The sequence below is a fragment of the Heterocephalus glaber genome, unplaced genomic scaffold (genome assembly GCF_053883595.1).
Source record: "Heterocephalus glaber isolate CG9 unplaced genomic scaffold, H.glaber_assembly_v1.0 deba00001479, whole genome shotgun sequence".
Classification (NCBI taxonomy): Eukaryota; Metazoa; Chordata; class Mammalia; order Rodentia; family Bathyergidae; genus Heterocephalus; species Heterocephalus glaber.
Window position 1 is genome coordinate 12,319,716 of NW_028258316.1, and position 72,089 is coordinate 12,391,804.

The 72,089-nt window shown below is 36.5% G+C and overlaps 3 protein-coding genes across 3 annotated transcripts; 1 reads left to right on the forward strand and 2 right to left on the reverse strand.

Moving 5' to 3' along the window:
• Positions 1-14,684: 14,684 nt before the first annotated feature.
• LOC147826093 (olfactory receptor 1J1-like) lies at positions 14,685-15,626 on the forward strand. The gene has a single exon (XM_087182889.1). It carries the CDS (start codon positions 14,685-14,687, stop codon positions 15,624-15,626), a length of 942 nt encoding a protein of 313 aa, XP_087039015.1.
• A 20,704-nt stretch (positions 15,627-36,330) lies between these two features.
• On the reverse strand, positions 36,331-37,269 carry LOC147826094 (olfactory receptor 1J21-like). Its single transcript, XM_087182890.1, has one exon. It carries the CDS (start codon positions 37,267-37,269, stop codon positions 36,331-36,333), a length of 939 nt encoding a protein of 312 aa, XP_087039016.1.
• A 33,288-nt stretch (positions 37,270-70,557) lies between these two features.
• LOC101716497 (olfactory receptor 1J21) lies at positions 70,558-71,496 on the reverse strand. Its single transcript, XM_004849627.3, has one exon. The coding sequence runs from the start codon at positions 71,494-71,496 to the stop codon at positions 70,558-70,560; it is 939 nt and encodes a 312-aa protein (XP_004849684.3).
• Between the last annotated feature and the right edge of the window lie 593 nt (positions 71,497-72,089).

A 72,089-nucleotide genomic window follows, 5' to 3' on the forward strand; every position in this document is an offset into this window, starting at 1 on the left:
AATTTTACATCAGGAAAAAATGGAATATGTCTTGAGGGCATCATAGGAATCAGCTAGACCCCATCCATTGCATCTCAAGGATATAAAAGTATAAACTTCTTTGAAAGATTTTACTTGAGAAGAAAGTCCCAAGGTCCCCTGCCTGAGAATAGCTGCCCAGGGAATTGGTTCTCTAGGATTCATTTCACCATGCTTCACACTCAGAGGTTGCTGTGACTGTGGTCCCGCTGGTTTTGGCTACTGAATGTACTGGAAGTAGTCCTTGGATTTGTTTCCATGGTGCTGATTTTCTTTTTCTTTTTGTACCAGGGATTGAACTCAGGACCTTGCACTTGCAAGGCAGGCTCAGTGCCACTGAGCTAAATCCCTGGCCACCATGGTGCTGATTTTTCTGGTCATGAAGAATTCAAGAGTTATGGGGGTCATGGAAGCTTTCATCCAGTTTTCCAAAGAAGGCCTGGGAGACAAAGCAATGTGTGACAGTAATGAAATCCCTGCAAGGAGCCCCTGAGATAGTGGTACATGAAGCTGTTAGAGTGAGACCAAGCTTCAGTGGAGACCTTGGGAAGTTGAAGATGCTGCTAGGAACATGGAATGTCTGCCAAGGGAAACTTCAGATAGTGATCAGATGTAATACAAGAGGGAGACCATGTGGACTTCAATCAGCGAGGCCATAGGGGAAGGGCTACTCAAGCCCCCTGGAGTTCATATCTTGCCACCATGTGCCCCAGAATGATGGACATGGAGCTACAGGATTTAACGTTGGCCTGCTGGGCTTTGGTCTCATTCTTTTATATTACTTTATTTCTCCCTTTTGGAATGGAAATGTTTACCTTATGACACTGAATCTTGAGAATGTATAACTTGCTTTTTAAATTTTACAAGGGTTCACAGCTAAGAGTCTCCCTTGAGACTCAGAGGAGACTATACTTGGATTTTTGAGCAATGATGGAACTTTTGAGGCTTTTGGGAAAGAACTGATGCAATTTTGGTTTTATGCAGGATAGTTGCATTATGTTAATTGAACTATAAACTTGTTATTGTCTCTAGGTACTAAGTGTGGTTTAAGGAGATACTTTTGGGTGTTAAGTTGATGAAGGGTCGATTGTGATGGTTGCTCAGCTTGATTGACTTGAAAGATACCTAAGAGACTAATAATGCTTACTTCTGGGTGTGTCTGGGTGGGTCATGGGGACATGACCTTGAGGACAACATCTGGTCCCTGATTCTTTCCTCTGAGGCTCCTCTCTTGCATCCTGGTTCCCAGATACCATAAGTGGTCTAGCTTTCCTCCACTCTGCCATGATGCCATGGTGTTTCTGCCTTGAACTGAACTGAAATTTTATCCTTTGTAAGTGTCCCACCTCTGTGCTCTCCACATGTCTTCATTGTCACAAGTGTCTGCTTACTTACAACTTCTTCCAAGCACACTTTACTTGACACTTTTAATTTGGGTTTGATGCCCCTCCTTACATCTTGCCCACATTATAGCACCTGCCACACATGGTTTTGTCTATACTTAGTGTACTGAGAGCTCTTTGAGAGAAAGAAACTGTTTTTCAAATTTTTATTCATTCTACCTCACAGAAGTGTTGTCATAATGGTCACACAATATTTTTATGAACCAGTAAAGGGATGAATGATGAGCAAACAAAATAATTAATCAAATGCCACCCCTTCCACTTGATTTCTTGCTGCTTTTCTATTTCTGCCAATCTGAATAGAGTTGGTTTCTCACTCTCATTTTCATGATAAAAGAATATTTTTATGATCCTTGAGATGTACTATTAGTATGTTTATAACCAACAAAAATCCTTACACATATTCAAATGTTTCTGTAAGAAAAATATCTATTGCCTGATAAATGTTTTTATTCCCCCCAGGGACTAATAACAACTCTCTATTCAGGTCCAAATTGAGTGTTAGAAGGAAGACACCCAGATGCTACAGAGCCCACTTTATAAGGGAGATGTCATGGTACAAGGGAACTAGGCTTTGGACTGGAGGTTAAGGTATTTGGATTTGAAAACTCATTTGGCCATTTTCCTTTGGGCTGTTCTCAAACTCAATAAAATTGGATAATATTATGTATAAAAATATTTGTTTTTTGTTACATGAGCTTATAGATATGAAAATTCTTTGTAAATAAATGAACACGTAAATAATAAAATCCTTATTTTTAGTCCCAAAGGAGTTGACTAGTTTTAGCATCTAGCAAAGACATATATCTACTGGGATTATTAAGGAAAATACAGTAATTACTCCTGAATTGTCTCTCACTAGAGACTTGTATATGGGGCCCCTGGTTCCCAACCTGGCAAGGAGGGATCAGCTAGTCATTGACTTGGAGCTGGTAAAAAAGTGTTTCATTCTCACATCAGAGTTGAGCACTTGACTTACAAGCCTGTCTCAACTCTAAGTCTTTGGGAGAAAAATGAATAATTAGTTCATACCTTGGAGCTGACAGTATTTGAATTTACCTCTCACTGAGCTAGGTAACGGTATTGTTTATAGACTCTACTTAACAATGTCCGTAGTCTGTGCATGTGAGCATGTGTGTGTGTTAAGTGTGTGTGTGTGTGTGTATGTGTGTGTGTATTTGTATGGTCTGTTACAAGATTTTGCAGGTGACTATACTTGTACCAGGTACATTTTGTATAATTGATTTGGTCCATCTCAAATAACTTAGGTGGACATAGGTGCTTTAATTTGGGACTTATATTTTCCTGTGAGAGAAAATGTTAACTCTTTCATTTCTGTGTAAGAAAATTGCTGACTCTCTGGTCTGTGTCCCAGCTGTGAGCACATCATTCCAACTTTAAAAAATATTATCCATATCTATGTGATAATATAATGCATTATACTTTATTTATACTGCATTAAACTTTATTTACTGCATGAACTGTAATTAAAACCATGTCTATGCATAATTCTCTGATTTACTTTCAAAAATTTCTCATAAACTTGCATGAATTCACCTTGTTGACTACATAATATTACTTCCAGTGGTTCTGTACCACAGTTGCCTTAACATTTCTCTTACTGATGGATGAGATTGGGTGTGATCAGGGTGGTATGGCAGTAGACTCTTACTGATTGAAATCAGATAGCTCATTGAATCATTGGGTAGGTCTTATCTGCCTTTGTCCTGGAGCTCTGAAAATTCTCTTTATGGCCAGTTGTCTTTGTAAGCCCAATAGTTAGTATCCTAGTCCCTCCATTTATCTCCAGTCATCTGCCTAACCACTAAGTCAATACACCCATTTAAAGGCTTTTGGGAAATTACAAATCCCACTTTGTCCGTACTGAGAAATACTTATCCAGATGTCTCTTTTTCTTCAATGCATGCTCCACTGGAAGTAATATAGCATGGTGATTAAAATCGTGGGTTTGAAATCAGAAAAATTTGGCATTGAATGACCTTGTGTCATTACCATGGTGTGTGATTTTAGCTAAATTCTCTACACTCTTTAAGTCCTAATTTCCAATTGGTTGAATGATAAGCATATTTTTTTGTGGTCCTGTTGAGCTGATATGATATAAATTACATATCCCAGCAACTGGTATATAATATTACAATAATAGTATATGATTAATGGGTGATTGCTATCCTAACAAATGACTGTTGTCATTGTTAATGATATTACCACTGATCTTGAAATCATAGATTTTTTTTTTTTTGTACTGGGGATCAAACTCAGGACCTTGCTCTTGCAAGGCAGGAGGAGGAACAACTGAGCTAAATTCCTGGCCTAAATCATAGATTTTTGATTCATCCTTAAACTCTGATTTATTCCCTAAAATTCTTAAGTCCTTGTTACAGCAAGTATTTTCTTACTTGAGGAAATGTTTGATGAAGGCTTTTAATAAAGTGGAAAGAATATAATTTTTAAACCAAGTAGATCTGGGATCTAATCCTAGGTTCACCATAGATTAATGCTAACTTTTGGCTGAGTTTCATTCCTGATCACCTGATCTAGTCTCTAAAATGAGGATCAGAATGCCTTTTTGAATGGTTTTGAAAACAAGTGGATAGTATTTGGAAATCTGGTGCCAGTCATTATATCAGATTTTATGAACAATGCAACCATTTCTATAGCCTTGCCCTACAGAAGTCATTTCAGCCAAATTGGGAAGATAATAAACTGGTTCCCAAAGTCTGGAACCACAGCTTTCCTTCTGCCTGAAATTTCCACCACTCTCCTCTCCTTACTCTGTCTGAGGAATCAAGTGCCCTTGTTCTGCCATCCAAATTTGCTGCCCTCAAATGAAACACTCCCAGCCATTCCATCTCAGTGACAGTACTGGCAGGAGCACTCCCCCCAGAAATATTTGCTTTAATTCTAATCTCTAGTTGGAACTCAAATGTCCCTTTCTTCCTGGCAAGAGAATTTTATATATTATCAATCTATTGAGGGTGTGTTGAAGTAGAGATATGGAAAACTCAGTGTTGTACTAGAAATCACACTACACACAGTGTAGTATTGCATGTTTCCTGGAGGAAAAAAAAACTGACTCAGATAACCTGAAGAATTTTAATTAATTTAAGAGAGAAGGTTCCATTACTTATTTTCCACAGTTATTGAAAATTCTGGAGTTAGATTTGGGTCCAAGGTGCTGGAATCTGTGCAGAAAGCTTTTGGCTTCTAGGACTAAGTATCTTTCACCCAATTGTGGGAGACCAACTAGCAAAGTGTTCATAAATATTCTCATTCTGCTTCCAAATGCCATATGAAGTGAAATAGCTACTTTGTTGTATAGTCACTGGAAGTTATTATCTGAATTTTCACATCTTGGATTACGGCGATCCATAATTATACTCTTCCTGTCACTCAGTTGGGGCAGGGCAGGACTGTTGATAGATGGCTGCTTTTTGCATTCAGTTGACAGCAAAGGTGGGTCCTCTGAACATTATTTTCTTGTCCTGCTTTTCTTTTACTTGTTGAACTATGTATATCTATATGTAAATGAAGCAGAATAAGTCTTTATCCCTACATTACCAGGAAAGAATTTCCAGGGCATGGATGCTGTGCTTCATTATAGCATCTTTGTATCATAAACTGACAATGCTTCATTATGAATTTGATTTTTCCAGACAGATTTTTTCCAAGTTTGCATTGCTTCTCAGTCTTTTGCCTAAGAACACATAGAGAATTTTCCTAAGTTTGACATCCTACCTCCTAGTAAACATACCTCACTCTCCATTCTCCACTTCACCTTCTTGAACCAATAATGTATTTCTAGAGAATGTTATCTTTGAATGTTTTGTTTTGCATTGAAAATAATATCTTAAATTTTTATTATTTCAAAAAATATTTCTTTATATACCCACAACTAGATTTAACAAATACTAACATTTTGCCACACTGGTTTCTGATCTTTAGGGAAAAAATGCAGAATGTTACGGACACAGCCAAAGCTCCAGCCCACTTCTCCTTTTCCTTCTTCCCTCCCCTACTTACTTTGATGAAGTTTTGTTTGTTTCCTTTTATGTGGTACTGGGGATTGAATCCAACTTTTTCACTGAGCTATATGCCCAGTCCTTTTTATTTTTTATTATGAGATAGGATCTTGCTAAGTCACTAAACTGTCCAGGCTGGGCTTGAATTTAATAATTCTCTTGCCCCAGCCTCCCAAAATACTGAGATTATAGGTTTGCACCATGCATATTCATCTCATGGAGCTTTAATATACCTTTTTATACATACTTTTATATTTACGCCACATATTTGCACCCATAAATATTACATGGCATTATTCAATGTTTTAATGGATATAATGTACTGCAAATAATTTTACATATTTTAACTCAGAGTTAATATTTAAAGATCGGTCCTTATAGACATATGTGGCAAAGATTAATTTTTACTGATTTATAGAATCATATGACAAATGAACATCTGTTTAATCCATTTTTTGACTGTAGGGCAATTAGTTTTTTCAATGATTCACTCTTACAACAAAGATGCAAATAATAATATAGTCTACTTCCTTGTGAAGAAGAGTGAAAATTTTTCTAAGGCACATATGGAGAAAAATTACTACATCAAAGAATACAAACCTTCAACCTTATAAGATATATTCAAAGAAGAAGAACAAATTTAAATATCAAATAGCAATTTATCAGAATTTCTCTTCTTATGCTTATGCATGGTATTCTACTTTACTATTTTATTTGCATGTTTCTTACCACTTAATATCAAATCCTTTAAAAATATTTACCGTGAGTTTTAAAAGGATCTAATTGATAATAAAAAAGCTCCGCAAACAGCTTAGATGCCCATCAATAGATGAATGGATAAATAAGCTGCGGTATATATGTAATGGAATTTTATTCAGCCATAAAAGATGAATTTGAGTAATTTGTATGAAGATGAATGGTTTTGAGGCCAAAATGTTGAATGAAACAGGTCAGACACAGAAAATTAAATACTGCATAGTTTCTCTCATAAGAGAAATTCAATTATAAATACATTCAAGAATAAAATGATGGCAAACTTTTTTGAGTAGGGACAGGGATCTGGAAAGGAGGAATTGGGAAGAGAGGATTGTAGGAAGGGAGAAAAGGGATCAAAAATGGTTAAGCTTTGTTCTATATATGGATCAATCTCCCAAAATGAATATAAACTTTAGGTATTGCAATGATATATCAATACAAATATTTTAAATATTAAAATATGAGTTTATTGACCATTTTATCTTAATTTTCTGTAAATTTTCAATTTATATTATTTGTCACATTTTGACTGAATTTTTTGTCTTTATTGATTCCTAAGAATTGAATATGCATTCTGAATATAAATCTTTTGCTGGTTACATATCATTCCATTTGTAACTTGTCTATTAACTTTATGGGTTTGTTATTGTGGTAGTGGTTCTTTTTTTTTTTTACTTCTTTAATTGGTATATTTTAGGTATACAATTCATTTATATTTATCACTTGGTGTTTGTACCTGTACATGATATATCATGGTTCTTATATTGTTTCCTCATTACCTGTGCACCCTTCACCCCCTCCGCCCTTCCCTATTTACATAGATTTCATTTCCATTGTTTTTTTTTCTCATAGTTTTTCCTTCCCCTCTTTTCCTTTCTCCTTCCCCTCCCTTCATTCCTTTGTCTTTGGACCTTTTTTCCTATTTCAAATTATCAATTATTCATTTTAATCATTTTAACCCTTGTTTACACTATCAGTTTCTCACACTAGTGAAACTATTTGGTATTTACACATGTGTGTCCTATTTATTTCACTTAAGAGTATGGCCTTGATATGCATCCATTTAGCTATAAATAACTCTCGGTTTTCATTCTTTATGGCTGAGTAGTACTCCATTTTATTAAAAAACCACATTTTCTTTATCCAGTTTCCAGTTGATGGGGACTTGGGCTGCTTTCAAGCTTTAGCTATTACAAATTGTGTGGTATGAACATGGGTGCACATATATCACTGTAGTATGATACTTTTAATTCTTTGGGGAAGATACCCAGCAGGGGAATAGCTGGGTCAAATGGGACCTGTAGTCCTAGTTCTTTGAGGTATCTCCATACTGACTTCCACAGTGGTTGCACCAGTCTGCACTCCCACCAGGAATGGAGAAGTGTTCCTTTCTCCCCACAACCCCGCCAGCATTTGCTATTTGTTGATTTCTTGATAGCAGCCATTCTTTCTGGGGTGAGGTGGAATCTCAGTGTTGTTTTCATCTGCATCTCTCAAAGGACGAGTGATGTTGAACATTTTTTCATATATTTGTTTGCTTCTTTTACTCCTTTGTCTGAGAAATGTCTGTTCATTTCAGATGCCCATTTTTGAATTCGGTCTTTGAATTTGGGGGTTCTGATTTGTTTCAATTCTTTATATATTTTAGATAGTAGTCCTTTGAGGTACAGCTGCTAAATTTTTTTTCCCACATTGTAGGTTGTCTCTTAGCTCTGTTGGTGGTTTCTTTTGCAGTGTGGAAGCTTTTTAATAAGATGAGATCCCAGTTGTTGATTCTTTCTGCTAGTTCCCGTGCTGCTGAGGTTTTGTTCATGAAGTCTTTTCCTATGCCAGTGTCTTCAAGAGTTCTACCTAACTTATCTTCCAGCAAGTTTAGTGTTTCTGTCTTAATATTTAGATCATTAATCTACTTAGATCTTTGTTTAGTGCATGGTGATAGGTATGGGTCTATTTTCAATCTTTGGCAGGTTGAAATCCAGTTTTCCCAACACCATTTATTAAACAGGCTATCTTTCCTCCAATGATGGTGGTTGGGTTCTTTGTCAAATATGAGATGGTTGAGCATGTCTGGAGTTGTTTCTGCATCTTCTAATCTATTCCACTGATCCTCAGGTCTATTCCTTGGCCAGTACCATGCTGATTTTATCACAGCAGCTTTGTAGTATAGTTTCAAGTTGGGAATTGTGATACCCCCAGTCATGTCTCTGTTGCTTAGAATTGCTTTAGCTATTCTAGGTCTCTTATGGTTCCAAATGAATTTTTGGATTGTTTTCTCTAGTTCTGTGAAGTATATTGTTGGAATTTCAATTTGCATTGTATTGAATCTATATAGTAGTTTTGGGAGTATGGCCATTTTCACTATATTGATTCTTCCTACCCAGGAGCAAGGGATGTCTTTCCATTTTCTTGTATCCTCTTTGATCTCTTTTTTCAGAGTGCTGTAGTTTTCAGTGTAGAGGTCTTTTGCTTCCTTTGTTACATTAATTTCTAGATATTTCATTTTTTTGGATGCCATTGTAAAAGGAATTATTTCCCTAATTTCTCTCTCAGTGAGTCTGTTATTTGTGTACAAGAAAGCTATTGTTTTTTGAGTGTTGACCTTGTATCCAACTATGCTACTGAATCTGTCAATTAAGTCTAGAAATCTTTTCATGGAGTTTTTTGGGTCTTCTATGTAAAGTATCATATTGTCAGCAAATAATGACACTTTCACTTCTTCTTTTCCTATCTTTATTCCTTTTGTTTCTTTCTCTTTTCTAATTGCTATGGCTAATGTTTCCAGAACTATATTGAACTGGAGTGGTGATAGTGGGCATCCTTATCTTGTTCCTGATTTTCGTGTGAAAGTTTTCAGTTTTTGATGATTTAGTATGATATTGGCTGTTGGTTTTTCATAGATAGCCTTAATCAGGTTAAGATAAAGACCTTCTATTCCAATTTTCTGTAGCATTTTTATCATGAATGGGTGCTGAATTTTGTTGAATGCCTTTCCTGCATCTATTGAGATGATCATATGGTTTTTGTCCTTGACTCTGTTAATATGGTGTATTACATTTATTTATTTATGAATGTTGAACCATCCTTGCATTCCTGGGATAAATCCGACTTTGTCAGGGTTTTTGATCTTCTTGATGACTGTCGGTATTCTGTTTGCCAGTATCTTGTTGAGGATTTTTGCATCTATGTTCATTAGGGAGATTGGCCTGTAGTTCTCTTTTTGGGTTGGGTCTTTCCCTGGTTTTGGAATCAAAGTAACACTTGCTTCCAGGAATGAATTTGGAAGTATTGCTTCCCTTTCAATTTCTTTGATGAGTTTAAAGAGTAATGGTGTTAGTTCTTCTTTAAATGTCTTGTAAAATTCAGCAGTGAAGCCATCCAGACCTGGGCTTTTCTTTGTTGGTAAATATTTTATTACATTTTCTATTTCACTCACTGTAATGGGGGTGTTTAGAATTTCTATATCTTCTTCATTTAACTTTGGCAATTCGTATGTATCTAGGAATCTGCCCATTTCTTCTGTATTTTCCATTTTATTGGAGTAGAGGTTCTCGAAGTAGGTATTGATGATCTTCTGAATTTCTGTTAGATCTGTTGTGACTTCACCTTTTTCATTCTTAATTGCAAGGATTTGGGTCTTTTCTTTCCTTTTTTGGATAAGGTTGGCTAAAGGTTTATTGATTTTATTTATTCTTTCAAAAAACCAACTCTTTGATTCATTGATTTTTTTGTGTTGTTCTCTTAGTCTCCATTGCATTGATTTCTGCCCTGATCTTTATAATTTCCTCTCTTGTAGGACCTTTGGATTTGTTATGCTCTTCTTTTTCTAGGTGCTTGAGGTTCTGCATTAGGTTATTTATCTGAGTTTTCTCTGTTTTCCTAATATGGGCATTCACTGCTATGAATTTCCTGCATAGAACTGCTTTCATTGCGTCCCATAGATTCCTATATGTTGTACTGGCATTATCATTTACTTGTAAAAACTGTTTAATTTCTTTTTTAATTACTTCTGTGACCCATTGGCTGTTCCAGAAGGTGTTACTCAGTTTCCATGTGTTTGTTGGGGTTTTGCAGTTTCTTATGTTATTGATCTCCAATTTTATTGCACTATGGTCTGATAATATACAGGGGGTAACTTCAATTCTTTTACATTTACTTAGATATGTCCTATGAGCTAGCATGTGGTCTATTTTGGAGAATGACCCTTGTGCAGCTGAAAAGAATGTGTATTCCGATTTTGTGGGGTGGAACACTCTGTAAACATCTATTAAGTCCATTTGTTCAATAGCTTGGTTCAGTTCTAGAATTTCCTTGTTAACTTTTTGTCTAGATGATCTGTCTATTTGTGATAGTGGGGTATCGAGGTCCCCCACTACAATTGTGTTAGTGTTTATTTGGTTTTCCATGTCTATTAATATTTGTTTTGTATAGTTGGGGGCATTTGTATTTGGTGCATATATATTTAGGATTGTCATCTCTTCCTGTTGGATTGTTCCCTTCACAACTATGTAGTGACCATCTTTGTCTCTCTTAATTAGTTTTGGTTTGAAATCTTTGTCAGCAAATAAGATTGCTATCCCTCCTTTCTTCTGGGTTCCTGTGGTGTGGAGAACTGTTTTCCATCCTTTTACTTTCAGTCTATAAGTTTTTTTTGAGTTAGGTGTTTTTCTTGTATACAGCATATTGTTGCATTTTCCTTTTTAATCCATTCTGCCAGTCTATTTCTTTTGATTGGTGAATTGAGGCCATTAACATTGAGGGTTATAATTGAGAGATATTGATTCATCCTTATCATGATGTTTTACTTTTGTTGGCTCTTTTATTTCTTATTTTCCCCCCTTTCCCTTTAGTGTCTTACCTTGCCTGGTGGCTTCCCTCTGTTGGGCCTCATGGAGTTGTGACCATCATTGCTTTTTTCTAGGATATTGTTTAGAATTGCTTGTAGTGTTGGTTTGGTGTTCATGAAATTTCTCAGGTATTCTTTCTCGTGGAAGTATCTAATTTCCCCATCAATTTTGAAAGATAATTTTGCAGGGTACAACAGTCTAGGTTGGAAGTTATTTTCTTTTAGGGCTTGAAATACTTCACTCCAGGCTCTCCTTGATTTGAGGGTTTGTGTTGAGAAGTCTGCTGTGATTCTGATAGGCTTTCCCTTATAGGTGATTTGTTTCTTTTCTCTAACTGCTTGTAGGATTTTGTTTTTCTGTTGGGTTTCTGGGTTCTTGATTATTATATGTGTAGATGTAGATTTTTCTTTGATCATGGCTAGAGTTCTATATGCCTCACTTATCTGTATGTCCAGTTCTCTACTTCTGTCTGGGGAGTTTTCCACTATTACTTCTGTGAACAGTTTTTTTATGTCAGTTGTGCTTTCTCCTGTTTCTTCATGGACTCCTATCGGTATTATGTTATTCTTCTTTGCATTGTCTAGAAGTTGTTGGATTGATTTCTTGTGATCCCTTACTATTTTTAAGAAATCTCTATTTTCGTGTTCTCTAAATGTGATTCTGTCTTCTATATCTGATATTCTATCTTCAGATTCCCTTAATCTGCTGTGGATACTTTCAGTGGAGTTTTTGATCTTCTGAATATCTGTTTGAATCTGTGTCATGGATTCCATTTCTTTCTTATGTTGGGAGATCATGGTTTCCATTTCTTTCTTATGCTGGGTATTCATGGCTTCCAGCATGTTTCTGAGCTCATCTATTTTTTATCTGTTTCTGTTCTAGATCCTCTAATCATGTCTTTCACTCTGCTCATCATCTCTGAGGATATGTGGGATATTTTTTCTGTTTTGAATTTTTCTAGAGCCTCATTCATCTGTTTTGTTACTTCCTGTGGTATCAGTTCAGGGTATCCAGGTGGTTGGTTATGGGACTTTTCCACCTCATTTCCCCCAGGATTTACCCTTTGTGGGGTGGAAGTCTGAGTTTGTGCCTTGCTTAAATGTCTTCTCATTTTTGTTTTTGGTACTGTCCTTGGTTTGACTCCTGGGTTGATAGTTTGAAATTGCTTATTGTAGTTATCTTTGTTGCTTGTAATTAGAACCCTTATAGAATGATTGCTTCTCAGAGGTGTCATCCAGATATAGCTGGTCTTTAAGTTTTGAGTCTCTAATGACTCTAAGGCTATCTCATTTTCCTTATACTAGGAAGGTTCATTGACTAGATCAATACCAACACCTTAGCCCAAGTGATACAATCAGCAACACCATTGCATCAAGTACATCTTCAAAAATGACATTTTGTGGTAGTTATTAATCTATGACCTTTAGCTGTGTGAATCAAATCAAGATGGAGGACCAACCCAACATATAGTGAATAAACTCTTCAATATAACAACTTTCCCCTTTGGGATGGGAAGTTAGAAGGGGCTGGGGATGGAGGGATAGATGGGAAGAAGGATAGGGGAAGGTTAGCAGTGTGGCCAGAGGACACAGGTGAGAAGGAAAAAGAGAATACTAGGAAAATAAAGAAGAACTCCGAATGAGGACCAAAACAGGGACAAAAAGGGAAGATGAACAATGTGGGAGAGCAAGAGAGTGAGTATAAGCGAGAGAGAAAGGAAAAAGAAAAGAAGGAAGAAAAGAAAAGAAAAAAGGAGAGAAAAACAAATGTTTGCAAAGAGTAAGGGAAAAAAATTAAAGATAAGAGGAGCAAAAGAAAAGAAAAGAGAAAAAAACAAACAAACTAATTTTGGGAATGACAAATAACCATGAAGATGAAGGGCCTCTTTCAGGGTATGTCTCTGCTGTCACAATAAACAACGTGGTTAGCAGTGTGCAGATATAAGTCAATGAGTCTCAGCAAGCTAGTCGCAGACCCCTGAGATTCAGGCAGATTTCTGGCTGCAAGTCCCAAGGTGAGCTCCCTGTCCTCCTGTAGGGTTGAACTCTGCAGAGTTGTATTGCAGGTTCCAGCTGTCCTTCCCCTGAAGATAGTCCTGGTCCTGATGGGAGGTGAAGATGACTCCAACTTACCCAGTACAGCGGTCTGGTGGTCTGGTGTCCTCTGGGTCTTTGTAGTGTGGAACCAGGTGGCTGTACAGAGAAGAGGCCAGAAGAGCAGAGGGTGGGGTGTCCAGTGGATTGCTGCCCAGCCACGGACTGATTCCGCAGGTTTGGTTTGGAGTGACTCACGACCTTGGTACTGCGTCTGCAGACCTGCCTGTCTGCAGGGGGCTGATTTGGCACGTTCAGCACGACTGGCAAAGTTGCTACGGTGTCCGCAGACCTGCCTGTCTGCAGCGGGCTGATTCAGTGCCGGTAGTGGTTCTAATAAGCCAAACAGTAGAAATTTTTCTTCTGTATTCCATTTTTAGGGATCTTGATTAAGAAATGTGTCATTATTTTAACATCATAAATACAAGTGATATGTTCTTCTAATGATTCTGAAATTTTGCTTCCATATTTAATTTTTTAATCCATTAGAGATTTTTAATGTATGGTATGAAATAGGGGAGACCATGTTATTCCTTTTTTTCTTCGTGAGTAGCCAACTCCCTTAGCACCATTCATTGAAAAGTCCATTCATTTTATTGCCCACTGACCTATAATACTACTTCTCTCTTCATTATAAACATATTTCTAGGCTCTGTCTTTTTCTGCACTGCTTTATTGACTTATCTTTGTAAAAATGTTATTTATTACAATAACTGTTGCTTTATAATAAGAATTGAGATATTATAGCAAATGCTGACATTTTTAAAAAATAGAGATATTTTTATTTTGATTTGGATTATTTATTTCAATCACTTATTTTATATACACTGAAAAGATTAGAATTCCTTTAAAAAACTTTTTGGCTTTTAGATCACATTTTTTAAAAAATTTGATGCTTGTGACAACTAAATAAAATGGTGCCATATTAGGGTTGAACGAGGCTCCTGAACTAGTCCTGGTGTAAGTTTCTGTTGAAACTGTCAAGTGAGTTTAACCAGATGTAGGATCCCTTATTTTAAAAACAAATTCATATTGCATATGCATTGTCTATGACACTTTATATATCTACAACCAATGAACAAATTAGAAATGATAATGAAATGTGTAAACAAACAGGGCATACAGAATTAAACAGGTCATCACCCACAAAATTATGAAGGGCAATAATATTTCTGATGATAAATAATTGCTTTGGTTTCAGGGGACAAACTCTGGAATCAAAAGACTATTAAATCAGTTACTACACACAGGCTGTTAAAATACTATATAAGGAAAATATTTAGTGAACATTGACTTTTAATATTATCATTTACAGACAGTGGGACCAGACTGAGAAAGAAAGTGGCTATGTATTTTAAACCTGCATTGTTTTTCTACCACATTTGCAATAAAACATGCTGGAAATATAAGAAAGTATGGAAGAAGACAATCCCTAAGTCAAAAGACTATCTCTATCATCCTCTGCCCTGAATATCATTTCTTATTCCAAGACATTCCACTTTTCCCCTGCCTCCCAGCTAATGTACAAGTATGAGGCCTGAGAACCAGAGCAGCATGCCCGAGTTCCTCCTCCTGGGGCTCCCCATCCGGCCAGACCAGCAGGCTGTGTTCTTCACCCTGTTCCTGGTCATGTACCTGACCACAGTTCTGGGGAACCTGCTCATCATCCTGCTCATCAGGCTGGACTCCCACCTCCACACCCCCATGTACTTCTTCCTCAGCCACTTGGCTCTCACTGACATCTCTTTCTCATCTGTCACTGGCCCGAAGATGTTGACAAACATGTGGACCCAGCACCTATCCGTCACCTATGAGGGATGTATTTCACAAACATATTTTTTCATATTCTTTGCTGACTTGGACAGTTTTCTTATCACTTCAATGGCCTATGACAGGTATGTGGCGATCTGTCACCCTCTACATTATACCACCATTATGAGTCAGAGCCTGTGTGTCATGCTGGTAGCCATGTCCTGGGTCATTGCTTGTGCCTGTGCTCTTTTGCATACCCTCCTACTGGCTCGGCTTTCCTTCTGTGCTAAACATATTGTCCCTCACTTCTTCTGTGACCTTGGTGCCCTGCTCCAGTTGTCCTGCTCAGATACCTCCCTCAACCAATTGGTCATCTTTACTGCAGGTTTGACAGCCATCATGGTTCCGTTCCTGTGCATTCTGGTTTCTTATGGTCGTATTGGGGCCATGGTCCTCCAAGTTCCCTCTACCAAAGGCATCTGCAAAGCCTTGTCCACATGTGGATCCCACCTCTCAGTAGTGATTCTCTATTATGGAGCAATTATTGGACTCTATTTTCTTCCTTCATCCATCAACAGCAATGACAGTAAGATAATTGCTTCAGTAATGTACACAGTGGTCACTCCTATGTTGAATCCCTTCATTTATAGCCTGAGAAATAAAGACATGAAAGGGGCCTTAAGGAAACTATTGAATAAGAAAAGATATTCTTCCAACTGATATTTTTTTCTCTAAGAGATCTATATGCTCTTATTTCCTCAGTAACATAAATATAAATTATTTAAAATATTGCTCATTTGTCTTCTTTCCACAGCTGTCACTTGAAATGCATTGCTGACATTATTTCTACTCTTTGTAGGGAGGATTTATGAGACTTTATTTGATCTTTTATTCAATATTGATATTGAAAAATGTTTTGTCTCATCATTTTTATTGGTACATGTCTGCCATATATAATGATCACATTCATCATAGGGAATTTGGACCTATACATAATGTACCTTAATACTTCTTTTTTCTCATTCCCCTTCCCTCCCTTCAATGCTTCTTCCCTTCCTCATTTACAAAAGCTTTGTTTCCATTTATCTTCCATCCTCTGTTTTTAAAAAAATCCCTTTTTCTTCACTTCCTCCTCCCCCTCCCTTGTTTTCCTTCCTATTCGAACAGCCTCTTCCTTTTTCCCAATATCTATTTCTCTTTTTCCCCTTAGGTACCCTTTGGGTTTCTCACACAAGAGAAAAAATGTGATATTTAGACTTACGTCTGGTTTATTTCACTTAAAATTATGGTCTCAAAGTGCATTCATTTACCTAACAATATCTCAAGTTTATCCTTCTTTATGACAGAGTAGTATTCCATTGTATATAAAAAGTCCACATTTTCTTTATTCATTCATCTGTTGATGGGCATATGGACTATTTCCAAGATTTAGCTATTATAAATGTGTTGCTATAAACATGGGTAGGCATATATCACTGTGGTATGATTTGGCTATTATCATTAAATGAAAGAAATCAGGAATAATCTTTCCTCAGATTTTAAATTTGTTATAAAATATGTCTGGTCTTTCACACCTGCATTTATAAAAAATTTTCCATTTTTATTAAGATATAGTGCCTCTTTCACTGAGGAACCAAAACATACAAAGATAACATATGAAGTTATATTTTACTTACATAATAACATGCTGCCTTCTCATCCTTTAGAAATACAGCTCACACTTCCTTTCTCCCAAACACATGCAGATATCAATGCTAAAATAAAATCCAGCTCTGTTACTGGTCTAAGAGCTACTTTTATTCTGACAACAATTCCAAGAGTTATCTTGGGAAAACTCAGGCTCAAACAGCTGAAAAACTACCCCAAATTACAGTTAGTGAAAGGAAGATGTGAATCTTGGTTGCCACTCACTGTGTTGACTCACTGTGATAAGGACTGTAATCCTTTATATGCAACACTATGTTAAGTACAAGGATGAATGATTAAATGTAGCCTGGTTGAGGAAGATACAAAAGACTTCACAGAGCAGCAAGGCTTTATGTGACTCTTAGAATTATCCAGACACACAGATCAGGAAGAGGGAGCATCATGTGTCAGAATGTTAAATTCGAAGCTTTAATTGAGACATGAAGATTTGGTAGACAAAATGCACAAAATGAAATACACTAGATTGCATTTTAAGATTCAAAATGAAAATACTTATAGAAAATGCCATGTAATTAATATTATAACTCTTAAGCCTTTCAATCTAAAGTGGATCAAAAACACAAATGAGTTAGAGATAAGAGAGGATTCTGTAAGTACATATTTTTAAATTTTTTATTTATATATTAATTGGTACATTTCAGGTGTACAATACATTTACATTTATCATTGGGTGTTTGTACCTGAACATGATGTATCTTAGTTCTTATTTTTCCCCATTATGTATGTGCCCTTCACGCCCACCACCCTTCCCTATTTACATAGAATTTGTTTCCATTTTTTTTCTTTCTCATGATTTTTCCTTTCCCTTCTTCCATTTCCCCTTCCCCTACCGCCACCCCTACCCCTTCGGACTTTTTTCTATTTCAAATTATCAATTATTAATTTTAACCATTTTCATTCTTATTTACACTTTCAGTTTCTCACACTAGAGATACTATTCAGTATGCCTGTGTGTCCTATTTATTTCACTTAAGAGTATGGCCTCAATATGCATTCATTTAGCTATAAATGACTCTAGTTTCTCATTCTTTATGGCTGAGTAGTACTCCATTTTATAAAAAAACTCACATCTTCTTTATCCAGTTTCCAGTTGATGGGCACTTGGGCATTGCATTATATCTATATAGTAGTTTTGGAAGTATGGCCATTTTCACTATATTGATTCCTCCTACCCAGGAACAAGGGATCTTTCCATTTTCTTATATCCTTTTCAATCTCCTTTTTCAGGGTGCTGTAGTTTTCAGTGTAGGTGTCTTTTGCTTCCTTTGCTAGGTTGATTCCTAGATATTTCATTTTTTTAGATGCTATTGTAAAAGGAATTATTTCCTGAATTTTTCTCTCAATGAGTCTGCTATTTGCATATGAGAAGGCTATTGCTTTTTGAGTGTTGACCTTATATCCAGCTACTCTACTGAATCTGTCAATTAGGTCTAGAAGACTTTTGACTGAGTTTTTTTGGGTCTTCTATGTAAAGTATCATATCATCAGCAAATAATGACAGTTTCACTTCTTCTTTTCCTATCTTTATTCCTTTTATTTCTTTCTGTCTAACTGGTATGGCTTATGTTTCCAGAACAATATTGAACAGGAGTGGTGATAGTGGGAATCCTTGTCCTGTTCCTGATTTTAGTGTGAAAGTTTTCAGTTTTTGACCATTTAGTATGATGTTGGCTGTTGGTTTTTCATAGATAGGCTTAATCAGGTTGAGATAAAGACCTTCTATTCCCATTTTCTGTAGCGTTTTTATCATGAATGGGTGTTGGATTTTGTCGAATGCATTTTCTGCATCTATTGAGATGATCATGTGGTTTTTGTCCTTGACTCGGTTAATATAGTGTATTACATTTATTGATTTATGAATGTTGAACCATCCTTGCATCCCTGGGATAAATCCGACTTGGTCAGGGTATATGATCTTCTTGATGACCCTCTGTATTCTGTTTGCCAGTATCTTGTTGAGGATTTTTGCATCTATGTTCATTAGGGAGATTGGCCTGTAGTTCTCTTTTTGGGTTGGGTCTTTCCCTGGTTTGGGGATCAAAGTAACACTTGCTTTCAGGAATGAATTTGGAAGACTTGCTTCCCTTTAAATTTCCTTGATGAGTTTAAATAGTAATGGCAATATTTCCTCTTTAAATGTCTGGTAGAATTCAGCAGTGAACCCATCAGGATTTGTGCTTTTCTTTGTTGTTAAATATTTTATTACATTTTCAATTTCACTCATTGTAATTGGGGTGTTTAGAATTTCTATATCTTCTTCATTTAACTTTGGCAATTCATATGTATCTAGGAATCTGCCCATTTCTTCTGTGTTTTCCATTTTATTAGAGTACAGGTTCTCAAAGTAGGTATTGACGATCCTCTGAATTTCTGTTGGTTTCTTTGTGGCTTCATCTTTTTCATTCTTAATTGCATAGATTTGAGGCTTTTCTTTCCTTTTTTGATAAGGTTAGCTAAAGGTTTATCAATTTTATTTATTCTTTCAAAAAACCAGCTGTTCGATTCATTCATTTTTTTGTATCATTCTCTTAGTCTCCATTGCATTGATTTCTGCTCAGATCTTTATAATTTCCTTTCTTGTATGAGCTTTGGGTTTGTTATGCTCTTCTTTTTCTAGGTGCTTGAGGTTCTGCATTAGGTTATTTAACTGAGTTCTCTCTGTTGTCCTAATATGGGCATTCACTGCTATGAATTTCCCTCATAGAACTGCTTTCATTGTGTCCCACAGATTCCTGTATGTTGTACTGGCATTATCATTTACTTGTAGAAACTGTCTAATTTCTTATTTAATTTCCTCTGTTACCCATTGGTTGTTCAGGAGGGTGTGATTCAATTTCTATGTGTTTGTGAGTGTTTTGCAGTTTCTTATGTTATTGATCTCCAATTGTATTGCATTATGGTCTGATAATATACAGGGGATGACTTCAGTTCTTTTACATTTACTTAGATTTGCCCTATGAGCTAGCATATGATCTATTTTGGAGAATGACCCTTGTGCAGCTGAAAAGAATGTGTATTCTGATTCTGTGTTGTGGAACACTCTACAAACATCTATTAAGTCCATTTGTTCAATAGCTTGGTCCAGTTTTAGAATTTCATTGTTAGTATTTTTCTTAGATGATCTGTCTATTTGTGATAGAGGGATGTTAAGGTCCCCCACTACAATTATGTTATTGTTTATTTTGTTTTTTATGTCCATTCATATTTGTTTTGTATAGTTAGGGGCATTTGTATTTGGTGCATAAATATTTAGGATTGTCATCTCTTCCTCTTGGATTGTTCCCTTCACAACTATGTAGTGACCATCTTTGTCTCTCTTAATTAGTTTTTGCTTGAAATCTACTTTGTCTGCAAATAAAATTGCTACCCCTGCTTTCTTCTGGGTTCCTGTGGCATGGAGAACTGTTTTCCATCCTTTTACTTTCAGTCTATGAATTTCCTTTTGAGTTAGGTGTGTTTCTTGTATACAGCATATTGCTGGATTTTGCTTCTTAATCCATCCTGTCAGTCTGTTTCTTTTGATTGGTGAATTGAGGCCATTAACATTGTTAGTTATAATGGATAGATATTGATTCATTCTTGCCATGATGTTTTATTGTTGTTGGCTCTTTTATTTCTTATTTTTCCCCCTTTCCCTTCAGAGACTTACCTTTCATGGTGTCTTCTCTCTGTTGCCCCTCATGGAGTTGTGACCTTCATTGTCTTTTTGTAGGATATTGCATAAAAATTTTTGGAGTGCTGGTTTGGTGTTCATGAAATTTCTCAGGTGTTCTTTGTTGTGAAAGTATCTAATTTCCCCATCAATTTTGAAAGATAATTTTGCCAGATACAACTGTCTAGGTTGGAAGTTATTTTCTTTTAGGGCTTGAAATACTTCACTCCTGGCTCTCCTTGATTTGAGGGTTTGTGTTGAGAAATCTGCTGTGATTCTGATGGGCTTTCCTTTATAGGTGGTTTGTTTCTTTTCTCTAAATGCCTGTAGAATTTTGTTCTTCTGTTGGGTTTCCAGGATCTTGACTTATATGTCTAGGTGTAGATTTTTTTTTTGATCATGGCTGAGTGGAGTTCTATATGCCTCACTTATCTGTGAGCCCAATTCTCCACCTCTGTCTGGGAAGTTTTCTACTATTACTTCTGTGAACATATTTTTTATGTCAATTGTACTTTCTCTTGTTTTTGCGTGGACTCCTATCAGTCTTATGTTATTCTTCTTTGCATCATCTTGCAGCTATTGGATTGATTTCTCATGGTCCCTTACTATCTCTAAGAAATCTCTGTTTTCATGGTCCTTAACTGTGATCTTATCTTCTATATCTGATATTCTGTCTTCAGATTCTCTTAGTCTGCTCTGCATGCTTTCAATGGAGTTTTTAATCTCCTGAATATCTGTTTGAATCTGTTTCATGGATTCCATTTGTTTCTTATGTTGGGCCATCATGGTTTCCATTTCTTTCTTATGCTGGGCATTCGTGGCTTCCAGCTTGTTTCTGATCTCATCTATTTTCTTATCTGTTTTGTGCTCTAGAGCCCCTAATCATGTCTTTCACTCTACTCACCATCTCTGTATTTATCTGGGAGATTATTTCGGCTTTGAATTTTTCTCGAGCCTCATGGATCTGCTTTGTTACTTCCTGTGCTATCACTTCAGGGTATCCAGGTGGTTTATTATCAGACTTTTCCACCTCATTTCCCCCAGAATTTCCTTTTTGTGGTGGGGAAGCCTGCGTTTGTGCCTTGCTTAAATGTCTTCTCATTTTTGTTTTTGGTACTGTTCTTGGTTTAATTCCTGGGTTGATATTTCAAAATTCCTTAATGCAGGTATCTTTGTTGCTTGTGTTTAAAACCCTTGTGGAATGATTTCTTTTCAGAGGTATCTTCTAGATATGGCTTGTGTTTAGGTTTGGAGACTCTAATGACTCTGAGCCTATTTTACTTTCCTTATACCAGGAAGGAAAACTGATTAGATCAATCCCAACATGTTACGCCAAATATTGCAATCAGCAATACCATAGCATCAAGCACAGCTTAGAAAATGTTAATTTGTGGTAGTATTAATCTATCACATTTAACTATGTTAAGTATAATCCCTTGTGCCTCTGTAGTGTGGGACCAGATAGCAGAAGAACCTGAAGGGGGGTGGTGGACCTGGGCCTTGCAGGTACCTGAGGGGCTAAGGGGAGCGCTGGATGGAGGCGTGGCTCCAAACCGCTCCTGGGACCTCACCGTGGTGTGGCCAGGAACTGGAACTCAGCCGAGGAGCTTCATCCTGCTTGGCTGATCCGCAGAGAGGAGCACCGGATGGAGGCCCTGTAAGTATATTTCTTTTGAAAAAAGCTTGCAGTGAGCCTTAAATCCTCCCAACAGGAAGGGAGATACTTCCCTCCTTATTTCAAGCTTAGCAGGAGAGCTTCAATACTAAGGCCATTTAAAATGTCTGCTATATGTCCTCTGCTTTTATGCAAGCAACAGCAATAATGAAGATGAAATGAGAGGAGAGGGGTGGTGGAGTATATGATAGAGTAATGTTTGGAGGGAGGGAGGGAGGGAGGGAGGGAGAGAGAGAAGATCTAAAACCACACAATTCTTTCCAAGATCTTTTAGAAAGCCTAAGGAACTTCAATAGACAAAATATGATAACTGTATGGAATGCAGCACTACGAAACCAGGGCAATGAGGGAAACATCCATAGGAAGAAAATACATTTTATCTGAGTCACAGAGGGTTTGTAATATGTCAGTCTGAAGGTCTCTATTCACTACCTGGAAGTGATATAGAAGAATGAGTCTGTTTCAACCATCATCCAACACAAGAGAAACACATTTCATCTCTGAGTTCTAACTCCTCATTCCCATGCTTCATCCAAGGAGTATGGGCTCCATAGGTAAAACTAGACCAGAAAACTGGTGAATAAAATGTAATGCCTCATTAGGATTCTCTTCTGAATCTCTAGTACTTGCCTGTGGCTATATCAAGAAAAGGGGAGAAAATTTATAGATAGAATCAGGTATCAGATATCAAGTATAGTAGATTAGATTATTTTTAAAAAATATTTTTCCTCTCACTTCTCAAAGTTCTTTTTAAAAACTTATTAATACATGTTTGAGACATAATAAGTACACTTATTTTGGGGAATTGGTACATATACATCTTAGTCATTTTTGCTCTCCTTTCCTCCCTTCCCATTTTCCCGGATCTCCTTCCTATCTCCACTAAGTCTATCTCCTTGTTTCCTATAATCTCTTTTATTTTGCTCTTTATATTTTGAGTTTCTCATTTAAGAAAAATCATGATATTTAAACTTCTGTGTTTCATTTATTTCACTTAGCATTATGATCTTAAGATTGATCCATTTTCCTATACATGACTCAAAATTATCCTACTTTATAGCCAAGTAATACTCCATCATATATATATATTATATATCAGATACATATACACATATACATATATATCAGATATTCTTTATCCATTCATTTGTTGATCACATATGAATTGTGCTACTATAGACATGAATGCATGTATCACTGTAATATGATGACTTTCTTCTGGGAAGATACTTCAGGAGTTTTCACTAAGGTAGAAAAAGATATAACAGGATCAAATGAAATTTCTATTTTTTTAAAATCACTGTACTGATTTCCATAGGGGTTGTACTAGTATTCCCACCAACAATGTAGATGGGCTCTTATTTCACCACAAATTTGGCAACATTTGTTGTTTTAGTCCTTGCTGATAGCAATTCTTACAGGAGTAAGATAGAATCTCAGAGTTGTTTACATTTGCATTTCTCTAATGACCAAAGATGTTGCACATTTTTAAATGAACCTATTGGCCATTTGTACTTGGGTTGAATTTGAATGGAGAACTCTGAGCTTCCTACCTGGATTTGGCATCTTTTCCTAGACTTTAGATGTTTTCAGCCATCATTTTAAAAAATATTTCTCTGGCCCTGTTTCTTTTATTTTTCTTGTAGTTCTTTATTGGTACATTTTAGGTATAGAATTCATTTACATTTATCATTGGGTGTTTGAACCTGTACATGATATATCTTGGTTCTTATTTTTTTCCCCCCATTACCTGTGAACCCTTCACCTCCTCTGCCCTTCCTTATTTACATAGATTTCATTTCCATTTTTTTCTTTTCTCATAGTTTTTGCTTTCTGACCCTGTTTCTTTTTCTTCACTTTAATTAATTCCTATTTTGCAAGGATAATTCTCTTGATCACGTCCTATATTTCCTGTAGGGCTTCTTCTTTCTTTTTCATTATTTATACTCTTTTTGTTCCAGTGATTGTTAATTTCATATATTCTGTCTTTAACCTTACTGATTCTTCAGCTTGATAGATGCTTCCTATGGCATATATATGTCTCTTTCTTTAAGATCCATTGTTAGAGATTTCTTAGTTACTTTTGGAGGTGTTATGATTTGCTGAATATTTATAATCCTAAGATCTTTTTGTTTGTCTATGCTTTTGAGGTGACAGCCACCTCTTGTGTGAGTCTGTGTAGACCAGGTGGTAATAACCCTTGGCAGATGGAGCTTACTTTTGGATTCTCTAGATGGCTGGCACATTTCTTTTGTATCAGACAGCTGGGCTCTGATGTCTGGTGGGACCAATGGCTAAGCACTGAAATCAGGCTGATTTGCTAAACAGGCACTGGAATTGTCCCAGAACAGAACCACAGGATATATTCACTGGCCATATGGTACTTCTATTTGAGTTCAGAAGCTTGTCACTGTTGTGAAAGAGGCCCTAAGAGCAGGAGTCAGCCTGCAAACTGTCCTAGGGGTATGATCAAAGAATAAAGAGATAAAGACAAATTTCTAAGCAAGGGGGACCAGTGGACTCTTACCTCAGGAGGAAAAGAGGATGGGGAGTCTGAAAAGTCCCATTTTTATTAGAACAAGGCAGTGTAGCAAACATGCAATTCAAGGAACAAAGAACTGTAGATGACTAATAAAGAATATCAGGGCCGGGGATTTAGCTCAGCGGTTTTGCTGCCTGCTGAGCAAGCACAAGGACCCGAGTTTGATCCCTGGTACAAAAAAAAAAAAAAAAAAAAATCAGACCATCCAACCCGCTGCTCCTGGCCCACAGGAAGGGGCTTCTGGGCTGCTGTCCATCCTGCTGCTCCCAGCCCAGAGCTAGGGGCTTCTGAGCCACCCTCACACTGCTCCTGGTCCAGAGGAAGGGGCTTCTAGGCCACATACCTCCCACCACTCCCAGCCCCTGCCCCACCTCTCACAGCTCAGAGGAGGTGAGCCGCATGGGTGCCAAAAGCACCCCCACCCCCCTGTCAGAAATGAGAAGACACATAAATAAGTCTCAAAACCAGACTTCCAGATCACCTACAGTAACCCCAAAGGGAAATGAGATGGAACACTCTGATACTCAACAACCTGGACCCACTGAACTGGCAACAATAGGGGATCTGGGAAAAACGAAATCAGAAATAAATTCTCAGATAACAGGAGAGATTGTGCTCCTAATGCAAGAGATGATTAATAAATCTAGAGAGGGCCAGAGGAACATGATGGAATCTCAACATAGGAAACAAATGGAATCCTTAAAACAGACACAAATGGATTTCCAGGAGAAGAAAAACTCCATTGAAAGTCTACACAGCAGAATGAGCCAATGTGAGGACAGAATTTCAGATATAGAAGATAAGATTGCAATTAATGACCAGGAAAAGAAAAATTACTTCAAAATTATAAGGGAACACAAGAAATCAATCCAGCAGCTGCTAGATGATGCAAAGAAGAATAACATAAGACTGATTGGAGTCAATGAAGAAACAGGAGAGAGTGGAGATGATATAAAAAAACTCTTCACAGAAGTGATGGCAGAAAGCTTCCCAAGGAGGGGAAAAGAACTTGATATACAGATAAGTGAGGCATATAGGACTCCAGCTAGCCTTGATCAAAAAAAATCTACACATAGACATATCATTGTTAAGATTCCAGAAACCCAACAGAAGAACAAAGTTCTATAAGCAGTTAGAGAAAAGAAACAAATCACATACAAAGGAAAGCCCATCAGAATCACAGCAGACATCTCAACACAAACCATCAAGGCAAGAAGAGCTTGGAGTGACTTATTCCAAGCCCTAAAAGAAAACAGCCACCAACCCAGATTGCTGTATGCTGCAAAACTATCTTTCAAAATTGACAGAGAAATAAGATACTTTCATGACAAAGAGCACCTTAGGAACTTCTTGAATACCAAAGCAGCACTCCAAAGAATTTTACAGAATATCCTAGGAACAGACATTGAGGGTCACAACCCCAGGAAGCAAAGGAGAATGAACCCATCTGGCATGACAAGAAATTAAATGCAAAGGGGTAGAACCCAAGAAAAAGAAAAAGTCATGGCAATGACAAGTCAGTACGTTTCAGTTATAACCATCAACGTTAATGGTCTCAATTCACCAATCAAAAGAAATAGACTGGCAGAATGGGCCAAGAAGCAAAATCCAACAGATAGAGAGATCAACTAGACAAAAAATAAGTAATGAAATACTAGAACTCAATCAAACTCTTGAACAAATGAACTTAACAGATGTTTAGACTCTTCCACCCTACAAAATCAGAATACACATTCTTCTCAGCTGCACACAGGTCGTTCTCCAAAATAGACCACATACTCGCTCATAGAACATGTTTAAGTAAGTGAAAAGGAATTGCAGTTATCCCCTGTATATTATCAGACCATAAGGTGATGAAATTGGAGATCCATAGCAAAAGAAACTGGAAAAATTTCATAGACACATGGAAATTGAACAACACACTTCTGAATAACCAATGGGTCACAGAGGAAATTAAAGAAGAAATCAGACAGTTCCTTCAATTAAATGACAATACAACATATCAGAATCTATGGGACACAATGAAAGCAGTCTTACCAGGGAAATTCATACCAGTGAATATACATATTAGGAAAACAGAGTGAGCTCAAATAAAGAACCTGATGCTGAACCTCAAGCTTCTAGAAAAAGAAGAGCAGGACAACCCCAAAGCTCATACAAGGGAGGAAATTATAAAGATCAGAGGAGAAATCAATGCAATGGAGATTAAGAGAACAATACAAAAAAATCAATGAAGCCAAGAGTTGGTTCTTCAAAAGAATCAACAAAATTGACAAACCCTTAGCCAAACTTATCAGAAAAAGGAAAGAAAAAGCCCAAATACATGCAATTAGGAATGAAAAGGGTGAAATAACAGCAGACCCAGCAGAAATCCAGAGAATCATCAATACCTACTTAAATAACCTATATGCCAATAACATGGAAAACACAGAAGAAATGGACAAATTCCTAGATACATATGAATTACCAAAGTTGAACAAAGAAGACCTAAACATTCTAAACAACCCAATATCAACCAATGAAATTAAAAACCTAATTAAAACCTTAACAACTAAGAAAAGCCTGGGCCCTGATGGCTTCACTGCTGAATTCTACAAGACATTTAGAGAGGAACTACTGCCACTACTGTTTAAACTCTTTATTGAAATTGAAAGGGAAGCAATACTCCCAAATTCATTCCTGGAAGCAAGCATCCCCTTGATCCCCAAAGCAGAGAAAGACCCAACCGAAAAGGAGAACTATAGGCCAATCTCACTAATGAACATAGATGCAAAAATCTTTAATAAGATACTGGCAAACAGAATGCAGAAGATCATCAAGAAGATCATACACCCTGATCAAGTGGGATTCATCCCAGGGATGCAGGGATGGTTCAACATATGCAAATCAATCAATGTAATACACTGTATCAATAGAGCCAAGGACAAAACCCATATGATTATCTCCATAGATGCAGAAAAAGCATTTGACAAAATCCAACATGCATTTATGATAAAAACCCTACAAAAAATTGGAATAGATGGTCTCTATCTCAAACTGATAAAAGCCATCTATGAAAAACGAACAGCCAATATCATACTAAATGGTCAAACACTGAAATTCTTCACACTAAAATCAGAAACAAGACAAGGATGTCCACTATCACCACTCTTGTTCAATATAGTTCTGGAAACGTGAGCCATGGCAATTAGACAAGAGAAAGAAATAAAAGGAATAAAGATAGGAAATGAAGAAGTCAAATTGTCATTATTTGCAGATGACATGATACTCTATATAGAAGACCCCAAGAACTCCACCAAAAGTCTTCTAGACTTAATAACCAAATTCAGTCAAGTAGCTGGTTACAAGGTCAACACACAAAAATCAATAGCTTTCCTCTACACCAATGACAAACTCACTGAGAGAGAAATAGGGCAAACAATTCCTTTCACAATAGCATCCAAAAAACTGAAATACCTAGGAATCAACCTAACAAAAGAAATCAAAGACCTCTTCTCTGAAAACTATGACACTCTGAAAAGAGAGATTGAAGATGATATCAGAAAATGGACAGACATCCCCTCCTCCTGGGTAGGAAGGATTAATATAGTGAAAATGGCCATACTTCCAAAACTGCTACATAGATTCAATGCAATTCCAATTGAGATCTCAGCAGCATACTTTACCAACCTTGAGAAAACAATCCAAAAATTCATTTGGAACAAGAAGAGACCCAGAATAGCAAAAGCAATTCTAGGTAACAGAGACATGGCAGGGGGTATCACAATCCGCAGCCTGCAACTATACTACAAAGCTACTGTGATAAAACAGCATGGTACTGGCAAAGAAACAGACCTGAGGACCAATGGAACAGATTAGAAGATGCAGAATCAATGCCAGACACACTCAGTCATCTCATCTTTGATAAAGGAGCCAAACACCCTCACTGGAGGAAAGATAGCTTCTTTAATAAATGGTACTGGAAAAATTGTCAAAAATTGTCAAAGATTAAAACTAGACCTATATATCTTGCCATCCACTAAACTAAAATTGAAATGGATTAAAGATCTAAATATTAAAATAGAAACTCTGAACCAGTTGGAACAGAGGTTAGGTAGAACTCTTGAAGACACTGGTGTATGAAAAGATTTTATGAACAAAACCTCAGTTGCCCATGAACTAGCACAATCAACAAATGGAATCTCTTCTTATTAACAAGCTTCTGCACATCAAGAGAAACCACCAGCAGTGTGAAGAGACAACCCACAATGTGGGAAAAAATCTTCACCTGCTTTTCCTCAGACAAAGGTCTACTATCTTGAATCTAGAAAGAACTTAAAAAGATCAGACCTCCCAAATTTAAAGATTCAATCCAAAAGTGGGCATCTGAAATGAACAGACATTTCTCAGACAAAGAAGTAGAAATAGCAAATAAATACATGAAAAAATGTTCAACATCACTGGTCATTTGAGAGATGCAAATGAATACAAAGCTGAGATTCCATCTCACTCCAGAAAGAATGGCTGCTATCATGAAATCAACCAATAACAAATGCTGGTGGGGCTGTGGGGAAAGAGGAACCCTGCTCCACTTCTGGTGGGAGTGTAGACTGGTGCAACCACTGTGGAAATCAGTATGGAGATACCTCAAAGAACTAGGACTGGAAGTCTCATTTGACCCTGCTATTCCTCTGCTGGGGATCTTCTCCAAAGAATTAAAAGAATCATACCACAGTGATATATGTGCACCCATGTTCATAGAGGCAGAGTTTGTGATAGCTAAAACTTGGAAATAGCCCAAATGCCCATCAAGTGGAGACTGGATAAAGAAAATGTGTTTTTTTATAAAATGGAGTACTACTCAGCCATAAAAAATGAGAAATTAGAGACATTTATAGCTAAGTGGATGCACATTGAGGCGATACTCTTAAGTGAAATAAATAGGACACACATATAAAAACACCACATAGTTTCTTTGGTGTGAAGAGCTGAAAGTGTAAATAAGGACTAAAATGTATAATAGGTAATGTGAAATAGGAAGAAACGGGGCAAAGGGGAAGGAAGTGGGAGGGGTAGGGGAAAAGAAAGAAGGGAATGGAATTAATATGAGAAAATGGAAAAATGGAAAGAAAGTCTTTGTAAATAGGGAGGAACGGAGGGTTTGAAGGGAGGGCTTGGCAAGGATGAAAAATAAGAACCAAGAGAGATTATGTAAAGGTACAAATTTCCAATGATGAATGTCATTTTATTGTATAGCTACAATGTACCAATGATTAGAGTGAATAATCAATAATGCAAAATAGGAAGAAAAGGTCCATAGGTGTAGTGGGAGGGGCAGGGGAAAGGAAAGAAGGGAAAGGAAAAATGATGAGAAATGGAAAAAATGGAAATAAAGTCTTTGTAAGTAGTGAGGTGTGGAGGGGGTGAAGGGTGAGTTAGGAATGGGGAAAAAATAAGAACCAAGATGCATCATGTAAAGTTACAAGTTCCCAATGAGAAATGTAAATGTGCTGTATACCTAAAATGTACCAATAAAACAATTTGAGAAAAAAATTAAAAATAATGGCAAAATAAAAAAAAAAAAAGAGTATCACAACCCCATACCTGGATATGTAATTTTTTTGGTTTAGCTCTCAGCTGATGTTGTTATGCCTCAGGGTATTGTTGGTGTTAGCATCCCTGCAGGCAAACAAGGGAGGGGTCAGTCTTCCACCCCCTCTCCTGTCCCTGGGAGAGGTCAACATGGCCTTGGTATCTGTGGCTGATCGCATAACCAGGTCTCCCATACCTAACTTAAATTATAATCACAGAGATAGATGGGCCCACTTGATATTTTCATTAGAAATGCATGGTTGTAATTTGCCTTTCTGCCTATATGGGACCTTGGAATGGCTTTGAGACTAGGTTTAATGTGGTTTAAACTCCCAGTTATGGTATAACTACACTTTACTCTTTATTTAAATATACTGTGGTAGTTGTCTGTATTCTTGGGCAGCCTTGAGAATGGTCTTTAAGGCCATGTCAAGCTGATTTAAACCCCAAAGCTTGGTATATCTAATCCTTACTGTTGGTTAAAAATGCAGAGTGGCAGTCACCTCTTTTCCTGGGAAGGGCTTTGAATAGGCCTGAGGCAGGTCTTTATGGCTGGCTCTCTAGAGATTCAAGCCAGGTACAACTTCAGGTCAGCTTTTGGTGTGGATTAGCTGTTAGTGCCTCTGGTCAGGTACCTCTGCTGGCAGCTAACAATAAGATCTATGTGCTGGTTGCTGTGAGCTCTGCCTCTTTGTTTTCTTTCTACCTTCTACCTGTGATCTAGCCATGCCTTTTACCCCTACATTACCCATGAGGTGTGACCAGAATGGTTTTCCTGGGAAGTGTCTTAAAATGCTAGGGAATCTTGTTTTCTTTTCCCTGTTTAGAAACTATTGGTCGGTGGGAACCTCTCCATAAGGCACTATGTCAACTTGAAGGAGGAAAAGGGGTAATCGTAAAAATGAAATTATTTCTCATATACTTCTAGTGTGGTATTTGTTTACTTTGATCAGTCATGGTGTGATTCTGCCTTATTCCCAAGCTTTTAGGGTTTTCACTAAGGTATTTTTGTCTGAAAATAGTTGTTTTCTTTTGCTTAAATTCTTTTATTGGTACATTTTAGGTATACAATACATTTACATTTATCATTGAGTGGTTGTACCTGTACATGATGTACATTGGTTCTTATTTTTTCCCCATTACCTGTGCGCCCTTCACCCTTCCACACTTCCCTATTTACATAGTCTTTGTTTCCATTATTTTTTCTTTTCTCATAATTTTTCCTTTCCTTTCCTTCCTTTCCCCATCTCCTCCCACCACCCCTACCCTTTTGGACCTTTTCCTATTTCAAAGTATCAATTATTAATTATTAATCCTTTTAATACTTATTTACACTAGGATAGTTTTTGACTGAAGTTTGTAGTAGGTAATGAAACCTAGGACCTGCTATTCTGCTGTCTTGCCAACATATTCTTTTCCCCTTTGCTCCTTTCCTTCTATTACTCAAATTGTTCAGATTTTAGACAAGTTTCTATAAGGCCAGAAATTGTTGCCTCTCTGCTCATTTCTAATTGCCATCATATTTCTGTCTGTTCCTCAGTTGAATCATTTCTTCTTATTTTTAAAGGTCACTTACTTTTTATTTCTGAAATCTCCAATCTGCCATTGAGATTATCTAGCTATTTTTTCCTTTTAAATATGCTATGGTAATGAACAAATCCAACTATTACTAGTTTAGGCTAATACAACGATTATTAGATTTATTGGATTCATATTGCAATATATATGCAAATATATGCAATTATGTATACTCATACACACATATACATGCATGTAAATATAACAAAGCTTCTAAGAACATTTTCATACATGACATTTTTTCAACACAAGCCCTCAGTCAGTTATATATCTAGGAGTGGAAATGCTAAGTTATAAAGTACAGATTATTTAGCTTTTGCCATCTTCTACATATTAAAACTTATTATTAATTCTTAGCTATTAAGAAAATAGATTAAAAAAAGAAAATAGATAATAGTACATAGATTAAAATTAGAAGTAGACTGACTATTTTGATCATATGGATAGACATCTAGGAACAGCTTACATATGTTAAGAATCAAATCAATGATGCAGTTGGGATTGAGCGAACAGGAAAAAGAATGAAATATCAAATGCTATTCTTAAATAGTTGATTATTAATATGAAAAGACATTGCTACTCATAGTTCAATAAAATAATTCCATATGCTTAAAGGACTTTCAAGGACTAAAGGAAAAGATTTAATTTTTTACATGAAAATATGCATACTATCATTAGGTACATAGGACAAAGGAGTTATTTTTACTTTTTAAAAATTCAGTCATATTTGGCTTAAATAATATTGAAATATGCATAATTTAATAGCTAACTCCACTACAAAATTCTATCAGGTGATAGAAATCTCCAACAACTGAGTCCTGTTGAATTGTTGTCAAAACATATGAATGATGTCCTACTGTTCTAACTCCTGATGATATTTAGCTCAGTTTCTCATCACACAGTATGAATTAGGCCAGGAGTGAAAGAGTTAAAGAGATTGTACTACAATGATACATGCATACTCATGTTTATAGCAGTGCAATTCACAATAATTAAATCATCAATCAACAGATAAATTGATAAAGAAAATGTGGTATATGTACACAATGGAGCATTATTCAACCATAAAGAAGATAAACTTGAGTCATTTGTAGGAAACTTGATGAATCTTGAGACCATAGTATTAAGTGAAATAAATCAGATACAGAAAGTTAAATATTGCAGTTTCTCTTATATAAGAAACTCCAAATATAAATAATTTGAAGAGCAAAATAAAGGAAACATGGTATGAAACACAGATAGACTTTTTAGAGAAGGAAAAGAGGATCAAGGGGCGAGGGGGGCTGAGTAGGGGGAGGGGATTAAATTATTAAGATTTTATATATGTCGTATATATATATATAACACATTCTCCAAAACAAATGTAATTATTGTGTATCACAAACATATACAATAAAAATTTATGAAGAAATTAAGTCAGGGAAATGGGTTTCATTCTAGGGAGTAAGACTTTTATTTTCCAGTCACAGACTTCTCTCTGACTCTGGACAATGTCCTCACACATAAGTTGTCAGTCTTAAAATGTTTCTCTGTGTGTGCCTGTGTTTAATTGGTGTTAATACCTCCGAGTTTTGAAAGGCTTTACTCTATGACGCTACTGTTCCACATGGACCTTGCTATGCTTATATTTTTGAAGCAATTCTATCCTTTAAGCAAGATTACAGCGTGAATTGTGAATTGTGCTGGAGGTGTTTTCACTGAGGTCTTCCTACTCTTTATGCAAATGCAAGATGATCCCCTGCAAGAAATATGAATCTACCCTGACTGCACTTTTCCTGATATGTAATCTCTTTCTCATTGTCTATAAATCAGAATGTTATCGTTCTCAAAAAAAAGAGAATGATTATCGTTCTCAAGTTGACTTCATCAAAGAATCACCTAAATCATAATAATAAATGTATCATAATAATCATAGTAAATGTATTAGTAACAATAAGCCAAGTAAAACTAAGGCATTGGTACATCAGAGAGTGAGTGTTTCAGGGGGTAATGGCCACAAATAATGGAAAACATTAGCAATATAAGCTATGGACAAAGGATAAATTTCCAGATTATCTGAACGCTGTCTACAATGTAATAAATATAAGATATAAGCAGGAAAAAGACATGACCATGTGTATTATGTGAATGAATAAGCAATAAGGGAATGAATAGCAATAAGGGAAATATTGGTTGATATATTGGTCTTTCTTTGTTTGCATGGTTTTGACAAATGCATAGTACCATACAGATTTAATTTCCTCCCCTAAAATCCCCTTTGCTTACCTCTTTATCCCTCCCACTCCTATACACAAATCCTTAACTACCACTAATCTTTTTATCATTTAAACAATTTTGCATTTTCTTAGTTGTTATGTAGTTAAAATCATATAACGTGTAGCTTTTTCAGACTGAAGTTTTAGTTTAACTATTTTGTGGAAAAGTTTAGCAGTGATAGCTAATTTGGATATACACATGTCTTGCAATGTAGTAATAACCATGATATATACTTTACAGAATTTATTGCATGTACACACTGGATGCATTTACAAGAATGTTGGAAGTGGAACTTCATAACAGAAACATGATAAAATAAAAAAAGTCAGTGAAAATAAAGGTGGTAATTCTGTGTATAGTCTCATAGTAGAATCTAAAACATAGATGAATTTTACAAAGACAATAGTAGGCAACAATAGCAAAATGTAGCAGAATATTGTTGTATTTCATTTAGATGCATTACAGAGCAAGTAAAATTAAAGAATCAGTACAAAGATATTAATACTTTAATGAAAAGTAAGGGAATATAGAAAATACTGAAGGTACTAAGTCCCTTCAAAATAAAAGAATATACAATTGAGGGACAAATGGAGCTTCAATAGTATTATTATTATTCTACAATTCAAGACTGGATATGGTTAAATGAATATGTGTGGAATATTATTATTTAAAATGCAATACTATATATGAACACACAGTCAAATATAGAGAAACTACATAATATATGTGCACATATATTTAAATCATATATATTTTACATGTTATTTTTGTATACTATTTCAATATTCTTGTAAGGATTAAAAGTAATATTTCTGATACAGTGGGTAAAAATATTGAAAACTATTGAAGTGATTTAGAAGCATCAAGATTTGACCTCATATGGGCCCGGGATTTAGTTCAGTGGTTTCACCACCTGCTGCGCAAGTGCAAGGACCTGAGTTAGATCCCTGGTACCAAAAAAAAAAAAAAATTGATCTCATACATATGGTAGTTTGAGTTTCACTTCCACTAAATATTCCTAGCTTAGTAGCACATAGTTACTAAATCTGTCTTAAATTAAACAAATACTATAGTTGAAAAAATAATATATACAGAAATGTTTATCACAGTAACCAACTTACAGTGATGAAATTAAGTACCTTTTCCTAAGTAGAGAAAGTTTTTCAAGAACTGAAGGCAAAATTTTACCATTTCACATGGAAACACAGGACACTACACTTATGTAGTTGGGCAGGGAAGTACCTCTTTTTCATTTTATAATAAAATACAGTTGCCCTAAACTACACTGAAGTCCTGTTTGAACTCAGTTCAGGTTGACTAGACTCCTGACATCCTGCCGGGCCATTCTTCAGCCTCATCCAAAGTAGCCGAGCCCCTTATTAGAAAGGACTCATCACCCATGATAATAGCATCCTGTGAATGGCCATCGAACATCTCCACACTCGCTGTTATGCATTCTGCACAGATGACAAGGACCTCAAGGGCTTTAACCAAATTTCTGTCGAACATTTTGGATGTCTTCATTCTGTCCAGATCAATGTCCTGACCTTTTACAGAAGGCTGTATCACATCCACATGTGAAAGGGCTCTTTTACTTGAAGAAAAACAAATTGCATGTCTAGTTACCATCACTCTAACACAAAGAAAAATTGGACCATATTTAAAAAATTGCAATCACTAAGGTGAACAGATAGGAGAGGGATGGGGAAGATTGGTGAACATATAGTGAGTTATAGTTAAGTAGGAGAAATAATTTCTGGTGTTCTACATCACAAAAGATCATTCTAGATAATGATACTTTACTATATATTACAAAAAAGTAGAATAAAAGATTCAGAAAGTTTTCACCACAAACAAGTGATAAATGTTTGAGAAATAAATATGTTTTCCTTGATTTGAACACTGTACTCTACATGTGTATGGAAACATGATAGGGTGCCCACAAATATTTAAAATTTTATGTGTAAATAAAAAATAAAAATAAAGGAAAAGGAAAACAAAAGAATAAAACTAGCATTCTTATTAAGGTTCATCACAAAAATAAATTACAAGTGTATTATAAAATTGAACAAAAAGTAGGATCAAATTTGATCAGAAAAAATGTTTTTGTTGTCTTGAGAAAGGAAAAAGCTTTTCTTAAAAAAGATTATGACCTATTCAATTAGAAAACTAAAATCTAGGGGTACAGAAATGTAAAATATTTGTAGGACAATAATATCATATGAAAAATAAAGATGTCCATCGAGCTTTGTAAAAAAACTTTCTTGAGATTCATCACACCAGCAGAAAAATTTAATAGAGACAAAACTATATCCAAGGTGAAACACAGGCCAAGAAAAGTGTTCTCCATTAAGATTATCTTAAAAAAAAAAAGCAAGCAGAGAAGGGGGCACAGGGAAGGATTGAGAATTCTTCATGTCAAGTGAATAGGAAACAATGCCCATCACACTGAAAATATTCTTTTATTGAGGATGTTTCCAAGAGCTCCTTTCATATCCCGATTTCTTAGACTATATATAAAGGGATTCAGCATGGGTGTGACCAGAGTGTACAACACAGCTACAATGACATCTTTGTCCTTAGAGTGATTGGATGAAGGGAAAAAGTAGAGCCCAATAATTGCTCCATAGTATAGAGAAACCACACAGAGGTGAGAGCCACATGTGGACAAGGCTTTGCAGATTCCCTTGATTGAGGGAGCCTTCAAGATGGTGGCCCCAATGTGGCCATAAGACACCAAAATGCACATAAATGGCAGAGTAATGATTACCACTCCTACAGTGAGGATCACCAGCTCATTGATGGTGGTGTCTGAGCTGGACAGTTTAAGTAAGGCAGAGAGATCACAGAAGAAATGTGTCAGAGAGTTGTCACCACAAAAAGAGAGATGGGCGAGGAGAAGGGTGTGTACCAGGGCACTAGCAGAGGACAAGACCCAGGACACAATCACTAGCAGGAAACAGAGGTTCTGACTCATGATGGTGGTATAGTGCAGAGGATGGCAGATGGCCACGTACCTGTCATATGCCATTGAGGTAAGAAGGAAACTGTCAAGATCACCAAACAACAAGAAAAAATATACCTGAGAAATGCACCCAGCATAAGAGATGGATTGACTCTGTGTCAGCATATTCATGAGCATCTTTGGAGCTGTGACTGATGAGAAAGAGATGTCAGTGAGAGCCAAGTGGCTGAGGAAGAAGTACATGGGGGTGTGGAGGTGGGAGTCCAGCCTGATGAGCAGGATGATGAGCAGGTTCCCCAGCACTGTGGTCAGGTACAGGACCAGGAAAAGGGCATAGTACATGCCTTGCTCTTCCTTCCTGATAGGGAGCCCCGAGAGGATGAATTCAGATACACTGCTGTGATTATCCCTCTTCATGTTCTTCTTCTACTCTCTTGCTGAAAGTTAAGAAAAAGATGGATATGTGAAAGAAAGAGAAGTCATTGTGACTATTGCATAATAAACAAATGGCTTTGATCTAGTTATTATGTACCTTTTAGCTTGGACCTTTCAAGAATTTTTACCATATGAATCAGCTAATAATAGTTTGGACAAAGGATTTCACTAATCTTTTTGAGAAACCATGAAACATCTAAATGATTATCAGATCAGACCAAGTTCCTATTTGAGGAATGTAGATGCCCAAGATGGAAATCTGAGATTGAGTCTATGTAAGGTCAGGTCATAACCAATTAATAGAAAAGCTAATAGATGACCTCTAATGGTTTGTTGACCTTTCTTAACCTTCTCCATGGCTTTGAAACAGAACTGGTAATGCTTCATTTCCAAAGTTTGGATCGATATAAGAGAATCCAATGAAATGTGCTGGATCTCCAAGATGTGAAGATCTGGACATTTAGTGGAAATATTATACATAGAAGGTAAAACAAAGGCATTAAGATCATGAGTCTATGCCAATAACATAAAATATCTAATAATATGCCTTGTATACCTCCACTGGTTCTTCTATCAAGAAAAGCATTTTCAGTCTTCCATCATCCTTTAAAGAAATTTTCATGGAATTTGGAGAAGACGTCTGTTTTTCTTCCAAATTCCCTCTATGTATTCCCTCAACTAAAAGAAAATCCTCTTATTCAAGTCCTTAAAACAGCAGTAAACATCTGATGTTTGGGTCACATCCTGGACCTGCTGAAAAAGTTGTGCCAGACTAACATAAACAAATAACTTGCTATTTTGGGTTCCTAACACAACTTTTATGCCAATGATTTTTAATTGATATTTTTGTCACACTTCTAATATTTCTTTTGTGTATCCAATCCCACCACTCGTCCTTCAGCTTGGTTAGTCTTCTGATGTAGCACCCACCAAAGAATATGAAATTCTGTCTACTAAAATATAGAACAATATTCTATATTCAGATTTATTAAATTTGAATGTCTCGTTTAGAGCTGTGGAGGTGTTTCATTAATTCACCACCATTCATTTTTAAGGATTAACTAAATTTACATTAAAGTACCAATCTTCCAACCTGATTGAAATTATTTCTAAAATTCCTACATTCTTCAGTCTACTACATAAAAAATACTGTTAATGTGACATTTCTTAACACATTCTTTTGTGTTACTTAATACCATGTTAGTAATAATCTGGTTATCACGATGAAAATGGTAATTAGAGGTGTATAGGACATGTAGGTTTTTTCTAATATTGTTTATGTAATTTTATACACACATATATAATGCTATCTATCATACACATTAGGTAAATTCTTAGAAATGGATTTGAAGGTATGTAAATTCATGGATTTGATAAATTTTCAAATTACAAGATGCCAAGGTGATGAGGAAGACAATTCTTATGAAATTTTTAAAAGAAACTCTTAATAGAAGAGCCTGTCTTATATGAAGATTATGAGAACATGCACCCTAGGGAAGTTTTTGCAGAGGCCAGGGCTCAGACATTTCAAGGATAAAGATGTTTCCAGACTATGGCTTGGGTAACATATAGGATTAGAGAATTATCAAGGACCCAGTGTATACAAGACCTTCTTTTCTATGGTAGAGAGTTTCAATTTATTCATAAAGCAATAGTAGACCCAAGAAAAGATTAAAGAGGTTAGTAAAACTTTCAAATGGCTTATTGGATAAGAGCCAGAGATCAGATTATAGCAAAGCTAGAGTATTAGGAGAATCGAAATAGGAGGTTAGCACCCAAAATCTAGGTACAAAATAATACCTATTTATACCTGGTTTGTGGCGACAGAGATTTAGGATAAAATTTGGAACAACACCTAACAGATCTTATGAGGATTAAACATAAGGAAAAGGAGATACCTTTTTCTAACTTCCTCTCAAAAGTTAATATAGGTTCAATTTGAATTAGGTTATTGTTCTTGGTTGTTTCATTTTACTCTATTGTTTCAAAATTTGGATAGATAGTTCAAGATAAATTACTGCGGTATAGGGAAGGGTAGGCTCTAAGGATCAGTAGCACAGCACACGCACACACACACACACACACACACACACATACACACACTCACAAAGACAGAAATCATACCACTGAATGTAAATGTTACATCTGGATTCACATGGCCCCTTAGATGATGAGCATACATATCTTCTGCTACAAAGCAGAATATATAAAAATAGGTGACATCTTTAAGCAGCTCAAAGTTCCATGTGACACAGAAGTTATCAATTCAGAAGAAACAAAGTTGCTATACAGATACATATTTGTTCACAGCTCCTGAGAAGTCAGTGTGATTTCTAACTTAACAAAACATAGAAAGGACCCAGGGGCAAACCCTTGTTCCCAGCTCCAAATTAGAGATGAACTTGATATAATTGCTTCACTGCCTTTGGTTCCCTTGGGAGACAAGCTACTTACTGAAACAGACATGACTACAACACAATTGCAAACTCTACAAATAAGAGTAACAGGAATTTCAGACTAGATAACTTCACATGAATTAACCACCATATTCAAAGAAGGTCAACTTCAATCTTAATCAGGAAAAGATATAAAACCTCAATAAAGCATCACTGCCTATTAGGAGATTGGAACACTCATTTTTCAGGATGCTGTCTGAGGGCAATTGTGTCTGTCAAGCACAAGTATTAATCACTTTTTACTACTGAAACAATGTGATATATGATTTACCACTGAAAATATACATTGCTATAGACCTACATTCCAGTATGAGATTCATACCCCAAAGATATCTTGCACATTTGTAGCTGGAGACAGATACGAATGTTCAAAGTAACATTGTTCATAACAGCAAAAATAATTAGGAAAATTTTAATCAATAAGTTGTGATATTTTTACATAAGAATATATGTAGAAGAATTCTATGCCATATAATAGACAAAGAATAAATAATGGAAGAAGAAAAGCAAGACTCCAATAAAAAAACAAACTTCAGAAACAAAACCTTACTTGAATATTTGTGTCCCCCCTCCACCAATAAATTTATATGCTTAAGCCCTAATCATCCATCTGCGTGGCTGTATTTGTAGATATGACCTCTAATGAACTAAGTAAAGTCAAAGGAGACAGATAAAAAAGATAGAGCCTGATCCGATAAAATTAATGAAGAATATACACTGAGTTCTCTCTCTCTCCTTCCCCTCTCTTTTTCTCTATCTTTTCTCTGCTCTTCTGTCCCTTCTCCTCTTTTTCTCTTCTTTCTCCTCTCCTCTTCCTTCCTTCTTCTCCTTCTATTCCTCCCTTTCCTCCCCCCTCTCCCTCCCCTCAGAGGGAAGGAATATAAGAAGGAATACAAGAGGGAATATAAGAAGAAGGAAGGTGTGTTGAGAACAGGCAAGAAGAGAAACCCCTCAACAAGTAACCAAATAGTTGGAACCTTCATTATACATGTAAGTATATATTTTAAACATATATATATATATATATATATATATATATATATATACACACACACACACACAAACTACAGTACAAAAATCAATGAAGTCATAGGCAAAATTCAGTTTAGTGTTTTACTCCTGAAAGGATACAGGAGGTAGTATGCGGTAAAGACTAGATTCAAATAATGCTTTTAAAAATATATCTGTTAATGGAACTTTAGCATACATAGACAGAAATTAGTATACATGAAATGTGTAACATGAATGGCAACAAAAGATACAGACCTATGTAACAATCAGTGAGATAAAGAAGCCTCCATAATGCCTTTCCTAGTCACTTTCTATGAATGTAAATCTTGTTATTCTATTATCATAATTACTCTCAATTGTTTTTCACCTAATGAAGATGAAAGAGAATTAAAGTCTGTATTATTTTCATTTTTAGAATTATGCTATATAATTAAATGGAGCAATATGCCCAAGCTATTGAACCAGCAAGTCAATTTTCGCTGATACATGTCAATGCAAAAGCATTAACATCACTCCAGAGACCTGCCTAGTTCCATTCTGAAACAGTATCACCCAGAAGCAGACACTAATCTTTTGGAGGAAGTTGATTTTTCTTTTTTAAAATAATGTTTATGGTGCATGCTTACAGTATATAATGTTATTCATCTTAGGGAGTAGGTACATGTACTTTACAAATCTTGATTCTTTTTATTCCCTTACCCTTATACTCCCTCATCTGTTTCTCTGCCACTGGATCCACTTTCCCTATTTTCTTTTTTTCCTTTCACAATTTATTAGTGTAGTTCTGGAGGTGGCACTAGTCTGGCATTGGAGCTGGAACTTGCTCTAGCTTCATAGCTAGTGTTAGACCTGGTGCTGGGACTGGGCATGGTTTGAAACTTGGTAATAGCTCCAATTTGACCCTATAGCAAAGCTGGCAATACTAGAACTGGATATCGATGATTCAACATGGCTGGACAGAAGAGAAGCCATGTTTGAGTTACTGAGAGAAAATCAACTGAAAACACAGATAATTGGAAGAAAGGAAGGAACATACATCCTGATGCCAAAATCAATCTGAAATAAGAGATTGTAGATCAAACAAAACATAGGCATAGGATTTCATAAAACAGTGTACCAGCCTGCAGTCCTGCCAGTGGGGCTGCCGCCTGCACACTGAGCAAGAATTGCCATTCTGGGAAGTCTCCAAGAAACTTATGGACTGCAAAAGCAAAAGTGGATCTAACTGAAGCCACACAGGATAGATTTGGGCCCCTTGCCTCTTTTGCTTTCCTCCACAAAGGGGATGCTTCAGCCTGGGAGGAAATTTTGCCAGAACATACAGGGGCAAGTGACCAGGAAACTGCTCTCTCCTCAAAGGACAGGATGCTAGTTTATTTTCCTGTCATGAGCCCTAGAGGCTAACTGGAACTCCTAGTGACAATAGCCCGAGGAAGACAGTGAGAGGACAGAGATGCATGGGCTTTAAACAACCTTGGGAGGTCAGCACTCAAATCTGCTGGAGAAGAGATTGAAGGGGAACTGAGCAGTCTTGGGGTGTGTCCATTGCAGCTGCAATCCCTCCCCCCGCCCCGTGTGACCGGATAGAGTCATGCCAGTGCAGGTGGCACAGAGGAGGCTGTGCAAAGACTGGGAGGAGCCAACTGTACACAGGATTGGAAGCAGCCCTGGGCTGTCCCTGCCTGAGAGGACCACAACAACTGGGAGACCAGACAGAAACAATGAAAGTAAGGAAACATAGAGGTGCCAAAGGACACAAAGAAACTTCCTGGCCAAAGACTGGACCCAGCCTCCATATCCGGAGGCCAAGTTAACCCCTGTACCTAGCACTAATCCTACAGCAGACTTGTCAGGGTTGCACAGCACAGTTTTGGGGCACTGCTTGCCTTTGACACTACCACAGAACAATGGAGACAGGAGGAATATTTTTGTTGCTATTGTTTTTCTTCGTTTCATTTGCCTTTTTCTGTCTTGTTGGGTTTCTTTGTTGTTGTTGTTGTTTAGGTTTTTATCTTTTTTTGGTTCTTTTCATTTTCTTTCTCTCTTTCCTCAACTTTCTCTCTTGATTTTATGATATTTTCATGTGAGTGAACATTATCTCTTGTCTATCTGCTTCTGTTCAATATTCTTTTGCCTTCTCCATCATTCTTTCTTTCCTGCCCTCTTCTCTAGTTTCCCAAAGCTTGAGTGAACATCCTTTGCCTTCCCGCCTTACTTCTAGTATAATTCTCTCTGTTTATCTCTCTGCTCTGTCCCCTTTCACTCAATTTAATTCCCCCCATAGGGCATAATCACTCAATTAAGGGGAATCTCAGCATTCAAGTTCCTGGTTTATTTTGGATTTTGTTATATCTTGCTCCTATGGCTAATGGTACCAAATTAATGTCGTTACAGTTTGTCAGCTTCTAGGCTGTCCTTGTTGCTATCGTTATTGCTATTGTACTACTTTAGCCAGGATGTCATACCTGTTGTAATCATTGTTCTCACTTATATGACAACACAGCAATTTTCTGGGGCCATAAATATCACCGTAGCCCAGTACAAAAGGCCTTGGTGCTGAGCCAAATAGCAACTTCTTGTCCTCAATAGATTGGGAAGGTAGGCTCTTGCGATGGACACAAAGATGAAGAATCACCTACACCCAAAAGACATCTCTGAGGAGTAGATATTTATAGGGACTCCTTGACACTAGTGATAAAGCTATCTGCCATAAGAAATGTACAAGCTGCGACACAGAAAACAAAATAAAATAGAAAATGACAAGATGCAGAAGCAAAATGCTACCCTAGGCCTCGAGCCCACTCAGGGACAATGAGGTAGAGGAAATGAGAAGCCACCCACCAGAATTTTCTGAAATAATAATAGTGGCAGTGAAAACACAGATGCATAAGGCCATAAAGGAAAAAATCTCTCAGGTAAAAAAAAGATGATCAAAAAAAAGGACATGCTCAGTGAATCTAGAGTAGACACAGATAAAACAAAAGAGGAGCTTAAGAAAATTATGGATAATGAAGGAAATGAATAAAATGGAAACAAAGTCTTTGTAAATAGGAAGGGGTGAAGGGGTTGAAGGGAGGTCAGGGGAATGGGGAAAAGTAAGAATCAAGCTATATTATGTAAAGGTACAAATCTCCAATGATGAATGTCATTATATTTTATACCAAAAATGGACCAATAAAATTAATTTTGAAAAGAAAGAAAATGATGGAAACCATGAATGCTGAAATAGGAAAGTAACGGAATCCATGAAACATAGTCAAACAGATATCCAGGAGATTAAAAATTCCATTGAAAGTATATGCAACAGATTAAATGAAGGTGACAACAGAACATCAGATCTAGAAGACTGGATTGTGGTTAGTGACCACAAAAAGAAAGATTTCTTAAAAATAGCAAGGGACCATGAAAAATCAATCCAACAGCTGCAAGATGATGTAAAGAAGAGCAACATAAGATTGATTGGAGTCACTGAGAAAGCAAGGGACAGTGTAAACTCTGTAAAACATCTGCACAGAAGTAATGGCAGAAAACTCCAAACATGGGAAAAAATTGAAATGCAAAGAAGTAAGACATACAAAATTTCAAGTAGCCATGACTTAAATACATCTACACCAAGGCATATAATAATCCAATTTCCAAAATTTAGGCCAGGAATAGAATAGTCAAAGCTGTTAGAGAAAAGAAATAAGACAGCTACAATGGAGAGCCCATCAGAATCACAGCAGACTTCTCAATGAAAACCCTTAAGGCAAGGAGGGAGAGCTTGGAGTGAAGTATTTCAGGCCATGAAAGAAAACAACCTTCAACCCAGATCGATATACTCTGCAAAACTATCTTTCAAAATCAATGGAGAGATAAGATACTTCCATGACAAAGAACAGCTGAAGAAATTCATGACCACAAAACCAGCTCTACAGAATGCTCTGAAGGATATTTTAGAAAGAGATAAAGAAGACCACAATTCCAAGAACACTAATAGAAAGAAGCCACCAGGCAGGGCAAGCAATTAAACAGAAGAGAAAGACAGGGAATCAGCAACAGGAAAACAATACTACAAGGATAAGCCAATAAATATCAGTTATAGTCATCAATGTAAATGGTCTCAATTCACCAATCAAAAGAAACAGACTGGCAGAATAGAAGAAAAAACAAGATCCACAATATATTGCATACAAGAAACACACAACTCAAAAAGAAAGTCATAGACTGACAGTCCAAGGATGGAAAAAAGGTACCAGAAAAAAAGCAAGGGTAGCTACTCTATTTGCAGATAATATGAACTTCAGGCCAAGACTGATCAAAAGAGACAAGGAAGGTCACAACTTACTTGTTAAAGGAAAACTCCAAGAAGAGATAACAGCCATAAATATATATGCACCAAATACTGGTGTACCCAACTATGTAAATCAAATATTAACAGACATGAAAAATCTACTAAGCAGTGACACAGTTGTGATGAGAAACCGTAATACACCACTGTCACAGACAATTCAACTAGACAAAAAATCAACAAAGGAATGTAAGAACTGAACCAAACCTGTGAAGAAATGATCTTAGTAGATGTCTACAGAGTGTTCCAATCCATATCAGAATGCATTCTTCTCTGCTCCACATGGGATAGTCTACAAAACAGTCCACATACTAGCCTGTAGAATATGCTTAAGTAAATGTAAAGGAACTGAAATTATCCCATACATAGTATCTGACCATAGTGCAGTGAAATTATAAATCAATGGCAAAAGAAACTCCAAACACTGCATAAACACTTGGAAGTTAACACCCTCATGAACAACCAATAGGTCACAGGAAATTAAAGAAGAAATTAAAGAGTATCTACAATTATATGCTAATGCTGATACAACATACAAGAACCTATGGGACACAATGAAAGTTGTCCTAAGTGGGAAATTTATAGTGATGAATTTTCACATCAGAAAAACAGAACAAGCTCAAATAACCTAATTTTGAACCTCAAACATCTAGAAAAAGAAAAAGTCAAGGGTAAGCTCATGTGAGGGTGGAAATTATAAAGATCAGAGCAGAAATGAATGCAATTGAGAGTAAGATAACAATACAAAGGATAAATGAATTGAGGAGTTGGTTCTTTGAAAGATTAAATAAAACTGGTAAACCCTTAGACAATCTTATCAGAAAAAGGAGAGAAAAAACTCAAATTCATGCAATTAGGAATGAAAAGAGTGAAATCACAATGGATTCTATGGAAATCCAGAAGATCATCAATACTTACTTTGAGAGCCTGTGCTGTGATAATACGGAAAACACAGAAGAAAGGGACAGATTCCTAGATACATATGAATAACCAAAGCTGAATCAAGAAGATATAAAAATTCTAAATAACTCAATATCAGTCAATGAAATTAAAAATGTTATTAAAAACTTACCAACAAAAAAGCCCAGGTCCTGATGAATTCACTGCTGAATTCTAAGAAATTTAGGTAAGATCTAATGCCACTACTCTTCAAACTTTTTAATGAAATTGAAAGGTAAGCAATACTTCCAAAATCATTCCTGGAAGCAAGTATTACCGATACCCCAACCAGAGCAAGACCCAACCAAAAAAGAACTACAGGCCAATCTCCATAATGAACATAGATGCAAAAATCCTCAATAAGATACTGATGGACATAGTGCAGCAAGTCCTCAAGAGGATTATACACCATGACCAAGTAGAATTTATCCCAGGGATGCAGGGATGGTTCAACATATGCAAATCAATTAATGCAGTACACTACATCAACAGAGCCAAGGACAAAAATCATATGATCATCTCAATAGATGCAGGAAAAGCCTTTGACAATATCCAACACTGATTCAAGATAAAAACCCTATAGATGGAGGAGATAGTATTGAAAAGAGGCAGAGAGACAGAGAGGACAGAGAGAAGAGCAGCAGAGTCTGAGGGCTGGTATTTCCTTCCACCATATGGCAACTCTACTGGATGTGTGGCTCCTGTGTTCCTTTTGGCCATCTAGAAGCTAGCCTCACCTCTCTACCTTATGCTCCCTGGTTGCCCTGATACTAGTAAGCCTAGTTACTGAGCTTTGGCTGCCAAAATCCTCCACTAGAAGGGAGCTTGGAGAAACAGTTGACCAAATTGTCCATTCTTCAAAGTTCAACACAATTATCTGTCTCCTCTCATTTCCTCTCCACTGGAGCATAATGTCTACAAGAACTTTGGAAAGATATGTCTGGTGTGTTCATTGTGCTATACTCACACACTGCTGGACACTCCATGAATATTGGAGGGATTAAGCAACAAATGTAGTCTGCTCTTGTGCTAAGCATTCATGAAGAATGAATGACACCTTAACTTACAGCTTATGGTCAACATATTATCTTATTCTCTGGATGCCATGAGTATTCTCATCTTCCCATTGAAACTTTCACACAGGGGTTAGGCATGACATACTCCAGCCTGACTTGCAGATGGACACAGAGAACTGAAGTTCCAGACAGGTTTGAGAGGAGCTTGCTTATGACTTCTGCTGGAGTTTGGGTGAAATAGGAAAATGCCACACCATTGAGGTCAGCCAGACTTGGAGTTTATACAAATTGTTTCTCTTGTATTTATTTCTGGGCCTTCTAATCTATATCACTGGTCTCTGGGTCTGCTTTCACAAGCAGCATTCTGTTGTAGTTACCACAGCTTTGTTTTTTATGATTTGAAGTTAGGTATTGCAGTTTCCAGCTTTGTTCTTTTAACTCAAAATTATATTGGCTATTATGATTATTTTGGGGATCCAAGAATTTTTTTGATGCATTCTTTCTATTTCTGTGAAGAATCACTGGCATATTGATAAAAACTTCATTAGCTCTGTAGATCATTTTGGGTAGTATGGATACTTTAACAATATCAGTCTTTCCAATGCATGAATGTGGATATCTTTCTATTTTTTAGTGTCTTTGTCAATTTTTTTCAGCAGTTATTTGTACTTTTCATTTGTAGAAATCATTTGCTTCCATTAAACTCATTATTGTACTTTTTGTGACTAATGTGAATGGGATAACCTTCTTGGTTTCCTTCTTAGGAATTTTCCTATTAGTGTATAAAAAGATATTGATATTTGTTTATTGATTTTTTTATCATACAACTATACTGTTATTTTTTTACATCCTCATATTTTTATGGAGTGTGTGGTTTCTTATAGGTACAAAAGCATGTTGTCTACAAAGTTTTAATTTTGCTTCCTTTCCTATTTCAATCTACTATATTAGTTTTTCTTGTCATTGTTTTTGTTAAGACTTCTATTACTATATTGAATAAAAGGAGTAAAGTAGATACACTTTTATTCCTCCCGATTTTGGAGAAAATAATTTAAATTTTTCCCACTTAACATCAGAGGTGGGTGGTGGATTTGTCACGTATAGCCCTAGTAATGTTGAAGTACATTGTTTTTTATCTAATTTTAGGATAATTAATAGATGTCATATTTTAATATTTTATCTGCATCTATTTAGAACATCATATGGTTTTTATATTTTATTCTTTTGAAATGATGTACTATGTTTATGATTTGCATATTTTGATCCATTTTTACATCCCTTAAAGTGGGCTAAGTCCTACTTGCCCATGGTCTACAATCTTTAAGAATGTGCTGTTAGGTTTGATTTGCTAGGATTTTGTTGAGAATTTTGCAACTAGGTTATTGGTCTGCATATTTGTTTTTTGTTCTGCCACTGACTGATTTGATATCAGGCTGATGCTGGCTTCATAGCATGAATTTAGAAAGGTCCCTTCCTTACACACATTGGAAAAGTTTGAGACCTGATATTAGTTCTTTTTTTTGCATTAAGTTTATTGGTACATTTTATGTATACAGTACAGTTACATTCATCATTGGGAACTTATACCTTTACATGATGTATCTTGGTTCTTATTTTTTCCCCTTTCCCTGCCCTCCCTTCACACCCTCCACCCTTCTTCATTAACAAAGGCACTGTCTCCATTTTTTTTCTCATTTTTTCCCCTTTCTTTCCTTTCCCCTACCCCTGCCACTTCCCCTACTCCTTTAGAACTTTTCTTCCTAGTATACAATATCAATTAGACACTTTGATCCTTATTTACACTTTTAGTTTTTCACACCAGAGAAACTATTCAATATTTACACATGTGTGTCCTATTGATTTCACTTAAGAGTTTGGCCTCAATGTGCATCCACTTAGCTAAAAATGTCTCTAGTTTCTCATTCTTTATGGCTGAGTAGTAGTACATTTTATAAAAAAGCAAGATCTTTTTTTTTTGGTACCAGATTGAACTCAGGAACTTCCACTTGCGAGTCAGGAAGGAGAACCACTGAGCTAAATCCCTGGCCCACCACATCTTCTTTATCCAGTTTCCAGTTGATGGGCACTTGGGCTGTTTCCGAGTTTAGCTATTACAAACTGTGCTGCTATAAACATAGGTGGACATATATCACTGTGGTATGAGCCTTTTAATTCTTTTAGGAAGATAACCAGCAAGGGAATAAAGGGACCTCTAATCCTAGTTGTTTGTGGTACCTCCATATTGATTTCCACAGTCGTTGCAACAGTCTGCACTCCCACCAACAATGAAGAAGTTCCTTTCTCCCCACAACCCCGCCAACATTTGTTATTGGTTGATTTCTTGATAGCAGCCATTCTTTTTGGGGTGAGTTGGAATCTTAGTTTTGTTTTCATCTTCAACTCTTGAATGACCAGTGATGTTGAACATTTTCTCATATGTTTATTTGATACTTTTACTTCTTTGTCTGAGAAATGTCTGTTCATTTCAGTTGCCCATTTTTGAATTGGGTATTTATATTTGGGGGAGGTCTGATTTTTTTGAGTTCTTCATATGTTCTAGATAGTAGACCATTTTCTGAGGAAAAGCTGGTAAAATTTTTTCCCCACGTTTTAGGTTGTCTCTTAGCTCTGTTGGTGGTTTCTCTTGCAGTACAGAAGCTTTTTAAAAAGATGAGATCCCAGTTGTTGATTCTTTGTGCCAGTTGCCGTGCTACTGAGGATTTGTTCATGAAGTCTTTTCCTATGGCAATGTCTTCAAGAGTTCTACCTAACTTATCTTTCAGCAAGTTTAGTGTTTCTGTTTTAATATTCAGACCTTTAATCCACTTGGATTTTAGTTTAGTGCATGGTAAAAGATAGGGGTTTAGTTTTAATCTTTGGCAGGTTGAAATTCAGTTTTTCCAACACCATTTATTAGTTAGGGTGGTTGACTCCTTTGTCAAAGATTAGGTGGGTGAGTATGTCTGGAGTTGTTTCTGCATGTTCTGCTCTATTCATCTGATCCTCGGGTCTGTTTCTTTGCCAGTACCATGCTGCTTTTATCACAGTGGCTTTCTACTGTTTCAAGTTGGGGATTGTGATACCCCCTGCCATGTCTCTGTTGCTGAGAATTGTTTTTGCTATTCTAGGTCTCTTCTTGTTCCAAATGAATTTTGGATTGCTTTATCTAGTTCTGTGAAATATATTGTTGAGATTTCAATAGGGATTGCATTGAATCTATATAGCAGTTTTGGAAGTATGGCCATTTTCCCTATATTGGTTTTTACTGCCCAGGAGAAAGGGATGTCTTACCATTTTCTGATATCCTGTTTGATCTCCTTTTTCAGAGTGGTATAGTTTTCAGAGTAGAGGTGCTTGTTTTCTTTTGTTAGGTTGATTCCTAGTTATTTCAATACTTTGGATGCTATTGTGAAAGGAATTTTTGCCCCATTTCTCTCCGTGAGTCTGTTGTTTGTGTACAGGAAAGCTATTGATTTTTATGTGTTGACCTTGTATCCAGCTACTCTGCTGAATTTGGTTATTAATTCTAGAAGACTGTTGGTGGAGTTCTTGGGGTCTTGTATATAGAATATCATGTCATCTGCAAACAATGACAATTTAACTTCTTCATTTCCTCTCATTATTTCTTCTATTTCTTTCACTTCTCTAATTGCTATGGGTAATATTTCCAAAACTATATTGAACAGGAGTGGTGTTAGGATTGATTTGTTCTTGATCCTCTAGTTCCTGAGTTCTTGCATTCAACTATTTATTTGAAATATTTATATTTTTTATTTAAGCACTTTTTGCTGGAAACTTTCTTTTGCTATAGAGCATGGATTTTGGAAGGTGCTGCTTTCATTTTTATTTGTTTCAAGTTTCCCTTTTGATTTCTTCATTAATCCATTAGTCAGTGAAGGGCATTGTTTAACTGCCATACATTTTTATAATTTCTAAGTTTGTCTTTTTGCTAATTTCTAATTTTATTCCACTGTGATCAAAGAATATACATGCTCAGGGCCAGGGATTTAGCTCAGTGTCACCACATCTGCCTCACAAGCACAAGGTCTTGAGTTCCATGCCCAGTACAAAATCAACAAGAAAAAAACAAAACAAAACTTCAAGTACTTTATTATTAATATGAGTAATAATTAAAATGAAGTTCTATTTCATACTAAATCATACTAACTCCATACATTTCAAAGATTTTAACTACTAAAGACACAATTTTAAAATCTTACAAAATAGTATAGCACACTATCATCAGATACAGAAGACAAAGGAGTCCTTTTGAAATTGTTTCAGATATATTTGGTTAAACCATGGCAAAAACATGATTTATTTGTTAATGCCAGCACAAAATTCTATCAGAGAATGAAAATCTTCAAGTTCTGTTATTACTGGGTCCTCTTGAATTGTGATCAAAACATATACTATTGATATTCTATGATCTAACTTTTATTAACATATAGTTCATTTTTTTGTGACACACTACTAATTAAGTCCAGTGTATGCATTTTACCCAAAAGCCCATGTTGGCTTCTGTCTTCAAATGTCACAAACTTTTCCTGGCTTCTAAAGAATCTTATGGCCACAAAATACCATGTGAAGGTTAGGGAACTCAATAGGATGTATTTTGCCTGACCCAGGTGGTTGCTGCTGTTTGTCTGAGTGTTTTGAGGATTTGGGTGGTAGAGAAAAAGTTTTGATGAAAGCTGTAAGACTGCAAGCTAATTTGGATGATATAAAAATATGGCAAAGCTGCTGTGGTAGTACCACCCCCAGCACCGAGGAGCAGAGTTGCCCCCAGCACAGAGGAGGTGAAACTTTTGGGCCACTGTACCATGAACCCATGCACCGAGGAGGTGAGCCTCATGGGAGCTAGCAGCACACATCCCTTCTGTCCCCTTCGTTAAACAAGTTTCAAAACCAGACTTTCGGATCACCTAAAGTAGCCCCAAAGGGAAATGAGATGGAACAATCTGACAGTCAACCACCTGAACTCCCTGAACTGGCAACAAAAGAGGATCTGGAAAAAATTAAATCAGAAATAATTTCTCAGATAACAGCAGAGATAGTGCCCATAGTGCAGGACATGACTAATAAATCTAGAGAGGACAGAGATTAAAAAAAAAAATAGCTGAGGAACATGATGGAATCCCAACATAGGAAACAAATGTAATCCACACAACAGGTGCAAACAGACTTCCAGGAGATTAAAAACTCCACTGATAGTTTATGCAGCAGAATCAGCCAATGTGAGGACAGAATTTCACATACAGAAGATAAGATTGCAATTAGTGGCCAGGAAAAGAAAAATTTCTTAAAAGTAGTAAGGGACCACAAGAAATCAATCCAGCAGCTACTAGACAATGCAAAGAAGAATAAGATAAGACTGATTGGAGTCATTGAAGAAACAGGGGAGAGTGCAGATGACATAGAAAACTGTTCACAGAAGTGATGGCAGAAAACATCCCAAGAAGGGGAGAACAACTTGACATACAGATGAGTGAGGCATAGAGGATTCCAACTAGCCTTGATTTTTAAAAAATCTACTTAGGGATATAATAGCTAAGATTCCAGAAATCCAACTGAAGAACAAAATTCTACAAGCAGTGAGAAAAGAAACAAATCACATACAAAGGCAAGCCCATCAGAATCACAGCAGATTTCTCAACACAAATTCCCAAGGCAAGAAGAGCTTGGTGTGACATATTTCAAGTCCTAAAGGAAAACAAGCCCCAACCCAGATTGATGTACTCTGCAAAATTATATTTCAAAATTGATGGAGAAGTAAGATACTTTCAAGACAAAGAGCACCTTAGGTACTTCATGAATACCAAATCAGCACTCCAAAAAATTTTAGACAATATCCTAGGAAAAGACAATGAGGATTACAACCCCAGGAAGCCCTGCAGAATGAATCAATCTAGCACAAGAAATTAAAAGCAAAGTGGAGAATCCAACAAAAAGAAAATGTCATGACAATAATAAGTTGATATATATCAATTATAACCATCAATGTTAGTGGTCTCAATTCACCAATCAAAAGAAACAGACTGGCAGAATGGGTCAAGAAGCAAGATCCAACAATATGCTGCATACAAGAAACATAGTTAATACAAAAATAAACTCAGACTGAAAGTTAAAGGATGGTAAACAATACTGTATGTGACAGGAACCTGAAAAAAATCAAGAGAAGCCAACCTATTTACAGATCAAGTGGATTTCAAACCAACACTGATTAAGAGAGACAAAGAGAGACACGTCATCTTTGTAAAGTGAAAAATCCAAGAGGAAGAGATGACAATCATGAATATGTATGCACCAAACACTAGTGCACCCAACTATATAAAACAAATAGTAACAGGCATGAAAAATCCTATAAGCACTAATACAATAGTAGCTGGGGACCTCAATACCCTACTGTCACAAATTGATAGATCAATTAGACAAAAATAAGCAAAAAATACTAGAACACAATCAAACTCCTGATTAAATGGACTTAACAGATGTTTACAGAGTGTTCCACCATACAAAATCAGAATACACATTCTTTTCAGCTGCACATGGGTCATTCTCCAAAATAGACCACATACTCACAGAACATGCTTAAGTAAGTGCAAAGGAATTTCAGTTATCCCCTGTATATTATCAGACCATAACGGAATAAAATTGTAGTTCAATAACACAAGAAACTACAAAACTCCCACAAACACATGGAAATTGAATAACAGCTTCCTGAACAACCAATGGGCCACAGGGAAAATTAAGAAAAAATTAGATGGTTTCTACAAGTAAATGATAATGCCAGTACAACAGGAATTTATGGGACACAATGAAAGCAGTTCTCTGAGGGAAATTCATAGCAGTGAATGCCCATATTAGGAAAACTGAGAGAACTCAAATAAACAACCTATTGCTGAACCTTAAGCTCCTAGAAAAGAAGAGCATAATAAACCCAAAGTTCATACAAGAGAGGAAATTATAAAGATTAGAGCAGAAATCTATGCAATGGAGACTAAGAGAATGATAGAAAAAAATCAATGAATCAAATAGTTGGTTTTCTGAAAGAATCAATAAAATTGATAAAACTTTAGCCAACCTTATCAGAAAAAGGAAAGAAAAGGCTCAAATCCATGCATTTAAGAATAAAAAAGGTGAAGTCACAACAGATCCAACAGAAATCCAGAGGATCATTGATACTTACTTTGAGAACATGTACTTTAATTAAATGGGAAACACAGATGCAATGGACAGATGCCTAGATACATATGAATTTCCAAAGTTAAAATAGGAAGATATAGAAATTCGAAACACCTCAATTACAATGAGTGAATTAAAATGTAATTAAAAATTTACCAACAAAGAAAAGTCCAGGTCCTGACGGGTTCACTGCTGAATTCTACAAGGCATTTAAAGAACTATCACCATTACTCTTTAAAATCATCAAGGAAATTGAAAGGGAAGCAATACTTCCAAATCCATTCCTGGAAGCAAGTGTTACTTTGATTCCAAAACCAGGGAAAGACCAACCAAAGGAGAGAACTGCAGGCAAGTCTCCCCAATGAACATAGATGCAAAATCCTCAACGAGATACTGGCAAACAGAATACAGAGGGCCATCAAGAAGATCATACACCCTGACCAAGTCAGATTTGTCCCAGGATGCAAGGATGGTTCAATATATGTAAATCAATAAATGTCATACACTATACTAACAGAGGCAAGGATAAAAACCATGTGATCATCTCAGTAGATGTGGAAAAATCATTCAACAAATTCAAACACCCATTCATGATAAAAAAAAAAGGCTACAGAAAATTGGAATAGAAGGTCTTTATCTCAATCTGATTAAGGTTATTTATGAAAAACCAATAGCCAACATCATACTAAATGGTCAAAAACTGAAAACTTTCATGCTAAAATAAGAAACAAGACAAGGATGCCTACTATCACCACTCCTGTTCAATATAGTTCTGGAAACATTAGCCACAGCAATTAGAAAAGAGAAAGAAATAAAAGGAATAAAGATAGGAAAGGAAGAATTTAAACTGCTATTTTTTGCTGATATGATACTCTACATGGAAGACTCAAAAAACTCCACCAAAAGACTTCTAGACTTAATTGACAGATTCAGTAGAGTAGCTGGATACAAGGGCAAAACTCAAAAAACCATAGCCTCCTTATACACAAATAAGAGACTCACTGAGAGAGAAATTCAGGAAATAATTCCTTTCACAATAGCATCAAAAAAATGAGATCTAGGAATCAATCTAACAAAGAAAGCAAAAGACCTCTACATGGAAAGCTACAGCACTCTGAAAAAAAGAGATCGAAGAGGACATATGAAAATGGAAAGATATCCCTTGCTCCTGGATAGGAAGAACAAATATAGTGAAAATAGCCATACTTCCAAAACTACTATACAGATATAAATCAATGCCAATTGAAATTCCAAATGTACTTCACAGAACTAGAGAAAATAATTCAAAAATTCATTTGGAACCAGAATAGACCCAGAATATCAAAAGTGATTCTAGGAAACAGAGACATGGTAGGGGGTATCACAATCTCCAATTTGAAACTATACTACAAAGCTACTGTGATAAAAACAGCATGGTACTGGCAAAGAAACAGACCTGAGGATCAGTGGAATAGATTAGAAAATGCAGAAACAACTCCAGACATACTCAGCCACCTCATCTTTGACAAAGGAGCCAATCACTCTCATTGGAGGAAAGATAGCATATTTAATAAATGGTGTGGGAAAAACTGCATTTCAACCTTCCAATGATTAAAACTAGACCTATACCTATCACCATGGACTATACTAAGATCAAAGTGGATTAATTATATAAATATTAAAACAGTAACACTAAACTTGCTGGAAGATAAATTAGGTAGAATTCTTGAAGATATTGGCATAGGAAAAGACTTTATGAACAAAACTTCAGTAGCACAGGAACTAGTAGAAAGAATCAACAACTGGGATCTCATCTTATTAAAAAGTTTCTGCACTGCAAGAAAATCCACCAACAGCATTAAGAGACAACCTACAATGTGGGAAAAAAATTTTTAGCAGCTGTACCTCAGACAAAGGACTATCTAGAATATATACAGAAATGAAAAAAATCAAACCCCCCAAATACAAAGACCCAATTCATAAATGGGCATCTGAAATGAACAGACATTTCTCAGACAAAGAAGTAAAAGCAGCAAATAAACATATGAAAAAATGTTCATCATCACTGGTCATTCAAGAGAGGCAGATGAAAAGAACACTGAAATTCCACCTCACCCCAGAAAGAATGGCTGCTATCAAGAAATCAATGAATAACAAATGCTAGCTGGGCTGTGGGGAGAAAGGAACCCTTCTCCATTCTTGGTGGGAGTGCAGAATGACGGAACCACTGTGGAAATCACTATGTAGATACCCCAAAGAACTAGGACTAGAGGTCCCATTTGACCCAGCTATTTCCATGCTGCGTATATTCCCAAAAGAATTAAAAGAATCATACCAGAGCTGTATGTGTGCACCCATGTTTATAGTAGCACAGTTCATAATAGCTAAAGCTTGGAAAGAGCCCTCGTGCCCATCAAGTGGAAACTGGATAAAGAAGATGTGTTTTTTTTTTTTATGAAATGGAGTACTACTCAGCCATAAAGAATTATAAACTAGAGATATTTATAGCTAAATGGATGCATATTGAGGCCATACTCTTAAGGGAAATAAATAGGACACATATATGTAAAAACTGAAAAGTTTCTCTAGTGTGAGAAACTGCAAGTGTAGACAAGGATCAAAATGATTAAAAGGAGTAATTGATAATTTGAAATCAGAAGAAAAGGTTTAAAGGGGCAGGGAAAGTTGGAGAAGAATGGGAAAGGAAAGAAGGGAAAGAAAAAATTATGAAAAAGAAAAAAATGAAAACAAAGTCTATGTAAATGCGGAATCGTGGAGGCAGTGAAGAGAGCACAGGTAATGGGGAATAAATAAGAACCAAGATACATCATGTACAGATACAAGCACCCAATGATAAATGTAAACATATTGTATACCTAAAATGTACCAATAAAAGAATTTAATAAAAAAAGATGAATTATTCAAAATGCAGTTTTCAGGCTGGGGATTTAGCTCAGTGATGCCACTGCCTTTCTCACAAGCACAAGATCCCAACTTCGATCCCTGGTACCAAAAAAAAATGCAGTTTTCTTTCATACTATACATAGTATGATGGGCATATTATCTAGGGATGAGGCTCACACAGTAGACAGACACATCCAAACATAATCATTCACCTTTTTGAATGTTAAATCTTCTATTCTGATATGACCTCTTAAGTGATGTGTACAGCTATCTTTGGAAACAAAACAAGGGAACTTCTTCAATTTCCCTCTAGAAGACATGGAATACAGAGGAAAACCTGGAGTTTATAAGAGGCTCGATATTCCACTGTAGCTTGCAGAAGGCTTACCAGTTCAGAATCAAAACCATGTACATTAGCTTACAGTTCCTGAGTTCTAATTTTACATACCATGGGAAGGACCTGAAGAGCAATCTCTCATCCCAACTTCAAATTGGAGGCAAATATAAATATTTCTTTTCCTGGGTCCTTTGACCTTAGAACTACTTGTGGAAGAAGCTGTTAGAGAATTTACCTTTGGAAGAATAATGATAAGCAGAGGGCAGTGTTAGGAACTGTCTCCAGCTAGTTATCAGTGGAAAGATGTGGAGAAATAATTTATTAAAAATTAACTTTAATCTCTTAATTATTGATATGAGAAAAGTTTAAGATGAAACTTTTTTTGTTCAATAGCTTGGTGTAGTTCTAGAATTTCGTTGTTAATTTTTTGTCTCAATGATCTGTCTATTTGTGATAGTGGGGTTTTTCATGTCCATTAATATTTGTATTGTATAGTTGGGGGCATTCTTAGTTGGTGCATATATATTTAGGATTGTCATCTCTTCCTCTTCGATTGTTCCCTTCACAAGGATGTAGTGACCAACTTTGTCTCACTTAATTAGTTTTGGTTTGAAATTGACATTGTCTGCAAATAAGAGTGCTACCCCTGCTTTTGTCCAGGTTCCTGTCACAGGGAGAACTGTTTTCCATCCTTTTACTCTCTGTCTGTGAATTTCTTTTTTTTTCCTCTTAAGTTCTTTTATTGGTACATTTTAGGTATACAATTCGCTTACATTTATCATTGGGTGCTTGTACCTGTACATGATGTATCTTCATTCTTACTTTTTCCCCATTACCTGTGCACCCTCCACCCCCTCCACCCCCTCCACCCTTCCCTGTTTACATAGACATCATTTCCATTCTTTTCTTTTCTCATAGTTTTTCCTTTCCCTTCTTTCCTTTCTCCTTCCCCTCGCTTTATTTCTATATTTTTGGACCTTTATTCCTATTTCAACTTATCAATTATTCATTTTAATCACTTTAATCCTTATTTACACTATCAGTTTTCCACACTAGAGAAACAACTTGGTATTTACACATGTGTCCTATTTATTTCACTTGAGTATGGCCTTGATGTGCATCCATTTCTAGTTTTTCATTCTTTATGGCTGAGTAGTACTCCATTTTATAAAAAAACCACATCTTTATCCAGTTTCCAGTTGATGGGCACTTGGGCAGCTTCAAATCTTTAGCTATTACAAACTGTGCCAATATGAATATGGGTGCACATATATTGCTGGGGAATGAATCTTTTAATTCTTTGGGGAAGATTCCCAGTAGGGGAATAGCTGGGTCAAATGGGACCTCTAGTCTTAGTTCTTTGAGGTATCTCCATAATGATTTCCACAGTGGTGGCAGCAGTCTGCACTCCCACCAACAATGGAGAAAGGTTCCTTTCTCCCCACACCCCCACCAGCATTTGTTATTTGTTGATTTCTTGCTAGCAGCCATTCTTTTGGGGTGAGGTAGAATCTCAGTGTTGTTATCACCTGCATCTCTTGAATAACCATTGATGTTGAACATTTTTTCATATGTTTATTTGCTGCTTTTACTTCTTTATATAGATACAGTTTAGGTATAAAATACAGTTACATTCATCATTGGGATCTTGTACCTTTGCATGATGTATCTTGGTTCTTATTTTTTTCCCCATTCACCTGCCCTCCCTTCACTCCCTCCACCCTTCCCTATTTATAAATACTTTATTTCCATTTTTTGGCCTTTCTCATATTTTTTCTTTTCCCTTCTTTCCTTTTCCCTACCTCTTCCAATTCCCCTACTCCTTTAGACCTTTTCTTCCTATTACAGAGTATCAATTATACATTTTGTAAAATTAAAATATCAAGATTTAGATGACATTACCACAGGTTTTACAGAATTTAAAAGATATAGAAAGCATATTGCAATAATCTTTTTTTGTAATAAATTTGACATCTTCTATGAAGTACCTTGGAAGACAAATTAATGAAGCTGACTCTGGAGGAAATATAAAATTTGAATAGCACTATTAAAGAAAGTATATTCCTATCTTGAAAACCTACCTATATGACAACAACAGGCTCATATACATTTTAAATGATAAATTATATCAAACATTTAAAGCAGAAAAAAGAAGGAACATGTCTCCCCTCATTTTAGGAAATCAATATTGTGCTAATACTAAAACTGGATAAAGATAATAGAAGAGAAAGTATGAACAGAAATAAAAATTTGTTTAACAAAACAAACTATTAGAAGTCAGATCTCGCAGTATGTAGTAAGTGGTTTTATTATAGGCATGGCAGTGTTGGTCCAGCATCGGATGATCCACCCCCATAAGTCACCATTTTAACAGAGGAAAGGAAAAAACCATATGATCCTATCAGTAGTTGCAGAAGATGTATTGAACCAAATTCTACAGCTGTTCATGGTAAAAGCTACCAGGACACTAGAGGTAGAACACAACCTTCTCACAACAGATAAAAGACATGTGCTCCATACTTCTAGCAAAAACACCTTGTATGAATGGAAAAGACACAATTCTTTCTCCCTAAGGTGGGGAACAAGGGCAGATACACATACTTTTCATCTGTCCATTAAACTTTGAATCCATAGGCCCAAACCAAAATAGTCTGACAATAAAAATAAATACATAGCATAGGATTGGCAAGGTAGAAGTAAAATCTTTATATGTAGATGAAATGATCATCTATAGAGAAAATACTAAGAAATCTGTAGGAACCCCTAGAACTTGTATTTGAATTTAGCAGGATTAGAAAACAAAAGGTATATATAAAAATTCAGATCTATGTATACTTACTATAAATGAAGAATTGGATATTGAAATTTAGGAGTAGATAGGACCTGGAAAAGTGAAAAGAAAAGAAAATAACAGTGTTGGAGGACATTTATTACCTAATTTAAGACTTTTTCTAAAGCTACGGCAATCAAGGCAATGTTGGCGTAAGGAAAGACATATAGATCAATGGAATAAAACACAGAATCTAGAAATTGAACCACACATATATGGTCCACTGATTTTTGAAAGATTATTTAACATTAACATTTTATAGAACATAAAATCAACTCAAGAGGAGAGGAAAGAGATAATGTTTTCAACAAATGGTACTAGAAAAACTGGTATCTGTATGCAAAAGATTAACCTCAACTCTTTATTTCCATACACAAGAATAAATTGAAAGGATCTATGAACCTAAATATGAAACACTGAAACTATAGAACTTTAAGAAGAAATTATAAGGGAAAATGTTTATGAATTTACGGTAAGCAACAATTTCCTAGGATACAGAAAACATGATGTATAAAAGAAAAAAATTGATAAATGAGATTCCATCAAAATTTAGAACTTTAAAAGACATTGTCAATAAAATGAAATGTAGTCCTTAACCAGAACATATTTCTAATACATATAACCTATGACCAGAATATATAAAGAGCTCTTACAGCTCATTAATAGACAACCCAATTCAAAAGTAGGCACAAGGGGCTTGGGATTTAGCTCAGTGGTTTCATTGCCTGCTGTGCAAGCACAAGGACCCAAGTTTGATCCCCGGTACCAAAAAAAAAGTACACACAAGAAGATAATAAATAGCCAGTACAGCACAAGGAAAGGTGTGCAACACTAGAATCAGAAAAATACTAATCAGTACAATAACAAGATCTTATTAGACACTCATTAGGGAGATTAAGTTAAAGCTTTTAAAAGAACAAATGTCAGGTTAGGTGTGAACCAGTTAGAACTTTGTAATATTGCTAATGTGAATGTAAAATGATAAAACCATTTTGGAAAACAATATAGAAATTTTTTGTATTACTGTTAAGAACCAATAGTCCTGTTCTTAAGTTTTTACTTAAGAAAAATGAAAACACATGTTCACAATAGATTTGTACATACAGGTTTACTGTCACTTATCTGAAATTCTTGGGAGCAGAAGTGTTTCAGATTTTGATTTGAAATCCACTTGATCTGCAAAAAGTACAGCTAATCCTGTTTTTTTTTTTTTTTTGGTTTCCTGTCACATGGAGTATTGTTTTCCACCCGTTAACTTTCAGTCTATGAGTTTCTTTTTAAATTAAGTGTGTTTCTTGTATGCAGCATATTGTTGGATCTTGCTTCTTGACCCATTCTGTCAGTGTATTTCTTTAGATTGGCAAATTGAGACCATTAACAATGATGGTTATAACTGATACATATTGACTTATCCTTGTCATAACTTTTTCTTTTTATTGGATTCTTCTCCTTTGCATTTAATTTCTTGTTGTGCCTGACAGGTTCATTCTGCTGGCCTTCCTGGGGTTGTAATCCTCATTGTCTTTCCCTAGGATATTGTCTAAAAGTTTTTGGAGTGCTGGTTTGGTATTCAAGAAGTTTCTAAGGTGCTCTTTGTCATGAAAGTATTTTATTTCTCCATCAATTTTGAAAGATAGTTTTGCAGAGTATATCAATCTGGATTGGAGGGTGTTTTCCTTTAGGGTTTGAAATGCATCACTCCAAGCTCTTCTTGCCTTGAGAGTTTGCATTGAGAAGTCTGCTGTGATTCTGATGGACTTTCCTTTGTATGTGATTTGTTTCTTTTCTCTCACTGCTTGTAGAATTTTGTTCTTCTGTTGGATTTCTGGAATCCTAACTGTTATATGCCTCTGTGTAGATTTTTTTTGATTAAGCCTAGCTGGAGTCCAATATGCCTCACTTATCTCTATGTCAAGTTCTTTTCCCCTCCTTGGGAAGTTTTCTGCCATCACTTCTGTGAACAGTTTTTTTTATGTCATCTGCACTCTCTCCTCTTTCTTCATTGGCTCCAACCAGTCTTATGTCATTCTTCTTTGCATCATCTAGTAGCTGCTGGATTGATTTCTCATGTTCCCTTATACTTTTAAAGCAATTTTTCATTTCCTGTTCACTAATTGCAATCTTATCTTCTATATGTGAAGTTCTATCCTCACATTGGTTCATTCTGCTGCACAGACTTTTGATGGAGTTTTTAATCTCCTGGAAATCTGTTTATATCTGTTTTATGGATTCCTTTTGTTTCCTATGTTGGGATTCCATCATGTTCCTCAAATCCTCTTTTTTTTAATTTGTGTCCTCTCTAAATTTATTAATCATGTCTTGCCCCATGAGCAAAATCTTTGCTGTTATCTGAGTAATTATTTCTGATTTCATTTTTCCCAGATCCTGTTTTGTTGCCAGTTCAGAGGGTCCAGGTATTTGAGTATCAGATTGTTCCATCTCATTTCCCTTTGCGGTTGCTGTAGGTGATCCAGAAGTCTGTTTTTGAGGCTTGTTTATGTATTTTCTCATTTCCCTGGGGGGGGTGCTTCTGGCACCCATGTGGCTCACCTTCTCTGCCCTAGGAGCTTGGGATGGCAGCAGGGGAGCTTCCTTCCAGGTTCTGGGACCAGCTGAGCTTCTCTGCCCTAGGAGCCTGGGATGGAGGCGGGGAGCTTCCTTCCGGTTGCTGAGACTGGCTGAGCTTCTCTGCCCTAGGAGCCTGGGATGGAGGTGGAGAGCTTCCTTCCAGGTGCTGGGACTGGCTCACCTTCTCTGCCCTAGGAGCCTGGGATGGAGGTGGGGGAGCTTCCTTCCGGGTGCTGGGACTGGCTGAGCTTCTCTGCCCTGGGTGGCCTTCCTGATACCTGAGCTGACCTGTTGTCTGGGTGGGCTTCTGGCTGTGGCCTGTGCACACTTGGGATGATATGTAGGTGTGCCACTCGCTGGCCTCCTATGTAGCTGTTGTCTGGGAGGGCCTTTCATTGGGAGCTGTGCACCTCAGTTCCTGTTGTTTGAACAAGCTTCTGGATAGAGTCTCACTCACGGATGGTATTGGGGTGAACCTCTGGCTGTTGCTTGTGTGCCTGTGAGGCTCTTTTCCAGGCAGGCCCTTGGCTTAGGCCAGGGTGCCCCAGGCTCTGGGTTTGGGGTGGTGCCCTGGTTGGGATCTGGTTGCAGCTGCACTGCTCTGGTCCACGCTGCTGGTCTCCCAACTAAGGTGGTCTGGTGTGCCTCTATTGCAGAGATTTTCTTCATTTTTTCAGTGGGCTTTAATTTTCATCAAGGGCCCTTAGAGAGGCGCTTTCTGTTGTTCACTTGTACTCTATCTTCTCAAGCTCAGAACAATGTCCTTTATGACCCCTGCAATGCTGGGAGATGGATCTAAGTAATGGCTTGGCACAGCTGGGGGAGGGGTTGTGCTGGCACCTGTATGGCTCACCTCCTAGACACTCTGAGTCTGTGTTATGGCCTCATACATGATTTATTATGATTTATTATTGAGTACTAGCACTCAGTTTTGATGGTTATGCAAATTGGAGTGGAAGTGCTGACTCATAGGTGTTACATTGCTCATTTCTAGCTTAGTTGAGCTTATTTGACCAAAACTAAATCTTCAGAAAATAGGGTTATGATATATCTTTAAAAAATAGATGTATGGTATGTGGTCACAGAGATGTATAATTGTATAAGAGGAAATTTACACATCTACAAAAAAACATAAAAATTATGCAGTTCGGATTGCAGAGAAGTGGAGAAATGACAACTTATTAAAATTTTATTTTAAACATTTCATTATTTATATGAGAACAGATTCAAATGCACATCTCGAAGCACATTAAAAAACAAATTCAGGGCCAGGGATTTAGCTCTGTTGTTCTGCTGCCTGTCTCACAAGCACAAGTTCATGAGTTGAATCCTTCATATGAAAAAAAACACAAAACAACACAACAATACATTCCAAGGACTGTCAAGGAGTGAAGGAAAGTTTCTAAAATTTTACATATAAAGATATGTATAATCATGTACAGTATAATCATGTACATAGGACAAAGTGTTCTTTATTTTTTCAAATTCTAACATATTTAGATAAATCTTAGTAAAAAGAACTGGATTTGCCAATCATAATACATAATCCCATCAGGTGATGAAAATCTTTTTTTTTTATTAAATTCTTTTATTGGTACATTGTAGGTATACAACACAATTACATTTTTCATAGGAAATTGTACCTTTACATAATGCATCTTGGTTCTTATTTTTTCCCCATTTCTAGCCCTCCCTTCACCCCCTCCACCCTTCCCTATTTACAAAGACTTTACTTCCATTTTTTCCATTTCTCAGCATTTTTGCTTTCCCTTCTTTCCTTTCCCCTGCCCCTCCCACTACCCCTACCCCTTTGGACCTTTTCTTCCTATTTTACATTATCGATTATTCATTCTAATCATTGGTACATTTTAGGTATACACTATAATGACATTCATCATTGGAAATTTGCACCTTTACATCATCTCTCTTGGTTCTTATTTTTCACCCTTGCCCAGCCCTCCCTTCAACCCCTCCATCCCTCCCTATTTACAAAGATTTTGTTCCTATTTTTCCATTTTCTCATATTAATCCCATTCCCTTCTATACTTTCCCCTAGCCCTCCCACTTCCTTCCCCTGTGCCCCTTTTCTTCCTATTTCACATTACCTATTATACATTTAGTCCTTATTTACACTTTCAGTTTCTCACACCAGAGAAACTGTTCAGTATTTATACATGTGTGTCCTATTTATTTAACTTAAGAGTATCACCTCAATGTGCATCCACTTAGCTATAAATGTCTCTAATTTGTCATTTTTTATGCCTGAGTAGTACTCCATTTTATCAAAAAACCACATTTTCTTTATCCAGTCTCCAGTTGATGGGCATTTGGGCTGTTTCCAAGTTTTAGCTATTACAAACTGTGCTGCTATGAACATGGGTGCACATATATCACTGTGGTATGATTCTTTTAATTCTTTGGGGAAGATCCCCAGGAGTGGAATAGTGGGGTCAAATGGGACTTCCAGTCCTAGTTCTTTGAGGTATCTCCATACTGATTTCCACAGTGGTTGCACCAGTATACACTCCCACCAGCAGTGGAGCAGTGTTCCTCTTTCCCCACAGCCCCACCAGCATTTGTTATTGTTTGATTTCATGATAGCAGCCATTCTTTTTGGAGTGAAGTGGAATCTCAGCATTGTTTTCATTTGCATCTCTCGAATGACCAGTGATGTTGAACATTTTTTCATGTATTTATTTTCTATTTCTACTTCTTTGTGTGAGAAATGTCTGTTCATTTCAGATGCCCATTTTTGGATTGGGTCTTTAAATTTTGGAGGTTTGATCTTTTTAAGTTCTTTATAGATTCGAGACAGTAGACCTTTGTCTGAGGAAGAGCAGGTGAAGATTTTTTCCCACATTGCGGGTTGTCTCTTCATACTGCTGGTGGTTTCTCTTTCTATGCAGAAGCTGTTTAGTAAGAAGATATCCCACTTGTTTATTGTTTGTGCTAGTTCACGGGCAACCGAGATTTTGTTCATAAAATCTCTTCCTACACCGATGTCTTCAAGAGTTCTACCTAACATCTATTTCAGCTGATTCAGTGTTTCTATTTTAATATTTAGATCTTTAATCCATTTCAGTTTTAGTTTAGAGCATGATGAGAGATATAGGTCTAGTTTTTATCTTTTTCAGGTTGAAACCCAATTTTTCCAGCACCATTTATTAAAGAGGCTCTTTCCTCCAGTCAAGGTGTTTGGCTCCTTTATCAAAGATGAGGTGGCTGAGTGTGTCTGGTGTTGTTTCTGCGTCTTCTAATCTGTTCCACAGGTCCTCAGGTCTGTTTCTTTGCCAGTACCATGCTGTTTTTATCACAGTTCCTTTGTAGTATAGTTTCAAGTTGGGGATTGTTATACCCCCTGCCATGTCTCTGTTACCTTGAATTGCTTTTGCTATTCTGGGTCTTTTCTTGTTCCAAATGAATTTATGTATTGTTTTCTCAAGGTCCATGAAGTATGCTGCTGGGACTTCAATTGGGATTGCATTGAATCTATATAGCAATTTTGGAAGTATGGCCATTTTCACTATATTTATCCTTCCTACCCAGGAAAAAGGGATGTCTTTCCATTTTTTGATATCCCTTTCAATCTCTTTTTTCAAAGTGCTATAGTTTTCAGAGAAGATATCTTTGGTTGCTTTTGTTAGGTTGATTCCTAGGTATTTCAGGTTTTGGATGCTATTGTGAAAGGAATTGTTTGCCCTATTGTTTGCCTCTCAGTGAGTCTGTTGTTCGTGTAGAAGAAAGCTATTGATTTTTGTGTGTTGACCTTGTATCCAGCTACTTTACTGAATTTTATTATTAAGTCTAGAAGACTCTCAATGGAGTTCTTGGGGTCTTCTATATAGAGTATCATGTCATCTGCAAATAATGACAATTTGACTTCTTCATTTCCTGTCTTTATTTCTTTTATTTCTTTCTCTTGTCTAATTGCTGTGGCTAATGTTTCCAAAACTATACTGAACAGGAGTGGTGATAGCGGACATCCTTGTCTTGATTCTGATATTTAGTGTGAAGGATTTCAGTTTTTGACCATTTAGTATCATATTGGCTGTTGGTTTGTCATAGATGGCTTTTATCAGATTGAGGTAGAGACCATCTTTTCCGATTTTTTGTAGGGTTTTTACCATAAATGTGTGTTGGATTTTGTCAGATGCTTTTTCTGCATCTATTGAGATGATCATTTGGTTTTTGTCCCTGGCTCTATTGATATAGTGTATTACATTGATTGATTTGTGTCTGTTGAACCATCCCTGCATCCCTGGGATGAATCCCACTTGATCAGGGTGGATGATCTTTTTGATGATCTTCTGCATTCTATTTGCCATTATCTTATTAAGGATTTTTGCATCTATGTTTGTTAGTGAGATTGGCCTATAGTTCTCTTTTTCAGTTAGGTCTTTCTCTGCTTTGGGGATCAAGGTGATGCTCGCTTCCAGGAATGATTTGGAGAGTATTGCTTCCCTTTCAATTTCATTAAAGAGTTTAAACAATAGTGGCAGGGGCAGAGATTTAGCTCAGTGGTTCCGCCGACTGCCTCCCAAGTGGAAGGATCCAAGCTCAATACCTGGTACCAAAAAAAAAAAAAAAAAAAAAGAAAAAGGTACACAGTAGTGGCAGTAGTTCCTCTCTAAATGTCTTGTAGATTTCAGCAGTGAAGACATCAAGACCTGGGCTTTTCTTGGTTGATAAGTTTTTAATTATGTTTTCAATTTTGTTGATTGATATTGAGTTATTTAGAATTTTTAAGTCTTTTTCACTCAACTTTAGTAATTCATACGTGTCTAGGAATTTGTCCATTTCTTCTGTGTTTTCCCATCTTCTTGGCATATAGGTTCTTGAAGTAGGTATTGATGATCCTCTGAATTGCTGCCTGGTCTGTTGTAATTTCATGCTTTTCATTCCTAATTGCATGGATTTGGGCCTGTTCTTTCCTTTTTCTGATCAGGTTGGCTAAGAGTTTGTCCATTTTGTTTATTCTTTCACAGAACCAACTCTTGGGTTTATTGATTTTTTGTATTGTTTTCTTTTGTTTCTATTGTCTCCATTGCATTGATTTCTGCCCTGACTCTTATAATTTCCTCCCTTGTATGAGCTTTGGGTTTGTCTCTTTCTAGAAGCTTGTGGCTCTGCATCAGATTGTTTAATTGGGCTTGTTCTGTTTTCCTAATATGAATATTGATTGCTATGAATTTTCCTCATAAGACTGCTTTTATTGTGTCCCATAGATTCCTATATGTTGTGTTGTCATTGTCATTTATTTGAAGGAACTGTGTGATATCTTCTTTAATTTCCTCTGTGACCTATTTGTTATTCAGAATTGTGTTGTTCAATTTGCATGTGTTTATGAAGTTTTTCAAGTTTCTTTTGCTATTGATCTCCAGTTTCTTTGCCCTCTGGTCTGATAATATACAGGGGATAACCCCAATTCCTTTGCACTTACCTAAATATAGTCTATGAGTGAGTATGTTTATTTTGGAGAACAAACCGTGTGCAGCTGAAAAGAATGTGTATTCTGTCATTATATTGTATACCTAAAATGTACCAATGATTAGAATGAATAATCGATAATGCAAAATAGGAAGAAAAGGTCCAAAGGGGTAGGGGTAGTTGGAGGGGGAGGGGAAAGGAAAGAAGAGAAAGGAAAAATGATGAGAAATGGAAAAAATGGAAATAAAGTCTTTGTAAATAGGGAAGGGTGGAGGGAGGGCTAGGAATGGGGAAAAATAAGAACCAAGATTCATTATGTAAAGGTACAATTCCCAGTGAGAAATGTAATTGTGTCGTGTACCTAAAATGTACCTGTCAGGTAAAAGGGCCAAAGACCAAGACCAGACCAGACCACAAGAAGCCTTTATTAGGGTAATAGATCTGCCGGGCTGTCTCTGAACAAAGGAGAGAAAAAAGCAATATGGCTGGGGCAGGGAGAGTCTTTTACAGAGACTGGGGTGGGGTTTGTGTGGGCAGAGGTGGGGTTGAGTGAGGTAGTGACTAGGGAATGGAGGAGCACATGATGTCACTAGGTTGTAGGAGGTGAGCGAGTATTAGGTTACTTTCTAGGCGGGAACAGGGGCATGTTGGGAAGGGTTTATTCTTTGGTGGGAGCAACCATCTTGGCATGACATCACACAGGGGAGGGGGCAAGGCACCATAGGAAGAGGGCAGCTACTATACATAATAGCTGCTGAGGTGGTGGGAGACCTATCAGTACCAATAAAAGAATTTAATAAAAAAAATCAGAATAAAAAAGACAAATGAAAAAAAATAAAAAAATAAAAAAAAAAATAAATAAATAAATAAAATAGGGCAATGATTAAGAAAATACAAACAGCTAGAAGAGATGAGAGGAAGGACAGATGGGAAACAGTTGGCCACCTGGTACAAAATAGTTAAATAGGAGAAATAAGATCTAATGTTCTTTTGTACAGTAGGCTGAGTAGGGCTAATAACATACTATATACTACAAAAAGTGAAAATAAAAGCTTTTGGATATTTGGCCACAAATAATGATAAACATTTGAGAACATAAATGTGATTCCCTCATTTGACATTACACAATGTATAAATGTATCAAAAGATCACATGGTACATGTAAATATCTTGAACTTTTTTGCCTTAAATTCTTTATTGGTATATTTTAGGTATACAATACATGTACATTTATCATTGGGTACTTGTACCTTTACATGATATATCTTGGTTCTTATTTTTTCCCCTTTCTTTCTCCTCCCTTCAGCCCTTCCATTCTTCCCTTTTTACAGAGACTTTGTATCCATTTTTTCCTTTTCTCATAATTTTTCCTTTCCCTTCTTTCCTTTCCCCTACCCCTCTGAGGCCCCCTACCACTTTGGAACTTTTCTTCCTATTTCACACTATCAATTATTCATTTTAATCATTATTCACACTTTCAGTTTCTCACACCAGAGAAACTATTCAGTTTTTACACATGTGTCCTATTTATTTCACTTAAGAGTATGAACTCAATGGGCATCCATTTAGGTATAAATGTCTCTAGTTTCTTGTTATTTATGGCTCAGTAGTACTCCATTTTAATAAAAAATCCTCTTGAGTGAAATATATAAGACACACATATCTTGCATTTTTACTTGTGATTTAAAATGAGTAAATAAGCAACTACAAAACAAGCCTTGCATAACGGCACACACCTGTAATCCCAGCATTTGGGAGGCTGAGGAAGGTTGCATGCCACGCATTCAAGACTGACCTACACTACAAAGAGAAACTCTGTCTCAAAAAACCAGAAAAAAATTGCAAACAAAAGTAAAACTGCATTTTTCATTAAAGAAACTATGAAAACTAAATTATAAATACATTATAAATTAAAACACAAATGTAAAATCATAAACGTAGCAGCAGAAAACATTTGTCATGTCCAGTAATGCAAAACAGCTGTGTTAAAAAATTTCTCTACATTATTTAATTAAAAATCACTAAAAGCTATCACTACATAAAAATTACAATCTGTGTAACAGAAGAATAACACAGGAAAAGGAGAAATACAGGAAAAAATATATTTGTAACAACCTTTCCCAAGACTGAAAATCGACAGGACAAATAGAAAATGTACATCTAATATTGAACATAGATGGAAAAAGACAGCCCCATCAAGATTCATTCAGAAACATTCTAGAGAGGAGAGTACAAATCTTTGACTTTGGGAAGATCTCATAGCCAGATAATAGGAAATACAATGACCATCACACTGAAAATTTTCCTCTACTAAGCATATTTCCCAGAGCACTTTTCATATCCCGATTCCTCAGACTGTAGATAAAGGGATTCAGCATGGGTGTGACCAGACTGTACACAGCAGCCACAATGACATCCTTGTCACTAGTGTTATTGGATGAGGGGACAAAATAGAGACCAATAATTGCTCCATAGTAGAGAGTAACTACAGAGAGATGGGAACCACATGTGGACAAGGTTTTGCAGATTTGCTTAATGGAGGGAGCTCTAAGGATGGTGGCCCCAATGTAGCCATAAGACACCAGAATGCACATGAATGGCAAAGTAACAGCCATTGTTCCTACAATGAGAATAACCAGGTAATTGGTGGTGGTGTCTGAACTGGACAGCTTAAGTAAGGCAGCGAGCTCACAGTAGAAGTGGTGGAGAGTGTTGTCTCCACAGAAAGAGAGTTGGGCTAGGAGGAGAGTGTGCACAAGAGCATTGGCAGAGGACAAGACCCAGGACACAATTACTAGTAGAACACAGAGGTTCTGACTCATGATGATGTTGTAGTGAAGGGGATGACAGATGGCCACATACCTGTCAAAGGACATTGCAGTGAGAAGAAAGCTGTCAACACCACCAAATAATAAGAAAAGGAATTCCTGTGAAATGCACCCAGCGTAAGAGATGGATTGACTATGAGTCAGCATATTCATGAGCATCTTTGGAGCTGTGACTGATGAGAAAGAGATGTCAGTGAGAGCCAAGTGGCTGAGGAAGAAGTACATGGGGATGTGGAGGCGGGAGTCCAGCCTGATGAGCAGGATGATGAGCAGGTTCCCCACCACAGTGGTCAGGTACAGGACCAGGAAGAGGGCATAGTACATGCCTTGATCTTCCTTCCTGATAGGGAGCCCCAAGAGGATGAATTCAGACGCACTGCTTTGATTATCATTCCTCATGCTCTTTCTTCTCTATAATGCTGAAGATCCAAAAAGGATATTCAAGTGAAAAATGGCTGATCGTTGTGAGTATTACACACAAAAAACATAGGGGACCCTTGACTTATAGACTCAATTTTCTTGAGGCATGATTGTAACTCAGGTCCATCAATTGAAGCCTCAGGTTCCTCTACACAGCTGCCAAAGTCTATCTCCTGTGTACAGGCAGATCTCAGAGTCTTTAGAGCAACATTGGCCCAGGATTTCTCAATTAACCCCACATGAGAATGGATGTTGCAATGCTCCTTCCAGGGCTCTTAAGGGTTAAATCTGTACCTAAGACCATCTGGAAGCACAAGTGGCAGGGATTTGGGTCATAACTCAAGACTTTGTAAAATTTTTGCTGTAACTCATGTTGTTCCCATCAGGCTAGTTGAAACTTAAGGATCCACTGTAGTTTGGAATTAATCAGTATCTGCAAAGCTTAACATGCACATCTCAAACATTTTCCACAAAAGGGGCTAGTGATGATCTAGATAAAAGACATTTGCCTACCTGAAAACCAACATAACATTCTTTGGAGAAACATAAAATTTATGAATGATACTCAGTTC

Bases quoted from the DNA above. Each gene is read 5' to 3' on its own strand.
- LOC101716497 (XM_004849627.3), bottom strand. From the start codon at position 71,496: ATGAGGAATGATAATCAAAGCAGTGCGTCTGAATTCATCCTCTTGGGG.
- LOC147826094 (XM_087182890.1), bottom strand. From the start codon at position 37,269: ATGAAGAGGGATAATCACAGCAGTGTATCTGAATTCATCCTCTCGGGG.
- LOC147826093 (XM_087182889.1), top strand. From the start codon at position 14,685: ATGAGGCCTGAGAACCAGAGCAGCATGCCCGAGTTCCTCCTCCTGGGG.